This window comes from Pyrgilauda ruficollis, unplaced genomic scaffold (genome assembly GCF_017590135.1).
Source record: "Pyrgilauda ruficollis isolate IOZ18807 unplaced genomic scaffold, ASM1759013v1 scaffold41, whole genome shotgun sequence".
Taxonomy (NCBI): Eukaryota; Metazoa; Chordata; class Aves; order Passeriformes; family Passeridae; genus Pyrgilauda; species Pyrgilauda ruficollis.
In genome coordinates, this window is record NW_024525601.1 from 10,218,333 (window position 1) to 10,290,421 (window position 72,089).

Here is a 72,089-nt window from a genome sequence, read left to right on the forward strand (position 1 = left end):
TACTCCGAGTCTTTTGGGCTATCTTTATGACAATCACTGATTTGGTTTTATTCCATGCATTAGGACTTTAATCAAGCAAAAATGGAGAAACACAATTCACTGTGTTTCAGATTCCAGTGTGGGGGCAGAAGATGAGCATCTGAACTGGGGAAAAGTAAGTGACTGACTACAAGCATAAGTAATTCTTGTGTCAAGGCTTTGACAAGTCATTTGTTGGAAAACCTATTTTACTGATTGCAGTCTACACTTAATAGATGTGCCATCCAGGGATGTGTCAGCTTCCTTGCAGCATACCAATTAATGGCAGTCACTGGTGGTAAAAGTAGCTCTTTTAATCTTATTTTAAAAAATGCCATACAATATAATTTTCTTTGTGGAAATGTCTGAATGCGTTTTATCTGCTGAAAAAAGAACAACACCACACTTGAACAAGCTAGACAGAAACCTGCCAGCTTCCCTGTGCCTTTTGACAAGATATCTTTTGCTTTCTATTAGTGTTCACAGTTTTTAAACCTGATCAATAGCAAAGCAGTTTGGGTGCTTCCGTCCCTCCTATTCACACTTTTATACTACTAGTGGTTTAAAGTTAATTGAATTTTGCCTTGACAACTCTTGAAATATTTCTCATGAAAGTCACAGATCCTTAAATAGAATGCTTCAGTCTGTTGGATGAAGGCTTTTTCTTACTCTTCATGATTTTTAATTACCTGCATGAAAATCAGATATTATGGTTTAACTTTGATCTAGAATTTAGACACCTACTGCACTTGCACCATTGCTGGAAAAACGTATGCTTCATTCCTGTCTAACCCTCTCAGTATGACTATCAGTATGTGGAATGGCTTAGATTTTAATTTTTCTCATTTCCTTGGACACCACACCTACAATAAGAATCTTGGAATAGAAATTCTTCAACTGACCCCTGAGATAGCCTTTTACAGAAAAAAAGGATAGCATATGGTGCCAGCAATTGCCTTCAAAACTTCAATGAGTAGATCACACCCTTGTTTTGGCTTACAAGCATTTATTTTTCTCACTCAGGCTGATGTTCAAGAGATTCAATATCTCTGTCCTTGGAGATGTTAAATCTATGACTGGGCAAGACTCTGAGCAACCTGATCTCATTCAGAATACTCTGAGCAGGGGATTGGTCTAGGCAGCCTGTAATCCAAATGAGTCTATAATTTGGAAGATATTTTGACCACTAAAATTTAACAGTGATATAATAAGTGTGATATTTAATATAAAATAAGTGTGATAATTGGTGCTCTGTTTCTTTGAGGCTCTGGGGTCTTCTTGTTTGGTGAAATTATCCTTTATTTGAGGTCAGATGAGTTTTTAACCAGATTTTACAGCAGTGGCTTTTAACCACATAGCTTCGGTCACTTCTGAAATGTGGGATCAGATATCTGACCAAAAGCTTCCCAAGTGTCTCAAGCTAACATTGGAAGAATGTAAACATACATTCATCACCAGAGACATGCTAAACTTGGAATATTTAATAAAAAATTTTGAATGTTAAAAAATAAAACTGTTTTAGTATTTAAAAAAATTTGCATTTGTATGTAAAGGATGTTTATAACAAAGGATTTATTATAATCTACAGTTAAAGAGGCAGAATCCAGTATTTGATAAGCATCTGTTTAGTTTTCATAGAATCATAGAATATCCTGAATTAGAAAGATCCACAAGGATCATTTTGCCCTGCACAGGACAACCCTAAGAATCACACCGTGTGCCTGGGGACATTGTCCAAACACTTCTTGAACTCTGGGAGAATTGGTGCTGTGACCATTTCCCTGGGGAGCCTGTTCCAGTACACCTCAGGGATGAAGAATCTTCTAATATCTAAACCGAAACCTCCCCAAGGAGAGAAGTTAGAGTTTATATTCCATTCACAGAGTTTGTTCCATAATGAAGGATTTGAATATAGATACCGCTGAGACCTGATTTTAATTTTTCTGTTTGGGCAGTTATTTTGAATCACCATGCAACCTACAATAGTTGAAGTCACTCTTTATGGGCTCTGTCTCTACGAAGTGAAAGCAACACTGCTTCATGGGAGAGCAAATTAAATGTTTGCAGTTTAGTGAGAAAAGGTAGCAAGGTTTCAGTTGAGGGATAAATATTTGCATACTATTAGGAAGTCAAAACTTCATTGAATGAAGATGAAGATCTTAAACAAGTAAAGAATGGGGAACCAACTATTTTCACAACTCCACATTCTTCCACAAGCAGCTCAGGAGACTTTTTCATTTTCCATGGTGAGTAGAAGCAACTGACACCTTCTCAGGAATCTTCTGTAAGAGAGTTTATGAGACAGGAGTAGGTTGATGGATTGGGTTTTTTAATAAAAATTCTGCATTACAGAAGTACAGCTGAAAATATTGAGGTATTGCTATGATCACTGGTCCTCTACATGAGGAAACAATAATGACTATGGAAATGGGCCTCCCAAACTATCTGAAGAATGCATGGGTCTTTGACATAATCCAGAAAGATAAATCAGCATGCCCAGGGGGATTCAGAGCATACCAATTCATTTACAGGCACAGACATTTCTGAACAAGGTTCATGCACTAAAACTTGGTTTGCTAAAAGGAGACAGAAGGAAAAAGAGAATAAAACTTGAATTATTGTAGGCTTTTTGGTCATGTTAATTATTATTTGGGGTTTGCAAGAACACATATCTCTCTCCCAACGCATTTTCCGTTATGATGTCAGTGTAAAATAGAAGTGACAGAAATTTCTAGAGTGAGCTTTTCAAATTTGTGATTATTGTAATGGATCTGTAAAACAAACGAATCACATATCTCTTATACTGACTATAAACATAATAAGATCTTGATAAGTTAAACAAGTAGGCGTGTAACTATAAAACAGCAGAAAGTTACATGAGCTACTGACTACATGTTTCCAGAGGGTAGTATTCATTTAAATATTGAGGAAATATAATATTCTTTGTTTTATAATGCATTTTTATAATACATTTTTATAATACATTTTTATAATACATTTTTATAATATTATATATAATTATAGATATACATATACGCATTTAAAAACATAGGCAATATATGCATATATGCTTCTTCATGTTTTATACACATATATTTACATATGTATATACATATATAAAATATAAAATAATGTACTATAAATACATGTTGTAAATAATATAATTTATATTAAAATCTGTTCTATACTAAAATATATGTAATATAAATATATAACAGAATGTATAAAATATTTTATACATATATAATGCATACAAACACACATTTATATATATATATATATATATATGTATAGATAGTGGAAGTCTGCAATTGCTTTTTATTATCCCCAAAGCCAGTGGAGGTCATAAAAGGAAATTGCAGGTAACTGTAATCCCCATGAGCTCAAGGTCTGTAAGCTGCAACCTCTTTGTGAAAATCTGTTATTCCAGGGAGCTTACTTCCATGCTGTGTAAAGCCAGTTCACACTGAAGAGTGTACTACATGTGGAAATGAACTGGAGAGCACAGGGCTATAGCTCCCCTCTGAAGAGCTACAGCGTTTCAATTATCTCAAAATATTTTGAGAATGTCTCTAAGTAATAAGAAAAATAAAACCGATGACAATGAGATATTGGAAACATTCTTTAGGGTTTTTTTTACAGATACCAGAGTTCTAGAGGAAATTGGAAATGCAGAGAACAAGATTGTTTTTATCTATTCTTATTTGTTCATTTTTTTTAAGTGCACTTGTAGTGACCTTGAACACACTTTCTCTGAACACATACAACTCAATCTGATCCACAGAACTGAAATAATTAAGCAGCTAATTTTGAATGTGGAATGTCGAGATGACTAGGTGCTATTATAAAAATATGCTCCATTCTGGATGTATCCTCCTAATGGCTGCAGAAATCATCTGACCAATTCCATGAGGAGTGACTACATTCAATTCCAAGCGCTCTAAACATTTTATACAATTCACAAATAATTCACAAGTAATATCTGATTTACTTAATTTTGCATACAATGAACATCGTGATTGACTTTTCAGAACTATTCCCAGCACATAAAGTGAGGCACGTGCACAAAACTTGGCAGGATTTGTGCTTAAGGCATTCAACTTCCATTGTGCTCTGTAGAAGACTGATGGAGGAGCTAATTTGACTGATGCCAGCGTCCTTTTTGCTAAAAGTATGCACCCTAATGACAGCAAAACATGATGTGACTATTCCAGAAATCTTGAAAATACATTGGAGGGGTGAGAACAGCAGATTCCTCATTTTCACACTGTATATGTTCTGCAGTGGGTAGCTACTCATGGCTTTCTGCTGCTCTATTAGCCTTTTCAATATGCAAAATGTTGAATATAGGTGAACTGGCATTTCCTGCTTTAATTGGCACACAGATAGACTGTTTCTCTCTAATAGTTTCAGAGGATTGTTATGGGTCTGAGCTGAGTAAAATGGGTGCAGATATTTAACTAAATGCAGAATTGCTAGCACCATCTATTGGTAAAAATGTAAAAAATTAAAACTATTTTCACAAAACATGCATGTACTCAAATTAGAGACTGATTGAATAAATGAGTGCTCTTGTTTTAATTATTTTAAATGCCATTAAAATATGTGTAAATATATCTTTTTATAGCCAGACATTTTGTCTAGGGTTTGCATCTTACTAAAGACACTTATTAATATAAAAATGTTCACTGTTTAGTGTAGAGTTTGTTGAGTCTTTGAAAACATCTGTCTCTCCCTTTCCTGGGAAAGACTAACCAAGCTAGGAAATTGGGCAGAATCTTGGGTATAACATAGGTTTAAAAAAGTAATTGAATCACAGTGTTACTCCACTTAGAGAGCTTAGTGATGCTGACTATTATGTATATTTTATTATTCAAGAAGGCCACAAAGACAACAGCAGACACGAAGCATGGAAGAAGCCCACTGCCTGTAGGAATTATGGTAAAAATTTTTGAGGAATTTTGAGGTTTTGAGCTGAAGAAAGGATTTCCACAGCACAACTATCTAGCAAATGCCTGAATGAACTCATGTTCTTCCTGTTTTCACACATTGACTCAACAACAGAGGGATAAAACTGAAGGAAGGACTTGACAGGACTGACAGGTAAGGCACATGTTGATCTGCTGTTTATATAATGCTATATTGACCTCTATGTGATATTTGAGAACGGCGACACACAAAGCATGGTATGTTTCAAATGAGACTTCCAATAAAAAAGCAGAATTTCAGAAAAATACCTAAAGACCATTCATAATGTCTGAGCATCCCTTCATGTACTGCTTCTCCTGCTTCATGACCTCAGAATTTTTTATTTTAAAATCAAGTCTGACTACTCAAAAAATTTGGTATTGTGAAAATTGAATAAAAATTACTGCAAATATGGTGGAATATCCACAGCTAGGTTTTGGGTTTTTTTATGCTTATGTTTTACATGACAGCCTACAGAGGTCAAACACAAACTGATGTTTACTGGCAATATTGTGAGGGATTTGATGGTAGTGACTTTTTTCTTTTGGCTATATGTACTTCCTCAACATGAACTGTTCTATGCTTCTCTATTTTGGCAACTTTTAAATTCACCCTGGTAGAGTCACTTTCAGAAAGCAATTCTTCCCTTATGGGATTGCCAAAATAACTGGTAGGGCCCCAAGTTGAGGCTAAATATAATATTTGAATTGTTTTTATGAAGCATTTAATTATGTCTGAAATTCTGATTGAAGGTCAACATGCATGGAAGCATAGAAGTACTCAGGCTAAGTTTTTAATATATTTCCAGTTATAGTAATCACCAGGGAAGCCAAGGCAAGAAGATATTCTGATTCCAAGCATAACTATGAGTGGAATGCATTAATTTCTTCACCTTGAACAGAATGTATGTCAGCAGTTCTTTCCTTTCCTCAAGAAAATAATTCAAAAGGCTCTAATTTAGGAATTATCAGGTGAAAATTTTCAGAAGTTTTTTACAAGTGGCGCATTCCATCATGGAAGATATCCAAAGGGTCTTAAAGGACGTGTTGAATAAAGGAATAAAGGAGGCTCTGAGTAGTGTCTCAGTTCCTATTCCCTTCCATGGAATTCCTGCAGCAGCTTCCCCCACTTCTGCATGGAGTACAGAATAGGGGGACTAGACCATCTTAGTCAGTCTCTGCCTTCACAACCTCATTCACCGCCTTCCCCATGCGAACTTCTTCTATGGCAGTGTTGTGATGGGGATCGTTGGAATGAAGTCGATTAAAATCTATCCAAGAAACAATGGGATTACTTTCATCCTATCACTACTTGTAGGACGGATTGGCTTACAGTGTGACCCTGGAAATAGCTCTAGTGGATCAGGTGAAGAGGAGCAAATTGCAGTTGGAGGAAAGGTACCCTGTGCCTCCAACAAGAAAGTTCATTTCTTGTGGAGTCACATGATGATAGTTTATTTTAAAGGCAGAAGACTGGGAGTGTTTTAAGGACTAAAGTTTTTCTGACAACTAAGAAAGATATTGGATGAGCTGTATCCTGTCTTTTGCTTTAATCTCACATGTTTTGTATGTCATTGGTGAAATAGAAATCCCCAAATGGACTTACTTCTGTATGAAATCCTACCTGTCTTCATCTCAGAAAAATATACTCCAGATTCAAATATGTGTTTAACCTGTTGTGTGAGAGTTGGTCTCCACAAAGGTGAGAGTAATCATAATGGATATGGCCAAACAGGCTTGAATTCCCAAGATAGATCTTGAAGTAGTAGGATAAGGAGACCCTCATTAGTGGGGTCTAGTCCTCAGTACAGCCAGATAAGTTATATGGGTGCTATGCTAGTATGGCCAGAGCATTTATTAATGTATAATTTTACACTACATGTAAAGTACATGTAAATTATATTACATGTATAACTTACTACTACATGTACTATGAGACAACAAAATTCTGTCAGAGACCAGAGTCTTGACAGGGTAAATCAGCATTAAGTCCACCTGTTGGAATTCCAGCCAGTGCATGTAGAAGGAGGAAGGAACTTGGTCACTCCTATGTGATTTCTAACTGGTACTGGCTTTAGAAACCCTGAGTCAAAGAACTTAATGTCATAAAAATAATTCCCCAGTTCCCAGAGGAATCTTTTGGTCAGCTGTCATGTACTTTTCCCTAAGGTCAGGAAAAGAAATCTGAATGTAATAAAGCCTAGCATAGTTTATATTCATTATGGAAATATTTGTATCATGTTCCCTTGCATAAAGCATTATTTTTCTTTTTTTTTTTATCACTAAGCTAGCTTCAGATATGAAGAAAGCTTTACCTAGAGGGGGTCCTCTTTAGAAGACATTTGAAAAATCCTCAAAAAAAAAAAAAACCTATGGAAAATAATGAGTTTTTGATCCTGGAACTCAGTAAACCTTTTGGGGAAAGTTTTTTGCAACACTGTAATCAAATGAGAATGCTGTTTTCCCTCCTGAGAATCAATATCTCCTTGTTTATCACTGGATAGAGCTCAGCAGTTGGTTACAGTCCTCATTGACCTTTTTTTTTGCTGCACCATCTTCCCCCCCTCAAAAATCTGTGCAGCTGCGTCATTTGCTAAAAGAATTGTCAACCGAATAAATGAGTTTGAAAAGCTCTTTGTTGCCACTCAAGTCTTGCTATGCATAAGTGTTGTCATTGCCTTGCTCTACTTTCAGTGTCGTAAGCAAAGAGGAGTTTCAATTCAAACTAGCTGTTTCCTATTGGTACTGGAAAACCAAATTTTGTTTTCTTAAAATAAAAGGTTCAATTATTAGAAATTTTGATTTTTGAACACACAACAATATAAGTCCAGTTTCATAAAATGGAAGAAGCTGGTACTTCTTAATCAGCTATACATGCATCCCAAAATCCAACAGTAGGCAAAATTCAAAAAGTCCCATACTATAAGTTTCACAGAAATGCTTTCATCCTGTTGGGTGAAGCTAATTCATTAGGACTAAAATACTAATTAATTTGAGTCACAAAGACAAAATTATATATTTATACATACATACATATATATAAGTCAATTTCTTAGTATTATATTTTTAATGACAACTCACTGTTTCTTAAAGGACATTAATGGATTGTATATAGAACAATCTTCCAAATGTCATGTGTCTGCTTAAGTTTCCATTCCCCCTCACTTCCCTATGCCCAATCTGTCATGAAAACATTGCTTGGTTTATTCTGATATGGAATAGGGAGAAAAAAAAAATCTAGGTTTTACAAAATAATAAATTAGTATTGGAACTAATTTCATTTTTTTCCCTTGCTGAATATCAGTGTAATAACTAGATATTGCCTTCCTAGTTCAACAGAAATCTGAAATTGAACCATTTCATAGTTGAAAAATAATTTCACAATTGCAATGCAAAATCACTAGAAAAGATAGAATCTCATCAGTCTTGCACAGTAAGAGAAAAAATATTGATGCAACATGTATACTAGATTAATGAGATGAGCCATGACAGTAAAGCCTTTTTTTGGTAGGAGCTCAAATATGGTGGAGGAAACTCTTTTATCTAATTTTCAGGCTCTTACCCATTTGAAGACTGTTGCCTTATGGAGTGAAATTCATCAGGCTGTCCCTGCATCCAAAAGATGCAGACTATTTAGTGTAAGGAATGTTTGGCAATATTCTCTTTTATTGTTTGTAAGACAGATATTTCTTCATGGTGTTCACATATTTCAGTCTTTCCCTTCTCATATGTGCTCTTTTTCTCTCTCTGTCTCTCTTTATTCATTGTTGATAGTTCAGAAATTATTCTGCTTTTGACAGAACAGAAAACATACTGTTTTCCCAGAACACAAGTTGTGCTTGGCTATGTTACACAAATGAAAACCTAAATGAGGAATAAATGACATTAAGTACATTATTTTTCAGACTAATATAAGTGGCTGATCCTGTAGTGACTCTGCATGCAGAATATTCATTAACAGCAAAGCAATATGGGATGCCCATGCAAATATCCACCCTGTTGGAATAAATATAGTTAGCATATAAACCTGAATGGACTGTTGATCTGGCTGTTGTTTCTAGATGACCTTGATCTTAAATCTCCTCCCTTCTGTGGCCACTGCTGTGCCTGACATTTTCCAAAATGACACTAGGTAAAGATCTATTGTTTCTAGAGAGCAAGTAGGCTTCATCAACAACAAGGAATAGCTCCACTGGAGGTGACTTTCAAGCTCAGGGTATGCACCAGTTAAACAGACTGGGACATAAATCACTTTGTTTTGCACATCAAGCTCCTGCAAAAGTGTCAGGGAGGGAAGAAGGACATTTCTTTAACACCTTCTTAACTTCCTTTTTTTATTCTCTAATGCGCCAGTGTGATGGCCCAGCTGCCTCCTATGGAAGTCTTCTCTAGCCCAGGGACTATCAGGTTTCCACAGCACTTTATAGAAAGACCACTGAAAAAAATTAGTCCAGGGGAGAATTTTAAAGAAATGTGTCGTGAAAGCTCTGGGAAGCAAATTGCAGAGGTAGAGTGATTTGGACCATGTCTTGGGGAGGAAAGAAATACTGAGATGTTTTTTAATAGAAATGCAATTTTACTGGAATAAAAACAAGGATAAGAAAAATTCCTAAATACATTGTGAAACAAGCCACAGGTGCTTGGACAGCACTTGTATATGGATAATTCTTCATCTCTCCATGTCTTCAAATCAAAATAAAATTCAATTTGAAGTGTGCTTTCACAAAAAATTAAGACAATGACTCACTAGGGAGAACCTGGCTGACATTCCAGCCTATGTGTATAATCTCAGACAGTATTGTCTTTAGCTACAGCCAGATATGTGCAATCCTCAAATCCTAAACCTCAGCCCCTTTGGACATGAGTGTGCCCCATTCCTGCTCACCCTGCAGTTTACTGGAGGTGGTAGGTGCTGCCTCAGGAGGCCAGATCAGTTCATACAGCAAGCAGTCCTAAAGAGAAGCTGATAGAAAAAGTGTGAATTGTTACAAGTACAAACTGAATATTTAGCTGAAAATTTGGGAACAGATTAAAAATAAAATACAAAAAAGAAAGGAGCAAGTATATTAAGCTTATTAAACAATCAGGTTTCTCATTAGCCACCACAATATCTCAGTTAACTTGGCCTTTCTTAGCTTTGGTCTGTGCTGCTCTGGGGAGATTCTTTTGTTCCTTTCCTTAGTATAGCTGCTCTCTTTTTCTATGCTCATTCTCCACAGGAACTGTGAACATCTCTTTTTTCTTTGTCCAGGTTGCAATGTTTTTTTTAGTCTGCCCTTCAGAAGAACTTTTTTCCTTTTTTTCATGCTTAGAAATCTTGTCCATAACTGACATCAATTATGATAGCTTTTCTCTCTCCTATCAACCTCTGCCAAGGAATTTGAGGTATCATATGCAAATAGAATTGCAACATTTAGCAATTTTTGGAAGCTGAATTTCCCTTACCTCCTCTCCAGTTTTCCCTGATTTCCATTACTCTTGCAATTCTTAATTAATCTGTTATTTCTACCTCAGGTTAACTTCTCCTGTTTATGCAATTTTTCAAAAATGTGGTTGGAATGTACAATTCCTGTGTGCTAAAAAGAAGGTAATGTACAAACAGATTATTAATGCCAGAATGATCAGCTAATTGCAGCACTGTGTATAAACTTGATGGAAAAAAAAGAAAAAAAACAGAAAAAAACCCATCAGTGTATGAGTTATTAACTTTACAGAGTATCTTCCCATTTGTCACATATAACAGTCATTTCACACTGGAATTTGTCATGTATTTATTTATGAAAAGCCAAATTAGATGTTAAAGCAGCAGCTAAGATTAGCTTATGGGTTGACCTGATGGGACAGCACAACTATACTTCATATTCTGCCCATGCCAGGAGATCATGGACAAATCCTACATTCTGTGTACCTATGCTATTAGTCAGCTTCTGTACTCCAATACATCTTTGATAAATGACTTTATTCTCCTACCTCTGCCATCTTTGATTTTTTTATGGGTTTCTTTTTTCCCTATGAAGTTATATCACAGACTTTCTTACCAGTCCAAAATTTACCATTGGCTGTAGAAGTTCCCTAAATCTTCTTGACAAGGTAAACCCTATCTCATCTTGTGAAACTATACAGGTTTTTTTATTGCTGTGACTTCTAAAAATAAATTTAATTGGAAGGGTTTTGTCGCCTGTAATGCATTTATTTTGGCCTACCTGCATTCTAATCTCTTCGTAAATATTTCTCCTTTACTGACAGCTGTGTGTCTCAGGAGGCACTGGGAGCTGTAGTCTCCTACTTAAGAGTTTTCCTCCGCTGTCATCTCAAATGTCATTTCTGATACATTTATCACAAGGCACTGTCACTGGACAAAAAAAGGGGTAGCATGATAGTGGCTCAGATATACAGAGCCTCTTTGCTTCAGTGACAGGTCCTGCTGTTGGCTACTGGAGATAACAGAAAAGTTCAGATCTGTCAATAGATGCGGAGGGAAGGACACGGGACAGTATCCGAAATGGCACGGCACATGCTCCGTGCGGACAGGAGAGCTGTCCGTGAGGAGCAGGTGCAGATTGCAGTGAAGATAGCGCTCCCTGGGAAATGATAACATTTGTTGAAAGGGCAAGGGATGGATCTGCCCGCAGAACCTGCACACTGTTAGATGTGCACCAGTTCATGCATGATAACCACTGTGCAGCTTGTTTTCAAAAGAAGCTGCCTGCTTCCTTAACAGGCTTTGTAAAACTTTTTTACAGTATTTTTCCCAGTTGTGTCTGGGTTTTGCTGTTTGGTTGGATTTTTTTCTTTAGATGTGAAATTTCCTTGTAATGTAACTTTGAACTTTAAAGGTAAAAATTATTTTTTGCTTCAGTATAGATCTTGGTTTTATCCAGTAGACCTTTCCTAAAAATAAGAAAGAAACAAAGCCTAGCAACGAGTGAAAGGGGGAGGGAGTGGGCTTTCCTTCCAAAACAAATATAAGAATAAGTCAGTTTGGGGAGGTTTTCAAAGACACTGAAAGACATTAAGAAGCATAAATAATTCTCCCATGCCTCATTCCCACAGTAATGAAGTTAAATCTCTACACCTGAAGGATCTGTCTTGATTTTCATTGAAAGCTGAGCTCCAAAGTCTCATACTCAGCATCAATTTTTGCATCTTTTAGAAGGATTTTAAGAGCACCAGATTTAGAATGCAGGGAGTTACAGTGCTATCCTGAAGCAGTACAGAGGCTGGGCATGTGGCAAGGAGAGTAAACTTCCAAAGTGGGAATGATGTCATGAGAACGTACCACAGCCAGAGAAGACAACACACTTCACTTAATTTGAACATATGGTCAGCATCACGAAGTCCTGAGGTGTTACTTTGGTTTGGTACAAGCTGCATTGTCAGATATCTCATAGAATGGTACTTTTCTTTCCTTGCAGACAAAAACATGTGTTAGATACACGTACTGTTTATTCATAGAAGAAAAGAAAGAGACCACTAAATTCTGAAATCTGAACTGAATAGGGCTGGTAATTAAGAGTCGTTACTTCAGTCTTTATGTCTAATGATGTTTTTGGGACACATTCTTAAGACAAAGCGCTTGAAATCAGAGGGCTCTTTCCTCTCCTTTAATGTACACAGGATGTTTATGTGCAGCTATGATGTCATATTAGAAACAATGTCATATCTGTGGTATCACCCTGTCAAAGTCTGCCATTTGGATTAAGTATTTTAGGCTCAGCAGTGTCATTTAAGAGCTGAAATTTTGAAAAGTGCTAATGGAATCACATATCATATTTGAGGAACTTTCACCTTCAATTAATAGTTTATAAGTTGCTTTGAGCTTCTTGGATGAAAAAATGCTCTAGCATGCTTTTGTAATAATCATTTTGGTAATAAACCAACAGAGAACAGTGAGAACGGGAGCTTTTTTTTTTTTTTTTTTTTTTTTTTTTTTGGGGAAAAAGGGTGGCGGGGTTATTTTTTTTTTTTTTTTTTTTTTTTTTTTTTTTTTTTTTTTTTTTCTGTAGGATATTTTTACCATTCTGTCCTGTCGATGCGTCTTTCTTTCTTATCTCCTTTGGAAATTTTTTCTTCCTCTCCTGTGTACTCCATTAAATTAAGAGTTTAAGCTGTGGGAATAATAGAGCCCTTGTAAGCTCTGTCTGTACTCACTATTCATTATTTATCCTGTGGCCAGGTACAGTGGAAGCAGGCACAAAGCTAAATGCTATTGGACTAACTTTGATGCAGACAGTTCATTGTCTGAGAAAGAAAAAGCATTTAAGCCTCAATGTTCTCAGTTCCATGATTTTCAACACTACCTCTTTCCCCTCCTCCTTTCCCTTTTATTAACTGCTTTACTCCAATGTCCTTTTGACTGCAGTAACTGGCACTGTCTGCAAAATCCAGTACAATGATACTATTCATCCTGGCTGTGCCATTTATAGATTCCATAGCATGCTCCATCCCTATGGTAAGGATCATTCCGCCTCGTCACTTTCCTTCTTTTGAGGCAGTGATTACCGAAGCAAAGGCCAATATTTGGAATCTGATTAGTACATCCGAGATCTGAAAAGCTGAACTGGAGAGAGCAGGGCTAGGAGCTCGTGTGTGCGCACGCACGGAGGGTATAATGAGGCACAGAGCGTCTCGCAATGCTGACGTGGTCACGCTTCAGCGGAGAGAGTGCCAGACGCACTGTTCATCAGTACACCCTGCCTGGCTGAGCAGCATCAGTGTCCTCTGCAGGGGTGCTGCTCTCCTGCCTCCAAGCTGGTAAAGTACCATGAAGTCGACAGGAGCAGTAGTGAGGGGACGCCAAGAAAAATATTTGTACTGTCAAAGTGAACTCCAAAATGAACATGTTAATATTCGTTGATTTCTTAACCAAAGTTTTCTCTGATTTTTTGTGTTCCCATGTTATGTAGTTACACTTCTTGCAAGTTTGAATGTTTTAGGATGTTCCTAGAGGCATGATATTCAGTCTTGCATATAGTATTAAATAACTGTTTTAACTAAGAAAAGCAGAAAACAAATGGGGAGGGGAGATATACCTGTTTAATTCTATTCTTTTATGATATCAGGACCTAAATATATCTGGTAGTATCTCTTAGGAAATCCAAAGAGTGGCATACATTCAAACACTACCTACAAACTTAATTTGCAAAACAAATACACACTAAATTATACCACTAAAGTAGCTAGACAAAAGGTTGCTGGGAGTCTCTCCTCATAAACTTGTGGGTTATTTGTATTATCGACCTCTGTTTACTTTTATCCAAAGTTAGTCATTCCCTAACCATCAATGCTATCTTTGTAGACATACTCAGTTTATTATTGATCAGTTAAGACATTTTGAGATGCAATCAGAGCTAGATTATGGAAGGCTACCCCTAATGCTATGTCATAAATCTACTTTTGAAATTGAACAATTTTTTAAAAAGTTTTTGCTACAAAAATTATTGCTTCTTTTCTTTCAAGGGTATTATCTGATTTTTAGATCATAGTTTTTGAGAACAGAAGTTAGATTTTTGTAACTTTATTGTCAGTAAACAAACCAAGGCTTAAGAACGTTTTGGGTACTCCAACTTCTACATTTATTTTAAAATTATCTTCCTGGACACTTAATCGTTTCCAGTTTTTTCACCTAATAATAAGTAGAAGAGTCTTTAGTCTTTCACCTTTCAAATTAGTTAATCCAAATCAAACTCAACCAAACGTCAAATCCTTTAGAGAAGGCTACTCTAAAATATTCTAAGTCTATAGACAAGTTAATTTTTCATGAACTACAAGTCTGTCAGACCCATGATATGAAACATGGCTAATAATGCCTGCTTGATAAATGTGGTGAAAGCTCCAGTGTATTGTGTGATATCCAGTTAAAAATATCTCTCTTCTTATTCCCCAGCCCAGCTTGATTTCTGATTTTTCTGAGGAAGCCTGTCAGGTGTGCTGGTTTTCACTGGGGTGGAGTGAATTTTTTTCACAGTAAGTGAGGTGCTATACTTTGGACTTGTGCTGCAAACAGGATCGGTAGCCCAGGGATGTTTTCCTTGTTGTTCAGCAACGCTTACACAGAATCAAGACCTTTCTTGTCTCTCACTTTTACTCTTCCAGTTCTGTCCCTCATTCCACCCACGGGACTGAGTGAAGGTCTACAGGGTTTTGGTGTTGCTTGATAGCAGGGCAGCTCCAAGCACAAGGACATTAGACAGATCCACTTTAAAGTATCAATGGATGGATAAAAGCTTGACATGAAATGAAGGGACAAGTGTGGTGATTCAGAATAAAAAGTAAAACTCCTTAAAAAAATAAAGGTGTTAAATATTTTGTCTCCATTGCTCTGCATGTATAAAAAAATAATCCGAGTATCAGAGAGGATGACTAGCCTACCAATACAAAATAGCTAAGCAGTATTATTACACTAAGATTGTGATGGCATAAAATGACCTGAATCTGTATTAAAATAAATACTTTTTAAATATTTATTTGCTAAAAGGCATTTCAGTCTCACCTTAAGGAAATACCCCACACTATATGCAAACATTTTGGCAGTTAGCTGAGTGTGTTATAATGGTTTGACTTGACATTTGTGCATATATGGCACATTTATGAAATAGAAAAGAGTCTTTTTAATTTTTTTTTCCTTTGACTAGGAGAGAAATCCTTGAAAGAAAAAGTATTGAATAGTTTGCCCATGAAAGACTCAGAAATTTCACAATTTGAAATTGTTTGCATTTTGATTTAATAAATATTTAACACCTCTTACTTTAAATCTTGCCCCTTTTACTCAAAAGTTTTATATTATGTCCTTAAAACTTGTAAATCATGCAGTGCAGCTTTACCAGTCTAATTTAACAAAGAATTTGAAATATGAAAGTATATTTAGAATCAAATTTAGTCTTTTACAGTAACTGGAATGTATCTTATAAACTACTTACATCTCATTTCGATGACTGGCAAATATAAAGTATAAGAAGTTTTGGCATCTGTGCAACGATGAACAGGTTGTACATTTGAAAGCATGAGAAAATAGCCTGATTAATCCAAAGCTAAATTTGTCACTGTTGAGATGGAGTTAAACAGTGTTTGCATCATAGGCTTTTTTATCATGACAGCTTTATTTCCAGCACTTAACTCATTATGTCAACCCATGTCTTCTAATTCTATTTTAGGACCTGAACAGGTAATGGAACTCTCAATGTTCTGCGAAGGAGTAATTTGCACTGGGAGAAAGTTTGGCCTAAGTCATGATGTTTGGCTCTACAAGTGTCCTATTATAATCCAGTTTTATCACAAAGAGAAATCCTTCTGAAATTACTCCTTTCAAAATGTAGACTGTCAGATTTAAGCACTAATGTTCTCCTTACTTCAAACTCTCGGGGGGAAAAAAAAAGCTGAATGATTCACATAATAAGTTTTTCGAAACCCAGACTAGTACTTAAAGTTTGCTTTAATTGCTTGACCAATGTAAACTTAATTGCTTGACCAATGGAACAGGAGATGGCCAGTATGTAATACATATTTTCACTGTTCTTTTCACTCAAAAGCACCTTTACAATAAAGGATGCTGAATAAAAACACTCTGAAAGGCCAACAGCTCCTGCTATTTAAAAGAAAAACATCAGCGTGTCTATTATTTGTGCTCAGCAAGCTTCCTACTCCCTTTTATATTTTCTTTAGGTATGAAGGCTGTTTTGCAGCAGAGCTGTTCAGCAGACCCAGGGGAGACAAATGTCAGTTTTCCAGATGGCAAACTGCCAGCTTGTTGATGCCAGGCTGAAAGGCACTGAGGGAATTCACTCTGTTGCAGAAGCAAAAGAACACCACTTCCTAACACACCTCATGTACAAGCTCTCTTCTCAACAGCTGATGCAAGAGCCAGAAAAGCTTCAGTAGCCCTCCTCAAATGGCTTTTTGGATAGTGTCAGGTGTTCTACATGTCCCCAACATCTGTTGAAAATTTTTGCTAACTTACAAAAAGAAATATCCATCTTTTAGGTAGCAGAAATTAAAATCTAAAATCTGTCAAAATGACTTGTTTTCAGCTTCAAGTGACCCACCTTTTGTTTTATGTAATGTTAATAATAATAATAATAATAATGAAATTAATAAATGCTACTTATTGAATAGACATCTGACCTAATAACCTAAAGTTATTAGGTCAGATGTCTATTTAATAATGTTATGTGCTTTATGCCTCTAGAGAGCAGAAACTACAGTGCAAACATAAAATCTTGAGTGGAAAATTACTTTTCTATCATTATCAATAAATTCTAGTATAGTATCTACAGTCATTAAAGTGCCATTGGGGAAAACCTGGTCTAAAAAACACTCCACAGAAATCCATTAGGTATTCTAATGTAAACTTAAAATGTGAGGATGCATCTGATCCATTAGTTCAGGTGTAGAATACAAAGATCACACAATTCAGTGGACTATCACATGTTGGATGACTTTCAAATTTTAGAAAACTGGGGGTTTTTTTGAAACATATAAATAATTAATTTTGTGTAAAAGAACAAATCATTTTGATTTTAACAAATCAGACAAATTTAACTCAATACTTTCTATGGGAAGCCCAGGTCTGTGTGTTGCTAATGTCCTTTGTCATAAGAGGTAAATGTGTACTTTTTCTTTCTGAGTGAAGTCTGTCAAAGGTTAAAACACTTTCACAGGTGAAAATTTAACAGAGGTGATCTAGTTTCTTCTTGCACTAGTCACCTGAACTTTGAATTTTAAGTGCATGGAGAAGACTTATGAAACACCTGAAAATACCTTGACATCTATCTTGCACTGTCAGAGTGTCTTGTCCAAGAAGGACAGGATTCGTAGAGGCCAGCCAAGTCTCCTCCTGATCTTTCCTTTACTTCCCCACAAACAGAAGACATTAAGCATGGAGCTGATTTCAGCCCTGCTAGCTTGAAAGTTATTTTTAATATATTTAGAGAAGTACAATGTATTTTGTCTTTCAGCAAAAAAATCCTGGAGAAAGTACAGAAACAACATTTGGAGAGAGGCATGAGCCAGTGATGGATAGAAGTGGCTGGCACATTACAACTGATCTCCTGAGTAACTCTATTCCCAGCCAGTTCCTATTGGATCTCTTTCAGTGCGTGTAAAGACATTTACACAAGAGCTATTTTCAAAGCAGTGGAAAATGTTCTACCTCGTGGTCCCTTACTTTTTAGTTTTAATTTTAATCCATGGAATGTCAGAAAGATGCAAAGTTAAGCAATGTAAGGAAGTTTTAATGAAAAGAAAATGCAAAATGTAAAAATTTTGTTATGAAAATAAATTTGAAAAAAAATGGCATCCATACACTCAATCCCAATAATTTATGAATTCCTCCATAATTTATTTATCTGTAAAGATATAATAAGGACATTTGTACTTCAGCCTACTTAATTAATTAATTAATAATTTAATTGCAAATAAAAGTCCAAATGAAACAGTAATTTATTACCAACAAAATTAATTTTGAAGTGGGCATAATTCAGATGCCAGCAAAAAAAGTCATATTATGATATTCAGATGCTGAACAAGATATTGTGCTAAGGTCTATTTGCATGTGACAGCAATTACTATTTTGTATTCAGAAAAGATCATTTACACACATTTGTTCATGTTTGTTCATGCATAAGGTTCATTGCAGCTGTTCCAGCTGTAATTACAACTCGATTTTCCTTTGTCATACAGGGCCTATTCAGAATGGTTTCATTACTCTGTGACCTAGTAATGGTCATTTTGAAGTTCTTTTGGTTGGTATCCAACCAACAGGTCCAAAATATAGCACAATGTTATTATTTAAAATCAATTTTAATAGAATTTCCGATCTAATCAGGGAAAAAAAAAAAACAACAAAAAAACAAAACAAAACAAAACAAAACAAAAAAAAAAAACCCAAAAAAAAACCAAAAAAACAAAAAAAAACCCAAAAAAAACCCAAAAAAAAACGCCACAAAAAACAACCCCAAAAAATTAAATTCTTATCAGTCTGGAAGAACAGTTTTGAATGGTTTTGAAAAGTGGTAACATCTAGACGGCATATTTGAAAGCTCAGTTTTTTTATCTCTGTTGAGCACATCCTATACGGGCACAATGTCACTTCTGTTGGTTTGTTCTATAAGCAATCAGCTGCATTAGGTAATGTTAAAATATACAATTCACTCTTTTTTTTGCTGTCTACTGATTAATAGCAGATTATTATCATTATTTCTAGCAGATAAATGACCAGATGAACAGCCAACTCTTCACCTGAATACTAGAAAAAAAGCTGTTGTTATTCAATCAAGGAGGGAATAAAATACGTTTAATTGCTATCTAATTTGCTAGCTTGGTATTTTGCTGCAAGAAATCTCTGCTGTTTCAAGTTGTTTTTTGAGATGTAATGGTGATCTTTTCTTTCATAAACTACTCAAGCATTTGTCTACCCCTTCTAGGTTAGAGCATGCTGACCATTGTAATATCAGAAAACTCTCAGTATGTATTTGGTTAAGGAGGGTAGGTTCTGTCACATATTTGTTCCCTTCATCCACTGGAGGAGAAGTGTTTCTTTACAAATGCATGCACACTGCTTTTGAAAATTTATTTTCTTCCTACTTATGATATAATTTTATTGTCAATTGAAGACATAATATCACAGATATGACCTTCCTCTCAGATGAACGTAAGATGACACAGTAACAGGTGGTAGCCTAGGAAAGATGAGTCAAGTTATTTGAAAAAGCAAGAATAGATGACCTGCTAATTAAACACGGACCACAGCCCTGAATTGGTACTTGAACCTCTTTGCACCTGTTTGCAACTTGTTTTACTAGAACTCAATAAATACAGAAATGTTCTTCGTGATTTGTGAAAGCTTTCTTTTCTCATGTATTTTCAGTTAACTGCAGGTAGAATTAAATTATCACATTAAAGTATTTAGTACTTATTATGCTTTTCTTGGTCATTTTAAATGAGAAGAGCAAAAGGTCAAAAAAATCTAGAACACCAGAGATCAGAACTGCTGTCAGTTTATAGTTTCTTTTTCTATATAGTTTTTTTTTTTTAATTACTATTATGTCATTCTTATAAGATCTCCTCTTCTGTCTAATCTGCTTCTTGCAAGAACTGGAAAAGGCCCAGATCACAGGTGGATGCTGCCCCAGCTACTCAAAGTGTCCTACTCTACTCTCTACAGTAATCACTTAATGGATATTAAAATCCAGGACAGAATTTGATGACTCCCAAGAGAATTATGTTCCATTATGTTCCTCAGTGCTTGTAAAACCCCAGAAAGCTGAACTTTTGCTTTTGAATGTAGGTTAAAATGTCAAATGTAACTTTCCAAATCACTGACAGAAGTGTAAGGATGTACTGCACTGTGGGATTGTAACCCTGACTTCAACATGCTGGCAAAGTTAGTATTTCTAACTAGTTCTCAGTATTTTTCAGGCTTTTTAGAAAGGTCTTCTGAATCCTAACATTTCATGTTAGATTTGTCTGCAAATTCCCCTGCTAACAGCTTTTCTGGGACCTCTGATAGACAGTCTCTGCCAAATGCTGTTATGCAATATTTGAAGCCTTGTCTAAGTCTTCACATACTGCTTGAGTGAGGAGTAATGTGGGGCTATAAAATATTTTTGGGCTTTGCCTGGCCTCTTCATCCTCCCCCAAGGGAAGGAGCAGGGAGGGAAACTCCCTCACATTAATTTGTCTGCTTCCTTCTTTCCAGTGGACTTGACACCCTTTCACACAACCAAAAGGGATTATTTGCATTCAGAAAAAAATCTTTCAGTCCCATCTTCATGGGAGATATCATCACAAAAAGGTAAATAGGAATTAAGGGCTGGGAATAAAGAGAGACTGGATTTTGTCCCCTCCTTCTGTCAAACATCAGCTCCTCAAAAGGACCAGCATTGAGGGAGATGAGGTCTTCTAAACGTGGTGATGGATATTTCCTCGTTTTGGTTTTGGCTTTGACTCCTTTGTGCACTGCAGGGTTTGACACCTCTGGGAGGAGGCTGTTGTTTTTCTGCCAATTCTTATTTCTCTTGCTTCAGAAGGTGGGAATTGGAAAAGCTTCCCCCAGCTTCCCTATAGTGAGGAACACCTTTAACACGCACAGCATGGGGGTATGAGGCTCCACAATTGCTCTGCTGAATATCATTTGTACTCACCAGATGTACATGTGCATACATGCACATACCCACACATCCATCCTTCCCCACTAAGAAAAGAATTATGGGACCATACTATATAAAGAATTGCAACTTTCATTTGAATTCTTTTAAACTAATTGCCCTCTTCTTTACATAGTTAAAGTTCTGATTTCAGGGGATCTGCTGACTTTTTTTTTTTTTTTTTTTTAATGTGCAGCCTATTTTTCTGTGACTGTTTCAGAATTATGAGCTTTCATTTCTTAAATTTGTGTGTTATCAGTTTTCTCAGTATCATGATAGCTACCTGTTTTCTAGTATCTTTTAGTTCAGAAATGCAGGACAGAGAATCTTTCACTTTATCCTCATTGTGGATATTGTGCATGTATAATAATCCAACCCTCTCTTTCTACCAGCCACCCTTTCTTCCCACCCCTATCTCACACAGTGAATTATTTTCACAGCAGCTGTTCTTGATAACACTTAAAAAGTGATTATATCTGTTGTCAGTTTGGGCAAATTATTAACATCAAAGCTAGCAGCAGGCTCCTTGACATTAAATTTAAAGATTTCCACTAGCAAAGAAGGACAAGCCATAGGAGAGAAGAGTGGATGGAAATGTGAGGAAAATTAAAAGAGAGGAAAATGTGTGGATTAGGGCTGGGTGGGGTGGAATATGACTATAAAATGAAATTAATTGATAAAAAAATTTCAGCTTGTATTAGAGATGTTTTATTTTGGTTTTGTTTTCTGACAAGTTTCCATTATACAAGCTGTCATTTCAGCAAAGGGGGGAAACTCAAAGCCTAGCCTGTGCAGAGGTGCAGAGGGGGTAGGAAAATTAATACCTATTTAAACCTTTTTTTTCAATTTGTACCTTAGCTGTTACAGCAAGCTAATACAGTCACCTCTTGTTTAACAACAGCTTGCTGTTATTATGGGTTATTCAGAAAAGAGTTTCATGACTGATTTCATAAAGCAAGAATATATTGCACTCTAAGAGATTAACAATGAAGATAAATTGGAATGTGTCTAAGTGAAATTAAAAATTATTACTTGTACAAAATTTAGAGTGTGCCTGGCTGTACCACCAAATTTGCAGTTAACACTGTTAGGAATTAAAGGTATGTAACTGATAAAGATGGATGTCTCACTTTCTTGATTCCAACCCGTGCTGTTTAAAATAAATATTATAATAATTGATCTCTGGGAATGATGTGCATGTGCTAAATGACGCTTGATGTATGACACCGACTTCCTGATCTTGGCACTGATGGATGAGCTTATTCTTCCTATAATGAAAAGTTGGTCAAAGTTTCAGTTACACTTATCACACCTCCACAGACAAAGCACCATGAAAATAAATTCAACACTATTCAGCTACCACCAACCTGGCATTAACATAGACCCAAAAAGAGATTTAATTAAACTCTGTGCGAGTGAAATGGGCACCATTTCGTATTAAGTCCTGAATAGATTACTCTGTGGCATTAAATGTTAAATGCACACTTCTTTTTATTTCAGAGCATTTGTTGTTATATTGCCTCCTCTAGAATCAATTGAACCATAAGTGGGATTCGTGCAGAGCCATAAAGCACCCTGGGAAAACCCACAGGAAAATATTCTACTGCAGAAAAGAAAAATTCCTTGCTTCCTCATTCGCAACTTGAGGAACAGAAACATAAAATCTACAATACACAGTTTTTTAGTACCACGAAACACTACTAGGCAGGGTTTCACCTATTTTTCTCACCACAGGTTACTAATTATTTATACATTTTCAGTGTAAATGTAGAAGATGATGTGGTGTTTGCAGCAGTGGAATTTTCCCACCAGAAAAAGTGAAATTTATAGAGGATTTTTTCATAGATCTATCCTTTTCCTTCCCTTCAGGAAGCAATATAACAAAAGGAAATTCAAGGAGTACAACCAAGATATGCAACTGATTAAGGGTTTTTCCTAAATGACTTTAGAAACCACCTGCTGCAAGATATTTCATGGCTATTCCAGGTGTTTTCCTTTTATATCTGATTTAATTATGGATACTTCCTTAGATTTATAAATGTCTAATTCCTTGGGAAATTTTTACAGGAGTTGCAAATTACAGGTAATTCAAGCTAACCCTTCTCAAGAGATGTGTTCAAAGAAGTATCCTCTCCAGGCCTTTCACAGACCTGGGCAGGAACTGGTAGTAGGAAGAAACTGTATTCTGTAACAATCTCACAAGGCACAGTTTTTCAGAAATAAATCTCAGTTCGTAATTCAACATTTTTGTCATTAGTACTTCTTGGGCAGGCATTTCCATTATGATGCCTGCAAGAGTTTCCCCTGATCAGTAAAGATCAATATTAAACTTAGTAAACTAATAGAAATAAAAAGTATGAAGAGGTTGTTTTATAAGGTCAGTTTCCTCTCTGCTCCCTTTTTTGTGTGAAATATAAATGAATACATTCTGTCTGAAGGAATTAAAATGCTTCCCTAGTCTGTATGAAGCAGCAATATCTCTTTTCAGACTTTCTCTATACTGAATATGTAATCAGGCTAAGGAGAATTAATAAGACCCCTCTGGACTTTTACTGAAGTTTCAGTTTGCACACACCAAGCCAAGGCCTCTTCTTCAACCTATGAATAATAATAATTTGTTGTATTTCATTTAACATCATGAATCAAAGAGTCAGTTCATTTGTAATTGATGCAAAATGCCTCTACAATTTTTCACGAGTATTAAATCATACAAGGTTAATTTATATATTCAATTACACTCATAATAGTAAAAAAATTGAATGCAGCTCAGAAATCACACCTTCCTAGCATGGTATAAGAATTCTCCATATACAGAGAAGCTATGGAGTTTATTCTCAGAGGTTACTCACCAGACCCTAGGTCTGACTACCCTTGAAAACAGGTGCACCATTTCATTCAGATGATTCTTCAAAATTGCTAAAACTTAAATTCTAGAAAGCATGAAGATGTGTTTGACTTGGAACTAAGTGGGTCTTTTTCTTGAGAGTATTGTTAATTTCTGCCTAATTTAATGTATTTTACATTTTCAATGTGCTGCAAATTTTCTATTTTAAAGAATTTTTAGAGCTTGCATTTCTCAAAAGATAAAATATTACATAAGTAAAAACGTATTTATTTGAAATATCCTGACCTTGGGATCATGGTGGGATGCATCAAATGTTTTGTTTAGCTGCATAATGGCTATACAGTCTATACATTTATGTTATACTTAGTAAATCTGTTTTTAGAAGAATTGGTAAACAATCACAATCTGCTGTTTTCAAATTATTTTTCAGAAAAAAAAAAAGCTGCAAATGTATTTAGCACACTTTTAAGTAATTTTATTTTTAAAGTGTCTAATTTTAATCTTGGTAGTTAGTATTCGAAAAACAACACTGCAACAGATGTTAATATCCACCAAATAGGATGAGATTGGAAAGGATTGATGTCCATAGAAATGAAATTCACACCAGATCCTGTGTTTGGAAACACAAGTAAAATCCTGGAGCAATCAATTTTTACAAAGACTGTGAAATCTCTCTGATGGAATCAATAATTTCAGTTTTATGGTATCTGACATTTCTATAAAAAAATTAACCTATCTAATGTAAAGGAAATGTAGTCTATCCAAGAAATAAACCTGCTGAAATATAATTGAGACTTTCACAAAAAATAATTTCTAATGGAAATCTGGTCAACAGTGATACAACTTCAAAATGAGCTGAAGGAGGCACAGAATTACTCAGGTTAAGCCAGTATTTATCACCTCAAGAATATTTCAGCAAAGACAAAAAATAAAATATGAATGTACATTTGACCTTTTAATACACTAAATCATCCCTTGATAGTGCTGCATTTCAGCATGGTCCTCTAACCACGGGGCAGCACTAAAGCACAGCTCTCTTTTTGGCATTCACATGGAGGATGAGGAGGCTAAATATTAGAAAACCTTTTTTGGAGATGGTGTTTATAGACATTGTACAAGCAGATGAAGAGAATTCCATGTTTGGCTCTGTGTTTCTATAACTACTGGCCCAGATGGTAGCAAGCTGCTTTTTTCTTAAACCATATAGAATATCAGGGGGCATTAATCAAAGTGGCAATATACAGGAAACAAAGAACATAATCTACTGATAAAGAATGAATAAAACCCTGAACAAAAGCCGGCAAGAGCCCTAGCATAAGCCCTACTTCTAAATCTAATAATAACGGGATTTAACAGCCAAAAATACCCACTCAAGCCATATAGGCTTCGTACGTGTGGACTAACATGTAAGACAACAGAGTTGTTTAGAGGAAAAAGAAAACAGAAGGGAGTGAATAAATATCTCCCATCCAATGTTTTCTCTGTGAAATATATGTCTGTCTGTCCCTGCAAACATGCATCAGGGGCACATCTTGCCTGACCCTGCAGCATCACTGTTAGATATTGTGCAAGTGCCTTTCAGAAGCTGAACTGGAACCTATAGGAGGATACAACTTATGTTTGTAAAACATTACCTTACATGTAGATGCTTTGAGATGAGGAAGTGCTGTTTCAACATCTTGAGAAGACAAGGCCTGAAAAATCAAAAAGTTGTATTTAAAAAATGTAGTCTTAAATGGCTTAAACGCTAAGCATTGCCAAGGAATTTGAAATCAATCTTAGGATGGTGACCTAAGCACAGGACTCTGACTACAGAACATTTTGTAATAGCACTGCCCCAGGAAGATTATGCATACAGCCAGTTATTATGGGACAAACAGAGCACATAATGCCATGCCGTGCCATGCCATGCCATGCCACGCCATATTATTTCTTCATTTCTAAGCTTCCCTCATCTCAATAATTTGTTTTACACTCACTCTGCCATGTTAAATGAAAGGATTATGAAGTTTGGGTCCTTTTTTTGTCTCTGCAAGTCAGAGGAGGGAGCATATTTTTGTTTCTAGTGAGAGGGTAGTCAAAAACCCCATAAGTTTAGAAAATGGGTGTCCTCAACACATTATATATATATATAACATTTTAAATATAAGAAGCCCAGACATATTGAATTTTTTTTTTATATTTTCAAAAAAACTACCTGAAACTTCAAATATTTTTTATTAACACTGTCATTAGAATTATCCAAACTAATTAGGTTAGTAGGAAAATCACCTTAATGTGATATGGCATGCACAGAATCAAAACTTTTTAACAAAACCTAATAAGAAAAGGTCAGATTTTTCTGAGAACCTCGGAGTAGCTAAGAAAAACCCAACAACAGCAGCAACAAAAACTTCAGATAAGTTCTTCTCATATAAAATTGTTTTCCATCTCAGAAGTATCAGAATAGGAAAGGTAATATTGTTCTTGCTAGATTTTTTTTACAGCACAGAAAATAGATATTCATGATTTAGAATTTTTTTTTCTTTTAAACCTATATTAAATAATAGGTTTTTTTGTTTAAAATTAATCATAATAAATTATAGAAGCAGAAATAAATTTTATGCAACACAGGAAAATAAAGCAAACAAAACAAAGGGTTTCTCTAAAATTATGAGTTAATGTTGTGCCTATGCACACAAATAACTAAAAGGGAATAGTTAAACAAAAGAACATAAAAAGTTCCTTCAGTTAAGAAATTAATTCTGAAAAATAAGTATAAGAATGATTTAGTGCAACAAAAAAAATTTCTGTTTTGTTGGCTACTTGTGTTTATGTAAAATCTTATGTCTGGTGGGGACAAAAAATAATTTAGATCAAATACTCAGGAACCAAGTCTGATATTGGCATTACTGAGATGCATTGAACAAAGTTTTTTTTTCCCTTTTTTTCCCTCCCTCAGTCCATATTTATCCTCCTTCCAACCCTTCTCCTCCAGTCCAAATGCCACATGATCTTCTCAAAAGATGGACAAGTGAACTCTTCCTCTTTGCTGCCTGTCCCAGCTAGATGGGGATAGGGAAGGCGACAGATCTCCCCTTTTGCCCTGTTAAATCCCAGCTACCAGTGATGGCGCAGCATAAACAAAAGAACAGCACCACGGGTCCCGGGGTGACTTTATTTGATGGTAAAACTTCCCCTCTTCAGCGTCCCAGGACCCCGAACTGGGGGCAGACAGGGACTTATATATGGGGGCAGGTCCCAAGGGGAGGATGCAATCTTTAACAAATCAGGAGAATTGGGAGTAAAAAACAAGGCAGGGAATACAATGTATAAACCAATAAAGAATTCAAGGGAGGAGAACATTTTCAGTGAGCTAATAAAGTTTGAAGAAATACAAAACTGACAGGAAAATTTCTCAAAAGAAAGGAGGTTGGAGAAGAAACTGGCATTTAATGAAATGAATAAATAAAAATAAAGATTCTGGGAAAAGGGCAGGAATAAAAGGAACAGCATAAGGAAACTACAAAATTACAAACTAAACAATAAACATGCTAATAACACAACACTTCTTATTTGAGGACAAGGAGAGCTTTAGGTTTATAGAAAGGGAAAGAAAAGAGGGTCACTTTCTGAGAGTAATTCTACTTTGTCATGTGCAGGGAGCTCTGCAAGAGGTGTAATCCACTGAGGGAAAAGTCGTAAGATCAAAACAGTGTGCAATGGTCAAATATACATTCTGTGGTGCTTGGTCTCATGGGACACATACTACCCAGCTACCAGTTGCTTATTTTCCAGCAGAGCATGCCCCTGGGATTTGCCAAATCAGTGAGGCGAACGGCTGGCACCTGTGAGCCACAGCATTCAGAAACTCAGTCTGCTGTGATTTACATCTCACTGCCACAGAAAGATAAAACTAGCCATGATTTAAAAAGCTTGAGGTGTACAGGGGAAAGTTCTTAGACACAATCGTCTTTTACTGGAATATGTCCCAAGATCTAACTCATTCAGACACATATGCAAGCCTTGATCATCACCTTTTTTGTACTTTCAGTGTCATTGACATTGTTATATATTTTGATCTTGTAGATATTTTGTTCTTCAAAGATAGTAAATTAGCTGTGATCCTTGACTTATAAACTATAGCTTTTGAGAAGCACGGACTCTCAATCTCTGTACTATAATTTTTCAAGCAGCAAATTATGAACCCAGTTGAACCATACAGTTAGTCCCATGGTGAATTTCTTAAAATATTCCATCATACAACCAGTATATACATTTCCAAAACTTGGGTTCTTGCAAGAAGGTTCCTATGTACCAAAAGAGTCTGGACTGTCTTGATTGACAATGTGACAATATAGAATGTAAAAAAAAAGAGAAGATTTGCAGAGATCCATCACACAGAAGGTTTTATAGCTTTGGATATGCTGACACTGAATTATAATGCAGGGTAATCCTTTCAAAATGACAGAATGTCTCACTGCCAAGAAAAAATGCTTGAATGAATATGAAAAGTCTAAGGTGACAGCAGTCTCCTTCATGAATTCATGCTACCAGGTGGCAAATGTGACTTTAAAAATACAGAGGATCCAGGTATTTACAGAAATATTACTACACTCAAATACAGTTTGGACATAAGATTACAGTCAATATCTCTTTGGGGCAAAATGAAGTTAAGAGTTTTGGAGCCTTAAATAATAAATTCTACAGAGAAAAAAATGTTTCTCTGACTCTCTGGTATTACATATCAAACACACACATAAGGGGATGAAGCTGGGAAAGAAAGTCTGTGCAAAAGTATTTAGACCATTTAAATATTTGCTGTGACTGAAACAAATAAGATGCAGAAGATTTTGATGGAACAACTCTGTCAAAAATGTTCAACACTCACTGCAGTTTGTGGCAATCTCTCTAATGTGGAGTGATAGCTTAGGCCCAGGTATTAGCCAGATTTCATCCCATGGTGTGATACAGGGCTACAAACACAATTCCAGTATATAATCTTTATAAGGGATAGCAAATAGAAACTAGCATGGTTGTTCCGGCCCCATTATGGGTGTGCAGCTTGTTTTTCAGGTCCTTCTCTACTCCAATGCTGTCAGTTTGCTCTACGTCTGCTAATTGTGCTGAATGTTTAATATACCCAGTTATTAAATGGCAAATTTAAAACCTCCTTTTATGCCCTTCCTTGTTTTTCAAGTTGATAAAAAAAACTCCACTGGATTTCTCTATGCTGATCACCAATTAATTTAGGGACATTTTCATGAAAGTTATCACCATATTATAGAACAGTTGTCAGTAGCTGAAAATACAGAATTCTGTCAACTCATCTCTTTTCTCTGTGTTTGTGTCTTTTAATTTTGTGTGGCTGTGGGATCGTTGATTTCTTCTTCACTGCTGGTCATAATTATGGAGGTGCTTGTAGAAATACCTAATTATGTTTGGACGCTTTACATTTTGCTCCAGAAAAATTTGGTGAATGTAGTCTGATCTTCCAAAACCTTTGTTTAATAGCAGCCAATGATAAGCACGATATAATTATCTATATTTCAGGAACTGTGGATACCATTACCATCAGAAGATGACACTGGACACTGTAGGTTTACACCGCAAATAGGTATTAGATAAGTTGTAGATCTTTAGAGTATCTTGGAGGAGAAAAAGTCCCTTCCCACAGTTATTCATAAGTTTAGTTCAAAAACAAAGAAATTAGATAACATTTGATCCCTTCTTTGCTAATCCCAGATCATAGCCATATTGGGAAAAACAAAAATTACTCCTTTATAATCTATTTCCAGGAATGCAGGATGCTAACCTCATGGAAAATTGCAAGCAAGACAAAAGGACACAAATATTTCCTGGAGCCTATGAACTAATGAATGTGGTGTCCTATAGAATTATGTCTCTTTGAGGTGCCTAAGAAGATATGCGTCTTGTTTGAAGGTTTTGTTGGGATTCTGGCACTTGTAAGTGTGCTTTGGCTCTATAGGACAGTAACAGAGTTTCTTTTTTTTTTCTTCCTGACTATTTTAGTACATTTTCTAGTACCATTAATTATCTTTGCAGCAAATTCTGTTTGTTCTAATTTTGTCAGAATTGAGAGAACAGACATGTGACACACAAATAGCCAGTTATAATCATATATACTATTTACCCAAAAGAATTTAGGCTAAAAAGCAAAAGGATTAAAAATAATGGGGAATATTTGGCAAAGACAGTGCATGGAGACTGAATGGAATTACAGCCTGTGAGTACAAGGAAATTTGTACTACCCACACATATTTGTCTTTTGATAGATCAGTTTAGTCTGCACATCTGGATATGTCTTTCAGATGTTCAACCTCATTAAAAGCTTCTATTTAAATTAAGACTTGTTCTTCCTGTTGCATTATTTTTCCAGCAATAGAATTAGAATTCCAGGAGCAGCCTTCATGATTCCCAGCTGCTTTTTGCTGACTTTATCCCTACAAGGTATTCTCCTGTTTCCTAATTTTATTTTCAAAGAGCTTTACTGATAGGACCCCAAAATTTCCTTGGAGAGAGCTTAACAAGGTCTAAATTATTACATTCTAAAGCATACTAAGAGAGACAATTTTTTCCCTTCTGTTCTGATACAAATTAGTCCTTCATGAATTTAATAAAACTAAAATTGCCCAAGGTTTTTTGGAAGAATTCTGAACATGCTTTTCATGAGGTGATGAGATCTTTTCTGTACAGTCTGTAAGAAAACAGAAATGAAGAGGTCTAATTTCTATCTCTGTGTTAGAAGTAGCTACTCTCTATCATATTTCCAGAAGAAATAGAAAATACATTTTTGTATTTTATTTTGTAAAATACATTTACATTTTTTCTCAGAAAAAGATAAACTCTCAGGAAAGGAATGTTTATTTTTGAGTGTAATGCACTTGGAACAAAATGAAATCATTATTTTAACTATCTGGCTGCTGAATGGGAAGCCACAAATACTCCCATAGTGCTGACTCTCAGTGTTTATGTCCCAAGAATTTCCAGGAAGGTAAGAAATCATGAGAACAATTCTTCCAAAACAAAACTCCCTGACGCTCTGGGAATCTCCATTTCACTGAGTCATCTGGAATTTAAGACATGGATGGGAATTACACCCCACAGACTCCTAGAACTGTATAACAGGTCTATTTGCTAGTGAAGAACAAGACATTGGAAAACTTTATGACCTTTGACTATGATTGAAATCTCAGTTAAACCTTTTCCACATGAAGACTTAATTAGTCAGAAGTTTAGATTTAAACTTTCTTAAAAAACCAAACCCACCCAAGCCCTCTAAAACAAACACCCCTATCAAAACAAATTCCCTCCCAAAAAACCCAAAACAAACCCAAAACCAAAAACAAACAAACAAAAATCCAACAAAGAAAACTCTTTCCTTCTTGATTACTATTTTTGAAAAGCCACTTTGAAAAAAAATCATGTGAAATGGAAGCTATAATTTCTGATTAGTTCTTATAGATTCCAAGTAGTAGAACAAGTACAGAAAAAAATAGAAATTCAGAATAAACTTTAATCTAATTTTGAGATTGAACTATTGTCTAAAATTGAAATAAATTTACTTCAACTACCTCCATTGTTCTACACTCCGACCCCATAGCAAAAGGTACTCATACTCGTGATACTTGCATTGCTTTTAAAAGGAAATTTTTGAAAATCGTGGGAAGGTTTTTCCATGTTCAGTTTTGCAAAGTTAATAAGTATTAGTAGGAGTATTTTAACATATTTATTCTTTTGAAATTCATTCTACACAATTACAAATTTCATTTCACAAGGATATCATGATCTACAGAGTCCAGCATCTGTTTCCTACATAGATTCTTTCCCCCTTACTGCCGGAAAGTATTCTGCTTTTCAGTTTCTTTAACTAAGGCCCAGCTCAACAGCTAAGTCACCCACTCCCCTTTGAATGTGACTTTGTCTCCTGGCCTTCACCTGCACCTGTTGGTGGCTGGAGATCCACCCCAAAGATGCCATCTGTCTCAGCAAATATACAGTCAGGCTTCTTTGGTTTTTTCCCCTTATCAGTGTCATGAAAAAATTCTAGCTCCTGAAATGTGTGGTAGGGGCATGATAGCCATTAACAAAAAAATATGCAAGCTTGACAGAAGTCCTTTTGTATGTCCCTAGCAAATATTTGCAGAAAAATTGTATCACTTTATTTGTACACTGCTCTCAACTGTGTTAGGAGAGAAGTTTTATCTGTCAATTGAACTTAAACAAGCTTATTACAGGCCTTGTAATGCAGGGCCTAGTAAGACAAACACAGATTTCCCTATATCATATTAAACAGTTAATTAAAAAACAAATATAATCATTAGCTATGAATCCATACTGAGCCCGCCAATATTGCTAAAAATATTACTTCATTTGTGTTCTTGTCTCTACAGTTTCTTGAGGCCTCTATAGCACACATCCCTACATATTCTGTATGGGTGCCAAAGTTGGGAATGACACTACCTCATTTAGGTGAGACTTTTAGGGGAAATGACAGCTAAGATCTGAGTGTTCACTCCACACAGCTACTAACAAACACATGAACAATTTATTCTAGACCCCTTTGGCTTACACATTAGTACATTTGTTGCATTGGTAGATTGATTTATTCTGTTCTTTTAAATCTCAAACCATTTGGTTCCACAGGCTCCCTGAATTACTCTAATACCTTTGAAAGTAATAGCAAATTTTGTCTCACCATCTTTAACTATATTTAGTGGAGACCAGAAATTTTAAAAGACCTTTCTTAACAGAACTACAGAGCTGATTAAACCAGATTATAACAACATCATATTTATTTCAGGAATAACTGAAAAATATTACCTAGACAGACATTGTGTTACTGACAGTCTTTCCTTCTTCTTCTTTAATTCCTGAAGGAATGAATACATTTTTTTAAGATAACATAAGCAACCAAAGTTGAGTTACAGGAGAGTTTATGTATTTTAAGTAAAGTATTTATATTTTTAGTTTAGCTAAAAATACTCTGTATATGAATAAAGATCAAGACTTCATCTCTGAGGAAATATTTTTGCTCACTTTGGGAATATGCTGAACTTCCAGGATGTAATACTCTGCAGGTTTAGAATGAAATCAGAAATGATTCAGTAACTAGCCAGCAAAGTCAAGAATAATTCCAACAATAATTCCAAATATTTTCAGAAAATAAATCCTCTCATATACTATCCCCTTAGTCATAACCCAATATCAAAGGATTTATTACTGATTCAATGTAAATACTACTGACTTTCAAAAAAGCTTCTGGAAGCAATTTGTAACCACATCTCATATTCTCAGCTATCTCTTTTGTGGTGCCAAGCTAATCCTTTCTCTGACCAAGCAATAAATAACATGCTTATTATGTTGAAATCTTTTCAGTGATGATGTAAATATAAAAAGAATGTGGAGCTTAAATTTTTCATTTAGAGTAACTGGTCACTATGTTCAGAAACAGCTCTGCTGATGGCCAAAGGCCTTTTAATGTGTTCCCACAGCTTGCTGGAAACAGGTATTTAAAAGGTTCCCAACTGCATATAATTGTGCTGAGCTAGTTTCAGCTTGTTGTCATAACTTCCTCCCAAAGACAGAAAAAAACCCCAAAAAACCCAAACCTCAGAGAGTTCCAAACTGAGTCATAAGACTCAGGAATCCTGAACTGTAATTTCTGCTGGAGAACCCTCATGTTAAAACTCCAGGTTCAGACTGGACTTAGAGAAACTTTTCCTTTTCTTTTGGTGAGAGTGGCTTACAGAAAAGTTTTGTGAGTGATTCTCTGAGAGGAAAGTTCAGGAGTGAGAAACTTTGCTGGGCCTCTCCTGTGCCCCTGCTTGGGCAGTTTGGTGGTAGTGTGGGCATGATCCAAGAGCTACTTCCCACAGAGCAGCACATGATTCACCACGACACTTTGCTCCCTGCTCTGGAGCTCCTCTGTTCTCACATCTTACGTGTCTCATCAGAATGTCCTCAGCCTGCTGAGACCTCCATGACTGAGCTGGCCATGTTGTGTAGGGTGTCTGTTTGTATCCATGGAAGATTTTTGCTGGGGGAAGATTATGTATGTATCCAAAGAGAGAACAGAGCTGACCTCTTCTCCAAACAGAACTACACGGCTTTGGCTTTCAGAGGCAACACGATGTCTCTGCTTCACCTTCCTCCACTTCTTTCTAGATGAGCAAACATCAATAGCTAAGAAACCTTCCACATCAGTGCTTGGGTCAGCGCTCTCCAAACTCAGTACAGCTGGGATAGCATCAAAAACACTGCTCACCAGCACGTTGTGAGCTTGGGAAAGGTCAGAGCCAACCCTGTAGGAGTTTGTAACCTCATTTTGGGAAAATGTCATCAATTGGCATAGTCAGTGTAGGTTCCTCAGTGTATGCTACCTGCTGAAGTCTTAAATTGTCTCCAACTCAGCTCAAATTGCAATTTTAGAAACTTTATAAATTGTCTAACCTTTGATCATTTTCCACAGGCACAACAAAATGTGAACACTTGACCCCAAAACACCTTCAGATCTTGTTTTCTAAAACACAGGAGGGAACATGAAAGTACTTATACTTTAAGATAGGCAGAAGACTGAATTAACATCATTAATTCCTCTCTAAAAGGTAATAAAGCATTTAAGCAAAATTTTCACCAAGCAGCTAAAAATGCTCTGATTTTGTAACAGAAGAAGTGCAAGAATTATTAACCCAAATATATACAATTTTTAAAGCTATGAGCAAATAAACCCTCCTATTATAAAATACCTGGCAGCTCTAATAATAGGTAGTGTTATCAGTGCTATGTTCAGTAATGTATGCTATATGCAAGTACAAAAGATATATTTACTTACTCTGGTGAGACCAGGAGGGATTTTTAATACCTCCCATTACCATAGTGAATTGTTTTCCGAAAGTGTCATTTCACTAAAGAAAGTAGTACAAAACAATTTAGAAAGTAGGAAACAAGTAGGAAAAGATTACTGTAATAGTACCGCCCATAATATTACTTACTGGCACCATACAATAGATTATACATTATTAAAATGTACTTTATTCTTCATCTGGATGTGAGTTGTATGTGCTGCAAGCATTGCTCACATGCAGGACTGGCAGGAAGGAGATGCAGTAGGATCTAATACACTAGGAGATGACCCAAAAATGGATAGCAAGTCTATTAATAAGCTCTTCCATTGTTATCATGGTCTGTACCTTTTCCATGCTGTTTTCACGGTGGAAATGTGTCAACAATGTTACTTCATGAAAGATTCTCATGGAGAATATTTTTAAAGTGGTGAGCCCTGCTGGTTGCTTATGGGAATTCATAAAAACATCTTTGAGTCCTCTCCAAAGTGAAAATGTGTTTTTTATGTGAACTAGGATAATGAGACATAGAAAGACTGACTCTCGTAGTAGGAATGGGAAAAAAGTAGGCATGAAAGAGGCATCAATTTCAGACCACAAAAAAATTTCAGAATAGTCTACTGGAGATTACATCTTTGTGTCAAACTGTGGATGAGGTGGCCATGTCTTTCTAAATTATGGGCATTGCATGAAAACAATGGCTTCATTTATTGGTCTGCTGTATGTGTGCTTACAGTGCTTGTAATTGAGGATGATTATGGTTAATGATTCTAGTAATGTGTACTTTCAAACCAGCAGGGCAGTGTAATTTGTATCAAATCTATTCAGTATCTCTTCAGGCGTTTTGCCGAGTTTCATCTTAACCCAGCACTTGCTGTAGAGGAAACCTCTGGAAGCTTCACAGCTGGCTCAAATAGAAAATTATAGAAAATTTCATGGTACTTTCACAGTGCACTCAAAAAAAAAAAAAAAAAAAAAAAAAGAAGCAAACTTCCACAGGCTTCATCATCTCATCTGGGTGGCTTGTAGCCTGTAATACTTTAGTATGATAAGGCCAAGATCTCTAGTACAGGAAACAGTTATGTGTAGGATGCAAAACAAAAATAAAACATCTGTCTTTGAACAGCTGATGATATTTTCACAAGCAAAATTAAGTGTTTCTGGAGAATGGATTCACATTTCTTATAATTTTTTTGGAATAAAGAAACAAAGGCAATAGTCAGGTATCCTTTTCAAGAGGCAGAACTAACTTGCTAGGGCATTTTATTGCACATCTTTAAGCAAAAAGTCTTCCTCAGCTTACCCTTTAAATACAGACACAATACATAGGCAACTAAAATCTCAGCTCTGGGTTGCAGAGAAGCAGAGAAATTGAAGGCACATTTAAGAAGCTAAAACAGGCAAGACTGAAAAAAAGTTATTTTAAGTTAACCAAGAATTTAACTGCTCTTTAATTTCAGGATTATATTCCTGTATTTTTAACTATAACAATTGTCGTTATTGTATCTATATCTTCTGTTTGCTTGTTTTTGTTTCTTTTTTTTACTTGGTGGTGCCAGTCAATATTTTCATGTACAACGAAGCCAATGACTCTATCAGCTTGACCAATTTGATCTGACACAGTAACTATTATTGCACAGATGCTGGCTTTTATTCTGAAAGGGTGAGTATTTTCTCACACTTACTGAATTGCTTATTGATTGCATAATTACCTGATATTTGTGATTGCCTAGGTTTTCTTCTCTTCTGTGTTTTGTTATGATCATTTGTTGTCACTTGTGCTCTTTTTTGCTACTAGGTCTTGTAGATCAGCATGAGGCTCAAACAGATTTTTTGAGTTTTAGGTATGAAGAAGCAAGCATGAAAATACTTCAGCTTGTACCACTTTCATAAGTCTTCAAGGGATTCCAGGCCTCTGGGGTGTATTGTAAGATTGTAAGATAGAACAGTGTATATTTACTTAATACTTTCTCTGTCTATAGGAATTGCAATTTACTATTCTTTCCTGGATCCTACTGTGAGACTCTGGGGGAAGACTTTAGGGAACACCCTCCTTCTTGTGTCAACTGTACCTCACTTCTACCATTGAAACAACAATTTACTGTTAGCAGTTGTCCTGCCATTCCATCCCTCAGGAAGAAAAGGCAAGCTGCTCCCAGAAGTCCATCATTTTATTTCAAATTTCAGTGAGTAGAATAGTCACAAGAATCTTTCCTTTTACAGAAATTTTGGGATATTTTAAAAGGAAAGAAAATTCTATACCTTGAAAAAAATGAGAAACCTATTACCATGGGAGTGCATAGCACAAACATAAGCATCTGATGTAGGTCTTTCAAAAACAACTTGCTGCCTTGTCAAAGGGAGATGAATAAAATCTCACAAAGACTCTAAACTCCTCATGCATTTTCATAGTTGCAGCTGAAGCTTTCAAGGGTTCCATTTCAAAAGGGAAACAAGTCAGAACAGCTTACATACAAAAATATACAATGATCCTACAGCCCAGGAGGAGCTCTGATTTTGAGAAATGCTGTTGTATTTATTCACTAGATACAAATGTAAGTAGCTGCATCTCTTATCTGGGAAAAAATAATCCCCAGCATTTCTAGTCCCAATAAAAGGTTATGCTGTTATTACAAAGTATTAGTAGGGTTTGAGGAGGAAGATGAACATTGGCTTTTACAGGTCAGAGGCCTGGTAGGGACTAGTGGGTGTAAGCTATCAGACTAGAATTAAAGTGAATTACTACCTCTCCACTGATTTCAGCAAATCTAGGAAACTTCAATAAAGTTATGCTAATATATTTTAAGAGTATTTTAGATATCTCTATTGAAACAGGGGGTATCTATTACACTTAGCAACCACCAGTAAAATGTGACACTCTAGGACTCTGTTTTATAGAAACTCATGCTGCAACAAAATAAATGCAGAAGATGCATCAAGCAATTGGATAGATGAACTCAGTAAAGTTTCAAATGTTGGGCAAACCACATGTTTTAAGATTAGCAAATCAATCTGACCATGTCAGTACTTCTTCAAAAACTGAAACACACAAAGATTTCTTCTTAGGAAAATTTCTTTACTACAAGGATAGTGAGGTACTGAAATAGGTTGCCCAGAGAGGTTGTGAACTCCTCATCCTTGGAGGTGTACAAGACCAGGCCGGATGGGACTCTGAAATATTTGTTCCAGTGGAAGTTTCCCTGTCCATGGCAGGGAGGTTGGAACTAGATGACCTCTAAGGTGCCTTTCAACCCAAGCTATTTCATGAATCTATGATTCTAAGATGTAATACCATATGACTACAAATTCTGATCACCACTGAATTTAAGACTGAAAATATTTTGGGTACCAGTAAATTTCTTCTTCTTTCAAAACATTTCAACATGATAAATACAAGCCAACGCACCCAGATAAATTTGCTAAACTAAAATCTGTCACTTTTTCTTTACAAATGACAAGGCTGATGAACTCAAGGCTAGTGGTAGTGAGCGCACTTTGCCTCCCATGATGAGTCAAAACTTCTGCTTTGCAAAATAAGTGATGACTTGTAAAAACTACTGATTGATTTGCATCATGGAAAATGAAATTTGGCTGTAGGGACTTCTTCACAGGTAATTACATAACTAAATTGCAGCCCATTCAGGAGTTTGCCAAAGAGAATCAAAATAAACATTTCTCATTTAAATGAAACTTAAATTCCTTCATTTTTAGCCCCTTCAACTAGAAAACATGAAAAATTAATATCTCAGCCTATTGCATGGAAAACAGTCAAAAGACACATAAATTGTTGCAATGCTTTCCATTGAATATAATGTGAAGAATCAACGCACTGCTTACAAAAATGATAAAACACTCAAAGCATTGGATGATGTCCTTTCACGATTCCAGAAAAATTCTTTCACTGAGTTTTGAGGCCATGAGTAATTCCAATCATTTATGACTGAATAACTTCACAGAACAACCATTTCAATCTACCTTCAAGTTATGAAAAGTATCAACTCAGCAACTATCCAATTGTGCAGTGTTGACACACTGCTGGCAGTAGGAACATTTGCTGACTTCTTGGTTTTGTAAATGTGATGTGTGAGGGTGTATAGACTTTGAGAAAACGCAGGTTCTGCTTTATACTTCTTAGCATTTCTGTAACAGGGAAAAAGAACACTGAAGTTTGCATTACTTTTTTCACATAATTTTCCACATAGATAACACGTAATACAAAATCAGGTTACTCAAGGCTTTATTCTGATTCTGTGCTCATGTGAAGCATCATTTTATGGTTCAAAATAAAAAATCCTTGATTTACCTTCATACAGTAACTTCTTTTAGCAAAACTTGTTCTAGTAAATTGTGGTTCACACCCCCCAAAAAAAGCAGTTATTGCAAAATAAGCTTTATTCAACTGTACAGACGAGCCATTTATAGCAAGAAAAAGGAGTGATTTATTTTGGTAGGTGGGATATGCAGAACTTTCAGCTATGTCTTTTAGGAGTTATTTTTTTATTAGGGTAGGTATTAGGATAGTTATTATTTATTATCTAATGCAAGAGCTATTTTCCTTTCTCGTTCATGACCTAATAATCTGAAAACAAATTATTCAGTAAATTTCATTCTTGTAAGTTAGTATACACCTTCCCATTGTAACCTTCTAACTTAACAAATAAACTTTGGCTTGTCTCTCAGGATTTAATTGAAATTTACTTATCTATGGGCCAGCCTTTTTCAGTTTTGTGCAGTGTTAGCAGAGTTGGGATTTTATAACTGCTGGAACTGGTCTGAGTATATTAAAAGCAATTTCAGGCCATTAGACAAGATAATGATCTCAGTAAAGGGACTAAGAGTAAGATGAGACTTTGGATTCTGCAGCTCTAAAAATGCAAGATCATTCACTTGTGGTTGTTTTGAATAGGATTTAATTTCTTATTTTTCATGTAGCAGCAGCATTTGAATTCCAAGGATATTCATTTAATGTGCTTCAGCTGTTAGCCTTTAACTAGGGTTTAGCATGGTCATGTGTTCATCATAAGTACACTAGGGATCATTAAATAATTGAAGTAAGTCAGAGAACAGATTCAAGAATTAACTAAATAAAAATTATATGATTTAAGTAATATCTATTTTCCACACATTCAAAAAACAAACAGAAAAAAAAAATCAGCATGTTTCACATTTTTAATCATTCTTTTGAAGTTATAAAGCTTCACTTTTTTCACTTATACTCCTTTTCTCTCTTACTTCAGCCTGGTGTTTTCCCAGCACAATATAGAGGTGGCATGGCACCGCTGCAGAGTATTGGTTTCTAAGGAATTTTATTAGGACAACGCTGAAACTCTAAGGCAGTTGTGTTATTACTAAAGAGGTTACATAGTGTATTATGGAAAGTCAGCATTTCCTCCTCCATGAATTGAAAAGCTTCTGGGAAGAAAATATTCCTTGAGTATTCCGTTTTTTTATGAGCCTGAGAAAGCAACCACATTACAATAATCTTATTAAACATAGAATACAACTAAACACATTTTCCTATTAGCATATTATTCTCTTTTTTTTCACAGCCAGCTGATAACCTTTCATTGCCTGACATCTACTACAGGACAAACTGTAGAGAGTTGCTCTCTAATTGACACCTAATTCCAAGCTCTGTGTATTCTGTGTATTCTTTCAGTGGGTAAAGATCAGAAAAGAAGACATTTTCCTGATACCACAAGCTGCTCTGTGAAAGTGACTGCTAGTAATGGCTCTGACTTTAATCTGTACTGAAGACAGTCATGCAATAAATTATTAACAAATAATATATTATTAAATAATTATTAAATAATTAAATATTAAAAATTGCAATAATGTCTGCTCTTTTTTTTTCCATTCCTAAATCCATAATAATTTTTTCTCAACCTGAGAAGTACTCTGTAGTTGTTGTGGCAGATCTTTTGTTCATTAGATGCTCTTTTGTAAGAACTTGACTAGAATTGTAGATGAAATTTCTGTTTTATGTAGGACTTGCACTGGATGAAATGTGTAACATAGTCTAAAATTATCTAAATTTATATATGTGTGTATTTATCTGTATATGCATGTATTCAAATGTACTACAGTTTCCTGGCTACAAAATATTTTTTCAGGGGACTAGGTCTACAACTTTATATAAACTTTTTTCAAAGATTGTAAAAACACATAAGAAAGTGAGGAACTGGAAGAAGAAAATCAGTGGACATCCATTCCTCCCAGCCACCCTTGGCTTGAAGATTTTGATATGGACTCCGAAAACAGTTTTTAAATTATGCATATTTTTCTTTTTTAAACAAAAAAGGGGGAGATGTTGTATTGTGTTTTGTTATGCTGTATGTCGATTTGGTTTGTTCCTTATACCCCTTTCAGTTGTAATGGTTCTGCCCTGGTTCTCTCTCTCCTTGATCGCCCCGGCCGTCAAATCTCCCCTCCCTGTTACCCCTAGCAACCGATGTATCCATTCCCTCAGTCCCTCCCTGGTTCCCTGTCTATCACTCAGTGCCCCAGCCCTTCTGTCTAGAATCTTCCATCCTGGGCATCGAGTGATTGGATCAGGGGCCAGGACTCCGCCTCTGCTCTTCCCCCATTGGTTTTCCCTGAGTGTCTGTTATCCTCCCACCACACCCACATTAATTCCTATTTGCTGGAGACCACCTCAACTCTCTGTGTCCGCCCCTCCTTATAAACCCAGGTCGGAGCCCAGTTGAGGGTCTTCAGCTGGTAGCTCCCTTGGACATTAAACCGAGGTTGCACTACCGCTGGAGTTCATTTCTTTATTTGCTTCCTGTAGGTTAGCAGCCCTCTCTCTTAGCCGCGGATCCTCGTCCCTCAAGGCGAAAGCCTTAGGCGCTCCCCTGACCGAGCCCCGGATTGGGAGAGTGCCCCCGTGCTGCCGGCGGTGCTGGCCGCACCTAGCCAGGACATTCCTTAAGGTCAGCCGCCGCCGCTGCATTAAGCAAATAACAGAAGGATGAGAGGGAGATATTTGAGCTGTGGTGAGCTACCAGTGATCTACCAGTGATGCAGATCTCTTCTGTTGTCACTTGACCACCAGCTCCACACAAATCCTGAGAGTAAGGGTTAAACAAGGCTGGGTATAGCAGGACTGATCTTCAATCTACTGGTGTTTACACTATGCAACTTATTGAATAATAAGACTAAAAGAGACTAAGAAAGGTTTGTTTTCTGTTTTTCCATCTGTAATGTAAGAGCAAGAAGATAAAGACAGGAGGCTAGCTATTCTACCCGGAATATCCTACCTGTAAGGAATCTTTCCTTTGTCCTATCCAAAGGAGCATGTGACAGGGAAAGAAATAAATCCTTTTGTCTTTCTGTCATCTCTCCACCTCTAGACTGTCAGATGAAGGCCACTTCAATTTTGGGGCAACCACCAAACCAAAAGGAATATGTGAATTTAGCTTGATTGAACACACAGACATTGCCATAAACCCAACCCCTACCATTTATAAAGCTACTAACAAAATGTGGGCAGAATGTCTGATCTACATGCTAACCCTGCAGACACCAGTGTCAATAATTGTATTTGAGTTTTAATGGCAAAAGAGTTATGTGAATTTAGCGTGATTAAAGACACAGACATCATAAAAGTATCCTACAGCAACCTAGCACCTGATATTTGCCTCCTTGTGCCTCTGAAAAGTGTGTAAATGGTCTGGATGCTGTGAGTTGTGCCATCCATTCCGATGGGGCTGGGGCTGGCATCAGTCATTTCTCTCCATGTCCTCTACCTGCACCTACACCCTGAGTCCCTGAGTCAGCTCAAGGCTCCTCACATTCTGATGAGGTGACCAGGACACAAGTTTTTAGGTACATGTTGGCCAGTCTTCTTGGGCTGCTATTTGTATGTAGTAGAACCTGCAAGTACATCCATTAGGGCAGAATATGTTAAAGCTCATTGTCTTTTAGTTTATTTTTTCTAAAAATATTTATAGCAGCATAAACATACTAAAGATTTTCAAAACCATTGTCAAAGTTCAGGTTTATTAATCTTTGTTTTCTGAGAAACAAAGATAATTTTTTGATGTTTTATTCCTTATAAAATAGAAGTTTCGATGATTTTTACTTTATTTTTTATTGAGAAATACTTTCTAATTAAAAGCTATCAAACAATCACTGAACATTTTTTTTCCTGTGAAATTCATGATTTTTATTAAGTGACTTTGTTATATCTATAAAACAGTGTGACACTGGTGGAGGGTATTAATTTTTTTTATGGACTAAAAATGTATATACTGCATGTCAATTGAAAAAAAAATCCAGTATTTTTAACTATTTCTTGTAACTGAACCTTCACTTTTTGGATCAGTTCCACTACTGTTTGGTTTTCTGGGTGGTTTTGGCAAAGATATAGAGATACTTTTCAGGGGAAAAGGTTGTTATGTTAAAAAAATAATAATTATATTCCTTTTGGCAGAAAAAAATAAACAACTGTGATTAGGATAATAAAATTGTCACTATTTCTCAAACTGATTAATGGGAAAAAATCCTAGAGATTAAAGTTTTAAGCTGTGTACAGGAATGAATATCCACCATCACCAATTCTAGAAGTTATTCACTTTAACTTACACTGAAAAAGAGTCATAAAAAGTCAGTGTTATTGCTCTTCTACAGACTTTTGAATACAAGTGTAATGCAATTCCTTCATGATATTTTTTTAATGAGCAATCTGACCATTAGAAGATTTTGTCTGTTCAATTGTTCTTGTCTCCATAACTCCCTGTTACTGCCTGAAAGCATAATGACCATGTAATCTATGAAAACTTGCCTGCATAGAAAAAAAAACCCAGAAATCATACTTACAATAATGTGGTGGTCTGCTGCAATATGTTTTTTATGAATCCCATGTATTACTTTTTTCTGTTTCCCATTTAAACTTTTTTGTATTATGTATCACTGATGTTATCAATTTCTTGGGAAAGAGGTTGTATTTTCGTGTATCTTTATAGAGTATGAAACACAACAGCGTATTTGTCTAAGGCTACTAGATATAGGAGTAGAGGGAAATAATGCTTGTCATTGCCTGCTGTCCCATTGAAAATTTATACATGCAATTATATATATATATATTTCATTTGTTTCTTCCTAAATAAAAGCTCAATACCACCGTAAGTCTAAAGTAAACTCTATATGCCTGATAAATGCATGAAATTTACAATAACATTATTCATAATATCAGAATTACCCAAGATTTTATGTCAGTGATATTTAAAGATCATTGTCTTGAAGCAGTAATGTAGAATGAGATGTAACAGACTGTATGGATTGTAGATGCAACTGCACATAAATACTTTATATTGTGCATAGACATAGCTATTTGATGAGTGAGTACTTGCCATTAAAATTCAAATACAATTATTGACACGGGTGTCTGCAGTGTTGGCATGTAGATCAGGCAATCTGCCAGCATTTTGTTAATAACTTTATACATAATTGGTAGGGGTTTGGGTTAATGGGTTTTCTTTTTGCTTAATGTAGTATTATATGGTCAGGTATTCAAACTAATTGAGATTCAAGAAGCCATTGTTGTTGAATATCTACTGTTCTTTCCAAAAGTGAAAACTGTAGTCTCAATAATTTACCCAGAACTTAAAAATTACATTTTTTTCTGAATAAAATCTTCTGATTTTAAAAGAATTCCTGGCATACTCTGTTTTCTATATGACCATTGCTTACATATAACCAGACAAATGCATGTCTTCTTAAAATCTGAATTTACATAAAAATATGGTTTTGTTACACTTAGTGTTAAATTTCTAAATATATTTTATAAAGCATAGACATTAATACATAATTGTGAAGACAGAAAAACATAACTTTTTCAGAAAGTTATTTTCAGGTATTTTCAGAAAGCAAATTTCATGTGTGAAATATACATGTAAGAGATGAAAAAGAAATATAAAATTGAAATTCATATAGCTGAATATGTCGCACCAGTTAGCCACTTGTAACAGACTGAGTTTCAATGCATGGTATCACTCAATATTTTATTAGCTTAAGGCATAAGAATATGCCTTCTTAAGGCTATTCATTTTTCAATATGTTTATTCTTCTTAGACTTACGCAAAAAGTATATTTTTGCTTTGCATTACTTTCTCCCCTGCCACTTTTTCAGAAGGATATCTGGAGAGGTATTTCCCAGAAGAGTTTTTCCTCCAGTTGACTTTCTCAGAAAAGGTATTTCTCAGAAGAGTTGGACTTTTTCCTCTGATTCTGTAGTAAACTGAATGTCATCATGCGATTTTTTCCCCCTGCTGCTGCAATCCTCCAACAACTCCATGGTGATAAATTGGTTCCAATACTGGCTTACTAGTGCAAGCAGTACTTGCCTAACTAACACTAGGAGAAAGGTGGATTGTGCACAGGTTGTAACTAGGTTTAACCTGAAAAAAGATTACTCGGTTTTTACTTGGCCAGGATCTTTTCCAGATCTTCCCTTACCTGGTCCAAAAGTTATTGCCAGAAACCATCTGCACATGCGAGGTACAAACCAAATGGTTCATTGAAGCTTCACCCTATGTGGCATCCCAGAAATTTTTAACAGATTGAACCTTTCCAGAAACATGAAATGACATAATTTGGGGGGAATATAATTTTCTTAGTGAGTGTTCTGCCATACAGTCCTGAAACATGACTTTTTTAACTTTGCAGGATGATTTGAAATAAATTTCTAGCATATGCTCATATTGAAACATTTTCAGTTGATAGAGATATTCACCTTCATTTCATACAGTCCCATTCTTTCTGATGACACGTAGAAATACCCACCTATGCTAACTTCACAGTCTGTCTTCCAAGATTTTTTCCTCCAAGAAAAATACTTATGAGCCAGGCAGATTGTGCTACCTTCTGCTGAACACCTGCTGTTGGCTCAACAGCAAGTGCAGACACAGACCCATGCTCATAGCAGACACCTTAACACAGCAAATATCCTTTGGCACTGATGTCTAACATTCATTGTGAAACCTCATGGTCTCCCTCTGTGATTTATCACCCTAGAGATCCTTGAGGGAGCTGTGGTGCCTACTACAGGAGGTGGCAGCCTCATGTGAAAGCTGCCACTTGGTCCCAAGAGCAGTATGGTTGCTGGCAGCGAGATGTGGAATCCAGGCTTGCTGCTGACATAGGTATGTGCCACACATCTGTTACGTCGCAGCAACTCCCCTCTCTTCTGCCTTTTTGCTTTTGTCATGGAATCATAGAATCAGAGACTCCTTTATGTTGGGAAAGACCTTTGAGATGATTAAGTCTAACTGTTAACCCAGCACTGACATGTCCACCATTGTACTGTGCCCCTAAGCACAGCATCTACACATATTTCGAGTACCTCCAGGTGTGGTGACTCCACCACTTTCCTAGGAAGCCTATTCCAATGCTTGACCTTTTTGGTAAATACATTTTCTTTAATATCACAGAATCATTTAGGTTAGAAAGGATGTCTAAGGTCATCAAGTCCAACATTTGATACATTACCACCGTGTCAACTATAACATAACACTAACATCCAGTCAATTCTTGACTAATTGCAGGAGTGCGACTCCACTTCCTCCTTGGATAGTCTGTTTCAATGTTTATCAACCAAGAAATTCTTCCTGATCTCCAGTCCTTTCACCAGTTTCCTAGTCTTTTGCTGGACACACTCCAACACCTCAGTGTCTTGAAGTGAGGGACCCAGAACTGGACACAGCACTCGAGGTGCAGCATCAGTATCATACATGTACAGCGCCCAGAGGAAAAAACTTCCGTAGTCCTGGCCACACTACATCTGATACAAGCGAGGATGCCATTGGCATCCAATCAAAACATCCCCTGGTGTGACTAGAGGCTGCTTCCTCTTGTCTTATCACTTTCTGCTGGGAAGAAGAGACCAACCCCCACCTGTTTAAAACCTCCTTTCAATTAGCTCTCTCCTGAGTGTTTCTTCAAGCTAAACAACCCCAGCTCCCTCATCTGGTCCTCACAAGCCTCATGCTCCAGACCCTTCACCAACTTCATTGCTCTTGGAGACACAAATACTTCTATATTCCTTCTTCCCATTCTAAAAATTCTCTCTTTCCTCATACTCAAAGCTTTGTGGGATTTGTCCATCTGTATGACTAGATCTGAATGCTCTATTCAGACTCTCATGGTAGATGGGGGGAAAGGCAGACATCTCTAGAGAGAAATGTTTTGCTCAAAGGCTGATATCTAGCATGGGTTAGATGCCTGTAAGCACATTTGGAAACTGTGCTCTAAGCAAAGATGTCTCCATTGTAGGTAAATCTCAATTTTCACTATAAATCCATTCCACTATATAACCCTGAACTCCTTCCTAAACTAGAAAACTTTGATATTTCTTAATATCCTGATTTTTGTACTTCACAATCTCCATAAACACTACCCAAGAAGTTAGAATATGCTAGCGCACTGGCTTTATGAACACTGATTTCACACATGCCTTTAAAAGTTATGTTTAAGGAGATATGGAATACTGAAATAAAGACACAGTCTTTCTCATCCTGCATGTAGACCTTATGTTTAGTAGCAATTATTTGTTAGCCATAGGAATAATAATCCTAAATGGTAAAAAACTGATAGCTTTGGTAAAATATTTGAACTTAAGTGTAGGACCAGGTTTCAGCTTGATTTGAAGGAAGATTAGATTTCTGAACTCTAATGCCTTTTGTTTGCACATAAAATATTTGTGTTGCAGAAGAAATATCCCTTTTATTTGGTAATACACTTAGTCACTAAACCACAGCAAGCCTTGACTCATTAAAAACTTACATGCTCTATTTATTATACATTGTGTTTTCTGCTGCTAATGCCTCTTTATATTTATATTTCTGCTTATTTGTAAATGTTTTCAGTTGTGTAGTGGTTGGACATATTTTTTAGTTTCTGAAATAGAACATCGGTGGTAATGGCTATTGTTTGCATAATTGGAATGAAAAATTTTATTTTAATGAAATAATTTATAAATAGGAGACTTTGAATGAGAACTTAATTGTTTAGTACCAGGTACCACCTGGTATGAAGATCCATTGCAGTAGTGCTAATGAGGATTTTCCAGGGTTTTATGGCAGAAGAAATATTAAAGCCAGGGTTCAGTGGATGAATCAACAACTAAAATACCAACTTGACAGTCTTTCAAAATATTAAAATAAATTGGTGTTTCTCTAGGAAAAAAAAGAAACCATGACACTTTTCAGATATTTGCTTCCAGCATTTTGTTTTGCATTCAGTCACTGGATTCTTCCCTGTTACTTAAGTGGGAAGTTCTAGAACAGCCTTTAGGTTGAGTAAACAGAATACATCAGTTGCAGGGGAATATAATTATTTAGTCTTCTGTAAAAAATAGCACTACTGAAAAAGACTTATCTCTTCGTATATTCTAGACAAGCAGATGACTCAGGGATAGGATTTTCAAAAAATGTAGGCATTGTAGAAAGCTAGGCTGAATTTTTGGTATTTTGAACTCACTGATTATGAGTATTCTTCTTGAAACATATCAAATCTGTTTCAAAACAGACTGCACATTCATAGGCTTAGATCTTTAAGAGATGAGAGATACCTCTGTAGGTAAATTATGAGCCAAGAAATCATCAGAACTTCCAGCTACCATTCTCTGTCTCCATAAAGCAACTGCAGGTCTGTGGTCCAGCATAAGTAATGTCATGTAATGACTCATACATCTTGAAAGTTTGAAAACTGTTTAACATTCATCACTTTTGAGTAAAAATTTGATATATTTTTTTTTTCCTGGTGTCTTGAGCTTGCACTTAAACTATTGGCATTGTAAAAGAAATGTCCATTTTACTCTCTGATTTCTTTTGCTGCCAGACCAGCATATTGAGTGAGACCAGATTGAGCTTGCACTTAAACTATTGGCATTGTAAAAGAAATGTCCATTTTACCCTCTGATTTCCTTTGCTGCCAGACCTGCATATTGAGTGAGACCAGACGTTGCTGTGTTTCTTTGAGTACAGTTCTGCCATTATTTGAGACATTCCAAAGCATTAGAGTGTGTTTTGGATGTCAGAAATACCCTGAAATCAGTATGTAAGTAAGGATCTCTGATCTGCCTCTCTAACATCTGGAGTATCTGGTTCCTCAAGGATTTGAAAATCCTAGTTCTGAGATTTAGTCTCTCTTCGAAACCATCCTCCATGATTATTTGAATCCTGCTGAATATGAAATTTATGTTTCACCAAGTAAAACTGAACAAAATGATGTGAAATGGAAATAGTGTGCAGGGAGGTTATCCTCCTTTTAGGAGATCCCACCATCTTTCAAAGATACATTATTACCTTTTCATCAATCAGTCATCTTTTTGCAACAGTCTATCAAAAATCTCAAAATACTCAGTAATAAAATAAAAATATTGAAGATATAAAGAATGTATTTATTGCTTCTAATGAGGTTTTTTTTAGACATTGCTACTACCAGTGTAAATTAAGCTTTTTAAAATAAAATTGTTAAAATACATATCAATCCTACTTATTGATGAAAAGCTAGAACAATTTTAAAATAATTGTTTTCCTTCTTGGAATAATTTTGCTTAAGTTTTGCACTATATCCATTTTGTCATGCTGAAACAGAAGCTCAGCTATGAGATATCCTCTTACTTTACAGTCTCAGTCCTTGTATTGCAAAGCTTTCTTCACTGCTTTTAATGTAAAACTTGCAGCTTAGAGGATAAACTCACTAGAATATTAAGGCCAAATAATCTGTAAGGACTTTTCATCTGCCTGTACTTAATCTTGCCTTTTGTGTTTAATAAAGTATTCTGAGGTGCCAACATAAAAATATTATTAAACTAATTAAATTGGATACATTCTAATTTTCTCATTATGTGATCAGAGGTAAAACATAACATTTGTGTGGAACAAAAAGCAACAAAATACAGTAAAACTTTATTAATTTGGACTTCCAGAGCCATCACATTATCAAGCACATGTGAAAACAAGAAACTAGCAAGCTAAAGACTCAAAGTAAATGCTACCAAGTCCTTGAAAAGCAAAATACCTTTATAGAGTGAGACTTCATGAGTAAATTCTCTGTGAAGTGGAGATAATATGGATTTTAGATACTTTTCTGCTTATTGATACTGCACATACTGCGACAGAATGCATTATCAATGGAAAAAACTGAAATACATAAATTATATCAGCCTATTCTTTCTGTTTCTGGGGCTGCTTGACAGCACTGGATTAAAGCACTTGAAGCACTTCTTTTTGTTCATTTGCTCTAGTTTCTATTTTTTTTTTTAAATATAATTATAATTTCCTACATTCTTAGAAACTTAGGCCAAATGCCTAGTTTCACACATACTCTTGCTGAGAAATATCTGAACTTTTTGTTTGGTTTTTTTTTTTTTTTTGTCATTTATTGTGAACATCCTGTGTTTATTTTTTACAGACACTTCCACTTCTTCAGGAGGCTGCAGATGTGATAAGAGGGCCTTGATTTAAAAGCATGAGAGTGTGTGAGTAAAGGTTCCAATAAAGTTCTTTTACCATTTCCAAGGATAACCAGATATTGTCAGTATTCCATAAGAATTCTGTCCTGTAGCACCCAGACATGATGATGACTATATCATAGAATCATATTCCTGCAACTCCTGTTCCTCTGGCAGGAGAGTTAAATTTGCTGTTTTATATATGAGAAGATTATCAAAGACAAGAGCATCTGCCTAATTCACAAGAGCTTCCATCAAGGAGAATACAAAAGCTAAAGTTTTTATTCCATTCATAGTAAGAAGCGTTTTCTCCATCTGTTATTGCATAGTTATCCATGAGCAGAAAAAAATTGGGATTGCAGGGCTACACAAGTCATACAACTTACCTCCTTGCTGTCAGGATAGTGAAGAAAAGACAGATTTAACCAATCTTTACTACATTATATCGCTCAGATTGAGATCCTTTTCAGTGGATCCTTTCAGTGAAAAAGTTAAGTCAAAGACTTCTGAAAAGCAGTACTTCTTGTTTTGCTCAATTACTAATTTGAACTAAGTTCTGCCTTGTAGTTTTTGTAGTTTATGAAATGGTTGCTGCAGATATTAATATTGAATAGGAACATATTAGTATGTATTCACAGTTATTACCTCACATAATGATTTTTAACACTACAAAACTTCTCATTCATCACATGAATTAGGAGTTCATGTAGAATAAAAGAATATTAAGAAAATTACTGTGTTTGTTCAAGGCTCATTTTTCAAAAGTACTGTTTAGCTCACAGAAAGGATAGTCAGAAATACTTTAAATGAAGACTGCAGACCTAAATAATTAATAGAAGATGAACATGAATTGCTTCTATTCCTTATGAATTATTGACAATTATTTATTTTGAAATACGTAAAATATAGCTATCCAGGTATCTAAGCATATTCAATGGTCGTTTTGTTTGCAAAATTTATGCACAGGGTATCTTATGCCATTCTCTACATGATCCTGAACAGAAATTTTCTGACCTCCAGAGTAAACTCTGTTTGCTCTTCCCTCAATTTCCAATTCCTTTAATTGGCATTTCATTCCACAGGAATAAATTAGAAATTTGAATGGAAGGACGCTGAATTCAGAGCCTAAGAGAACAAGTTCAAAGAGAAAAATTGAAAATTCATTTCTACATTAATACTAGACTTGCAAGAGTCTTAGCACACAGGTTTCAGCTGGTGTGTATTAAGCTGAGATAAAGCGCAAACTTATGGAGGATACTTTTCCTTTAGAGCTGTATAGAGTACTATATGACATATTACTAAGAGTATTACATCTGCAGATTTTATTCCCCATGACTGCATTGGTGATTCTGAGTTTTTTTCTATCCCTTACCCTACTCTACATTGATTGCTGGAGGAGTCATCCATGCTGAATAAAGGAAATCTTGTGGTGTTTGCAGACCATACCCCACACAGGCTACTCTATACATGGGAAATATGACACATTCTCATGGGGTATTTTTGGGAGTGGACAGACCATGAATCAACAGGAATTGACCTAGTGGGCATTTCTTAGTCATGAACATGATTTATGTGAGCTTCTTTGAAAAGTCTCAGAGAAAAGGCTATGAAAACAAACAAAAATTCAGCATTTCCTCTGTTCCTAATCTTCCTTACATTTTATCATGGCCTTATCAGATAAAGAGGTGATACTTTCAGTGTCCTAGTACTGTCCTGGAATTTAGGACAGCTGAGATTTACATCTTCCTTTGTCAGAAAAATACCACCCCTTGACCTTGGGCAACTTGTTCTTTGTGTATGTGCCTTCATTTTCTGTTCTGTGCATGATATGTTGGTATAGAGACCATATATTGTCTTAGACATGTACAGTGCTTAACATAAGAGAAAAATGAATAATGAAGTGTCTGTAGGATAATAAGTTTCTGACTTTTCTGACCTAGAAAAGGAGATTTTAAAAATCATATTAAAAAAAAAAAAAAAAAGAGGAGTTTTGACCCATTCAGAAGGACTATAGATTGAATATTTTAGATATTAAAGGAAAACAAGCAAGCTTATGGCATTTTTGTCCTGTTAAAAGCTGCTTTTCCTGCCCTCTTTTGCACAAACACACACACAGGGAATTGTACATGAACCCAAGATATAAAAATAGCCAGTTTCTGTCTTTGATTGAGGGAGAAAGACACAAGCCAGATTTATTGGCTGTCTAGAGACCTTATGTTCAGTTTTCTCTTGTCACATTCACACCAATTAAATGTGAGAGTTTATATGTTGTCCTATCTGTAAAAATGACAGCCAGATCCTTGTCTGGCTCATTTAATTGTCTCTGTGGAATAAGTCCTCCCACCCTGGTATAGAAAAGAGTATTTCCTATAGCTAGTATAAAACCTCTCTTGCCTGAATATTTTCAAGATAAAAAAGTTATTCAGAAAAAGTGATGTGTAAGAGATGATTGCATTCCTTTCTCTCAAGTTAGCACAAGTTTTAAAAATGGGATTGAGAAATACACTAGTAACTTGAAAGTGAAACACCATATATAATGTCTATAAAGACATAACTTAGTTTTCGGGCTAGGTGGTGTTGCCAGTATACACAATCAAGTGCCTGCTGCTACCTGGAACGTGCAGTCAGAAATGGAAAATGCATTTCATCTCTTTTGTTGTTGTTTGAAGGGAAGAATAGTGAAATTCTGCACTTTAAAATCACAACATCTGTGTTTAAAAATACAGGGTTTTTTTTAGGATTTACTAGCCCAATTTTATTGTAAGTCATTGTTTTTAACATTTTGTCTAGCTTAAAACTTTGCCCATGTTTACCTATCTGATACATAGATTAAGGTCTACTTTTATTTTACAAACCCTTTCTGCTTTACTGAAGCAGAGAGGGAGGATGTCATCTCCAGCTGCTAAGAATCATCTCTCTGCCAGTTGCAGCCACTGAGTTCTGCTTGAAGTTAAAATAGATCTGTTCACTTTCTGACTAACACTCAGTACAGTTCAGCGAACTGCCAAACTGAGAAACAATTATAGAGCTCCTGGAGCAATGCATTACATTTGCATCTTAGATTACTTTAAACATTTTAGCTCATTCTTTGGAGCAGTTTTCCACCAAATCAGCAGTACTATAAGTACAGGCAACTTGTACCTTTCTGGCACTTGACACTTGTGTTTATAAAGCAAGTTTTTTATTCAGATCATGGACCATTTCAGGAAGTAAACATTACCTTACAGTTTTATCCTAGGTTTTATTGGCAGCTTTGATATTGCATAATGATACAATATTTTTTTTTTTTAACTGTAAGCATACTGTTACCAGTAACTTCCTCCTCATATGGGTGGGATGACTTAAGAAATGACCATATTAAAATTCCTTGCTCTTCCAGTGTCTTCCCTACATTATTGATGCTTATCCTTAAGTTCTCTGAAGAACAGCACCTCCATGTTTGGCTTCTGTGGTTTCATTGAAGGAAAATAATTTAAAACATAGTGCCTGCCACAAAGTAGTGTAGGTTTTTAATGGTCATCTTCTAGTAATAAATGGTTTTCTGAAAAAAGGGAAACATGTCAAGTGACCAGCCCCATACAATGACTTTTCCTTTAGGTCCTGCAAAACGATCCTCTGAGTTTTAAGGGGATTATTTTCTTTCTGCACTAGAAATCTACAGGACTCTACCAGCAATACAAAATAGATTTTAATAGCTATTTATGTTGGTGACTGTATTATCAGAGTTAATGATGCATTCCTGATTTATTCCTTTATGGCAGTGAGCAGTCATCGCCTTTTTGAAGTGGTGACTACAGATGTAAAAAACTTATTTATAAAACATAAAATACAGGCAGAACTGTCCAATTTTCAGTTTCTTGGACCAAAGGAAGATCTGTCTTATTCAGTGTAAAGTACTTAGAAAGCAAAGAGCTTGTCCTAATTTCTGTTTTAGAAATATATTCTGAATCATTCAAGGTAAAAACTTCAAATGTATTCTTTCCCTCTTCTTTTTTTTTTTTTTATTTTTTTTTTCATATTTTGTTGGTGGTGGTGGTTTGGTTTGGTTTGGGTTTGTTTTGAAAGACAAAATTGTTGGTGTCCATAAAACACTGAATTAATCTGATAGTTGTGTGGATAATTTATATTGTCCAATATTAGTAAATGAAGCTGACAAAACCAGACAGTCTAGGTTTCAACCTTTACCAGTAAACAACGGAATAAAGGAATTGGGCTATTCTGTAAAATCTTTCATAACCCACAATTTGACCAATTTGGGGATATTTAATGTATAGGAGAAGGTAGGTAATCCAGCTGCATGCCAGTAACTTCTTGCCACCTCCCCCAGCATGGCAACAGTTCTCCCCAAATATTATGAGCCTCCACCATCCTAATATTTGAAAATAAGTTGAAAGGGAACCAAAGGATTATGAAACCTCTATTTGCCTTGGTTAAGTCCTCAGTATTATCCTGGGCATTCTGATTAGAATTACTACTTCATTCTTCTTATTTTTTTTTTCTCATTTACACCCATTCTAATTTTTTTTTCTCCTCTGCATTCAGTTGTTTCTTTCTTATCTAAATCCTTCTTTCTGTTTGAAAACAGCCTGACTGTGCCAGCCAAGACAGATTTTTGGCAGCACTGCTGTGAGCCCATGACCAGAAAAGAAGTTGAAAGCAGTATCTTAAATGCTTTGACATTGACGCATTTTTGCCAGATCTTGAAGCAGATGATAAAACCACATGCTATGTGTTTTTCTTTTCAGGTTTGTGGTTTTTTTTTTTTTTTTTTTTTTTTTTTGTGTTTTTTTTTTTTTTTTTTTTTTTTTTTTTTTGTTTTGTTTTTTTTTTTTTTTTTTTTTTTTTTTTTTTTTTTTTTTAATGGAGCAGTCATGCAGGTAAGAATCCAGACCTTAAGCTGTTTATTCTTCCTCCCCTCCCCCCATTTTCTTTTATTCACCCTTCTGTTTTCTTTCTTTGTTTGTTTTTAGGAAACAGAACCGAATTCCAAGAGCAACAGCTCAAGCCTTTTACAATAAATTTCCTTTTCTTTCCAAGAAGGGATGGTAATTGCAGACACTCATACCATCTATAAGACTGTCAAGCAGGGTAAGGATCTTTTTTAGAAAAGTATCAGTGAATGGAAAAAAGGAATAGAGTGAAATCTCTGCTTAATTCTTTACATCACAGTGTAAAGCCCTTTAACCATTTTTTGTTACATTCCTTACAAGTTGTTTAAAAATTCCCATGGTCATTATGTCTCATGGGGTGAAACAGAATATCAGAGTTATATCAGAGTTATTCATTTGTATGGCAATAGATTTCATTATCATATAAAGAACCCTGTCTTTATCAGACTGCTTAGTCCATGAGATTCCATAGGTTGCATTTCCATTTTGAATTTTCTGATTTTGATTTGAATTTTAGATTTCTGAGTGAAATTCAGGTGAAGTGAACATCTGAGTACTGAAATAGCAGAGAACTCATTGGCATCCCTTTGAGAAAAACAGCTTTGGGGTTTTTTGTACTAATGTCTACCAAAAGAGTGGAAAATTCCTGAAAAATATTAAATTAAATAATTTTTACATATGAATTTAAAGCTACCTATATATGAATTCAGTACATGTCCCCAAACTAAACACCCACAAAATAAAACAGAAAGGCTGCACTTCCACTCAGAAGTGCACCTTAATATCTGGAAGCATTCAGAGTGAGGGTCAGGTTCAGTGTGCTGTAAAAGACAAGACCTCAGCATCTGACTGTTACGCTTTGCAAACACACATTAGTAAGCTGAGGTGCCACTGTAAAGAAATAAAATGAAAATAATCTTATGTCAGAGAAGATATTCAATACATATTCCTTTTTCTTAGGCATATATCAAATTATTATTTTCATTTAAAAAAAAAAAGTCTTGAAATATGTTTTTAGATATTAAACAGAAGCATAGTGTAACCATTAATTTGAAACAGTATCTACCTTTAGATATGAAAAAGTAACTAAAAGAGATTTTCAAACATGAAATAAGATTATTATTGAAATTCAGATGTGGCTGAAGAAAAATCTGAAGATCACTGGTAGAGAACTTTTTTCTACGCAGATTTTCTGGTACAAGTTTTAGCATCCTGAATAATACTAAAATCAATCTTTTTCAGGCATCAGGAGTTAGAACAGGAAGATATGCTAGCTGTAATACTTTACTCAGGAATTTTGGGTAAGATCAAGGAGGTGATGATAAAAATTGTTGTCACTACAGCAAATTATTAGCCAAAATGGCATTTTTAAATAAACTGGATAAACTACTTCCAGTTCATACCTGGGCAGTGTGTTTGAGCAAGCTGTCTGGCATGGAGCAAAACTTTCTCAGGGGATTTTTTCCCTAACAGTTTACCTGTATGATGATAACTTCCCACTGCTGGTACATGTGGTGCAGCCCTGTCTATTATACCAGCATGAGTCTATCCATACTGACAACAAAACTAAGCAGTTTTTAAAATGTCCAAACAAAAAGGAAACCTTATGTTTATGTATCTTCAAACTGCAGATAACTAATTATTACCTGCTTATACTACTCAAGTTTTGAATCAGGTATTTTAATTTAATCAGATATCACAAAAGAAGAATTGAGGGCACAGGCAACCATTTCCCAACCTGAGGACTGCAGCTGCTGAACAAGGCTCCTATTCTGAAACTCAAAATAAAAGGCAGTCTCAGATAAGGATGTGAGTACAGGCAACAGTTAGCACCATTAATAAGTATTATTCCTTTTGGTTTTGTCCATAAAAATGTCACTAGGATTATGCAGAGAATCTAACCTGGATGAATGGATTTGTTCAGTCCTGCAGACATTTTGTGTTAATAGTTCCACAACATTTAACTTATTTCAAGGAAGATGGGCAAACATTTACTGTATACGACATTTTCTTGCCTATATGACAATTTTTACTCCGAGATTAAGCAAATAGAACATTCTGTACTAAAAAAAAAAAAAAAAAATTAAACTTGACATTTTTAAGTATTGGCCATGACCATGACATAAAATGTTGAAGCAATTGTATAAATAAATAATTTCTCAGAATCTTAGAATTGAAAAAAAGTAAACATCTTGGATATAAAATGACATGGAACTTGTATAAATTATTAGCCTGGCTTTAATAGCTAATAATAGGACTTAAAGAAGGACTTTGTAAATTTTTAATAGGTTTTTCATGCTTAGTTAAACTTCTTTTTTAACAGAAGCTGAATAAGTTCATGTATTTTTGACAATTTTTTATATGTTATTTCATAAAAAGGATTATTTTTATAGATATATATCCTTAAGTTGCCCATGTAATCCTCACACTATTCCTAATTTTCAAATAAAGGTTCCAATCTGTTGTCCTAGGGACAATTATTGTGCTGCCAGTGGAACTTTCTGGTGACAATAATAAGGGGAGTGATAGGAAACTCACTGAAAAAGACTTTTTCTCTGGTATCTTATGTTTGCTTCCAGTCTCTGATGGCCTAATAACGAAAGATGTTTAATAAACTAGATTATATGTTTATTGTCAGGGTTTTAATACATTGAAACAGTCAATGACTTGTCTTTTAAGAACTTTAATAGGAATATTGTGACTCTATTTGTGATTTGCATAATGGTAGTGGTTTTTTGTCTTGCAACTGCATACTTTAGTAATATTTATATTAAACCACAAATCTGATTCTATTACTCTTGGTATATAAAGTAAAGGTAAGGATATCATACAATCAAGGCCACATAAGACACACAGGAAATACAGGAAAAGAATCCTTTTCCTAGAACCAGAGTATTGTAGGCAAAGAAAACTCTCAGTTGCACAAAACAGGGTAAGTTTCATGCCTCTACAAATGTCAGCTGTGGACACAGAATATACTGTTTCATCATCATGGAGCATAACTTAGCTACAGCTTCACAGGAATTCTTTCAAAGTTTGGACGGAGAATTTACATTCTAAAACCAGAAAAAGAATCCCAAATACTTCTCACATTTCACTTTTAAAAGCAAAGGAAACAAAACACTCAAAGAGAAACACTTGGAACGTACAACAGAGCAAAGTCAGAATCAAAGCAAACAGCAGTCTTGCATCTTTTACACTTCAGGTATTTCCTGGGGACAAGCATTTATTGAAATGTAGAAGTTGTGGTTAGATTTCAGAAATGCTCCTTAGATGTATAGGTGAGAGGCCAATCCTTGGTACAAATTTAAATATCATCAAAGAACTTTAGAACCTAGCGGCTCACTCCAGCACAGGGGAAGGAATAGAGGGAAAAATTTATCTTTAGGTCCCTTTCACCATTTATGCTTTCTTTGCTTATGTTGGCTAAGTTTTGTAAAGTCATTTTAGGGACCAAATGTCTCTGAAGGAATTGACAGATGAATCAGGCAGGATCAAAAAGGCAAGTCCTTTGGAAATTATTGGAATAAAGAAATACGTGGATAAAGATTTGATTTTTCCTATCTTTGCCAAATCTTTCCTTAACTTTAAGGAAAGTTTAGAAGGGAAAACATACTCTCCAAGTGAATATATGGATAGACTGTAGCTATACAGACAGCATCTCTCTCCTGCTCTTATGTCATTTCAGAGTTACCATTACTGTTCATGATCCCACCAACAACTTTTAGTCTTCCCTAAAGTGTTTCTTGAATACTCATTCTCAGCTTAGCAATATATCTCACACATGCTTGCTGAGAACTCAGGGAATAAAATTCATCACAAAGCAAAAGCCTTTTATGACTTTCTCCCCAGATCACTGAGGGTATTCTCTGTGAGGCTTGTATCAGATAATCGTGACAAAAATGATCACTTCCAAATGACACAAGAAAAAAATGCTATATTTCTTCTTCATCTTTAGAGAGCTTTACAGCCAGACTCCACATTGTAATTGCTATCCCAAGGTGACCCAAGTAACTGCATTTTCCTCTTGCACCACAGCTAGTACAAAGAAGAAAGTTATCCCTGCTGAAGGTGTCATGGAAGTTCTCTTATTTTGGGCAACTAATACCATGGCCACCACAGCTTGAGTGAATTTCCTAGACCAAAGTATGTTTCTTTCAAGGTTGTGGACATCCCAGGGACACACTGGGGGTAAAGTCAGTTTGATACACAATGTTATCAAAGATCAGTTCATATATAATACAAAGATCAGTTCATATATAATGCATAAGATATTATAAAATTATGTCAAATTCACACATCTGGCAGATGTACATAGAATCAATTTATCACAAGAGCTTTAGATCAGAAAATCTCAGAGAATGGATATAGGAAAGCTCCCTGGCAACATTTTATCATCTATAATTCTAAACTGGCAATAAGCAGCATGTGTTAGAGGGAATGTTTTAGTTTCCATGTTTAATTCAATAAAAGTGAGTATAGTAATTTAGCACCTGTGGAGGGATATCATACACTATTTGAATTATTTTGTATGGCTGTGCACAGTGCCTACCTAAGTTAACCTGAATGCTGGTACAAAGGCAGGAACAAAACAGCCACTCAGACAATAGCTTGGCAAGGCAAGGATTTGTGACATATGATTGAAAGATGTGTTCCTATAGAAGTTAACAGTAAACTCATACTGGTTTCTAACAGGCTAAATATTAATGAAGCTGTAAGAAAAATCCAAACAGTTCCTAGCACTTTTTCAAATGGAATGTTTGTAATTGCTTTTGAGACTTCCAGATACAATACTTTACACTTCAGAGGAAGGCTAGATTCACATAAATTGCTTCTGAAGCATCTGAAATGAGATAAGATTTTTTTTTTAACTTTTTATTTGCTTTTGGTTTCTATAATTAAAATTCCCTTCATGTCCCTGGCATAAATCCTGAGCTTTCTGACAGGAAAATCTTTTCTATAGAATCTTGGTCTCCAGTCTGAATTTTTTACTGGAAAATAACACTAACTTACGCTGGTCAGCTGTTAATGACTATAGAGATTTTTTTTTTCATCTAAGATTTCTATTCCATATGTAAATATGTTGCTTTGACTCATCCTAAAATGGAAGGATAAGACATTCAGAATTGGATTTAGCTCCCAAAGCTGTTCTCAAAACAAGTGTCAAGAGATAAATATCACATCTAGGATTTTGACTTTTGCCCACCTCCTGTTCCTCAAACATTTGGTCAGGAGAGAAAGAATTTAGATTTTCGTAATCCTTCAGGGACTTCTTAGGCTTATGGAAAGGGCAAAATATTTTAAGCCACTTAGAAATGTGTTGACTCTGAAATCAGATTGTATCAAGAGAAGTGCCCGATTTAAAAATTCATGCTCTCAAGAAGCTGTCTGTATATTTTCATTTCAATCTTTTTTTATATATGTGGCATTCTCCTAATTCTCTTTATTGATTTTCAGAACCTCTCTATGGAATGATAGTTTTGGACAGCTTTGTCTTGGTATTCGCTTTCCAGCAGCTTGTAAATTTGATATACAACAGAGCAGGACAATCATATTTCACTCTCTGCAGAATAACTTCCAAGACACTTCTCCAGGTTTTGTTATATCCTAACAGAACAGTACAACTAATTGAACCTATGTTGTTTAAACTTTTTATTGTCTACTTCTTTTTTTTTTTTTTTTTCTCACAATTGCAAGGTAGAGTGGGATAAAAAAATTGTATCTTTAATATTTTGTCTCTGAAGGATCATTGAATTCAGCTTTCTCTCTGAATGCAGAATGCCTCTTTTTTGGTGAAGAACAAATTTCTTATGCAACAGAATCTGCATTTTTCTTTTCAGGCTACCTCAATGTCATAAAAATTTACTGACAATGAACTGAAACTACCCATTCTATGTCAGAGAGTGCAAATAATTAACCACCATATATCCACCAAAAAATATTGATATCTATTTCCAGTGCTTCTATCTGTGAAAGAAATGTTCTCAAGTAGCTTTTTACCCCCACAGGGTTTTATGCATAATACTGTCAAAAATGTGTGATTAGACTTATTTTTTTTTTTTTATATGAGAGCTTTATTTAACCAAATTCTTAGAAGATATTTAGTGCTAGATCTTCAACGGTCTTCCTCAACCTACTTTATCCTCTGACATTCTGATCCCAGATGTATTTCTACATAAACAATACATAACAGCTGCCCTGTGGCCGGAACGGGAAGAAGGGAAAGCTATTTAAGTTTATGATAACAATTAGAAACTTCCTTTCTCAACCTCAGTAAATCCCACACATATGTGATTATTTTGTCCAGGAAGTACTAAAGCAGGCAACTGGTTAATTAGTAGGATGTACCCAGGAGGAGATCATTGTGTTCCTTCTCTAGCTTCCTCAAGCCCCTGCTGGTGTTCATAAATGCAAGTTGCATTATTTGGAAGACAATATACATGGCTTGCCTTAATGACACTTTATACTGTATTAATATTTGCAGTTTGGTCATAGATTTATTTCTGAAATATGAGAATTTATGTGTATGGACAGTATCAGTAATCTTACTATTTTGCATTCTTCTTCCATTCATGTTGTTAAATACAGCTGGAATTTATATAAAATCATTTTGTACTTATTTTGTCTTTTTTCTATTCATAGGCAAATGCTTCAGAAATGCATGATAATTAAGTCTTAAAAGTATCTAAAAGGTAGCTGAGTATGAGATTCATACTTGGGATTCAAAATAATATAAGTAATACACATTTACATATGATCTAATGTATGGTTAATGACCCACCAAAAAAGCTCTCCTACCAAGTTTAAGCAGCATGCTCTCTTTCTAAAAAAAAAAAAAAAAAAATTATCACCTGTATCATGGCAGGTGCTTGTCAAAGCAGCTCTGTTTTTTAGTATGATTTTTCTTTAAGTTTATATCATACATATAAACAAATGAATTTACAGAATTTTAAAATAATGATAATGATTTCCCACAGCAAAATGGAACCCCTCAGATGGGGATATGGGCAGGGATATGTGGCCTGACATTGCAACACTGAGAACCACTTAACCCAACCTCAGCTGAACCACTGGGACATCATTCACTGCAGTATAACTAGTAATTTAAATTTTAACATGTTATCTATACCACATTTCATGCCTGCATTTGCTTTGAAGCACATGAGTTTTGAGACAATGCATCCAGTATAACAACAAAAAAACCCAAAGAAAGTATTAAAACCACAAATTTCAGTAAAGCAGTGATGCAATCCAGTGCATAAAAAAACCTCAGAGTATCCTGCCTTATTTTCTTCCATTGTTCTTGTATTTATTGTTAGGATTATTTCACACACGTCATTGTGGTTTGTTTTTTTCCTTTTCTCAAAAAGTGCCTTTAATTTCCTATAACTGTAATAAAAACACATATCAGCTTACCTCTCAGATATCCTGAGGACACACATTAAGTACCTGTTCATATAAAATTTCACCATTTTACATTTGCTTGCCAAGAGGTAATTTGGTTTACAACTGTATCAGTACATCTGTTTCTTGATTTGTAAAAGTCTTTGTACCATTCTTTTAATTTTCTTATCAACAATCAGAACATTGTTTGTGCTTCATATATAAGCTTCAATATATAAGCTTCATCAAATGCCCACTTTGTGATGAATGACAAAAATTGCATCCAGGAAACAAGAGATGATCTAATGTGACTATGACCTATAACATTAAGCACCTGTCATGAGCTGATGGGAAAGTAAAAAGAATGTTCCATCAGCTGGAGTCTTACTTTTTGGGTGCTTTTAACTGATTTGCACCACTTATGAGTACCTCCAGTGAAGTCATCCTGAAGTCAATGAATTTGAGGTGTAAGCTCTGATAGGAAATGTTTGAGCTCTCTTTTGGGTTTGCAGGTGTTCCTGGGACCTCAATAACAATCGTGGTGAAAGCCTCATAATCAAAGCATAATTAGCAACAAATGTGGGCACATTTTCTTCAGCACTACTGTCAAGCTTTCTTTTCATACCACTTTCACACATACAAGGACAGATAGCTGACAACCAGCTTTGGAAATGATCTGCTAATTTAGAGAAAAGAAAACTATAACACAAACTGTGCAAATGGGTGGTGTAACCTGGCTTCCTCACACCAGAGCCAAAGGACACATTCAAGGAGATACTTATGAATATATATTTTATTGGATCTATTTGCTTTTCTTTTCCCCTATGTGGAGCTTAACATTTATATCCTGTTTCTGGAAAGACACAGTGTGCCCTAACTCTAGCTACTCTAGCTACTCAAATCTTAATCCAGTTTACTTTATATTTTGGATTTGTGCCTATGATTGATAGTAATTAAAGTTTCCTGCCAAAAAAAAGGTGCTGAAAGCAACTTTTGGGCCAGATAAAAGAGGTTTAATTAGAAAATAAGCACCAAGCTCATGTTTCCATATCACAGATTGTGTGTGAGCACACAAACAGTGGGACAAGTTCTGACACAAAAAGCTAGTCATGGGGCAGGGGTGGAGAGTACAGCTGCACTGTTTTTAGCATGGTTAATAGAGGAGAAAATTTTAACCACCATTCTTCTTTTCTGTAGCTGACAGTTACCACAAGATGGTCTAAACCAGCTACAGTGCACCTGAAATGGTTTGAGTTTGGTCCCAAAAAAAAGAAAATAGCTGTTGAAAAATCATGGCTCTTCTGGCCATCTGAGTAAAGGGTAATTGTAGAGTTCAATGCTCTAATATTTCTGGAAGGTGCCACTGCATAAGGACTTTTTTTTTCCCTGTGTTCTAATGCACTGTGCAATATGAAACTGTAAATTCTGCAAAAAAACGCCAAACTCTGCAGTGATCTTCTTTTGCCACTGTTTATACATAATGCCGAAAGCAATTATACAGATAGCAAAAGTTTCCAAGTTCTCTGAAAATACAAACAGTAGAACAATTAAGATAGTGCCAGATTTCAAGACACATTTAGCAAGGACTTTATAGACAAATATACTTTGTCTAAAGGAGATTAAATATACTTGTTTTCAGGGTCAAAAAATGGCACATTCCAGTGTGGTGAACTTGAGTAAGCTATTATTCTAACACCATATGCTCTCTAAAACTGTAAACCCCTTTTCTCTGTCATTCCATATGATAGTAGTTTGTTTGATCTCTTCAGTATGAGGTTCTCTGGCTCTTCACAGAGGATTTATTTCAGGCTTGGTAGTAATCTGTCCTGGGTTCTACCATTCGCCATAGCTCCATCTCTCAGCCTTGTTACCACATTGCCTCTTGCTAAGACAAATGTAGTACTTGCTGCATTTCTGTTTTGGGAAATTTTTTTTATCCCTGGATAACCTTCACCTAATTTCAGCTTCTGTTTCACTATTACTTACTTGAGTTCACCTTTCCATTCTTCTTCAGTATCTTGTACAAACAACAAATTCTATTTTGTGGTTATAATCCTTCCTGGATGCACAGGTTTAAAGCTGAGACTGTTAGTCATGACAAGACAACATTAATTGGAAATACAGTGTAAACCTCCAAGTCTTCCACATAAAAGCAAAAAAAAAAAAAACCAAAAAACAAACCCACAACAAACAATTAGAAAGTCAATATTTTCCTTATCTATTACCACAAACATCTCCAGTTCCAATTACATGGAAAATGTAGTGACTCTGGACATTGCTGGAAAATAAATGTGTGGTATTTTCTTTTAATGCCTATTGCTCTGCCTGTTATTTTCTTTTAGGTTTGTAAAAAAAAAAAAAAAAAAGGAAGAAAGCAACTGTGTACAGTTTTCAAATATGCAGTGGTTGTCCACTGCAGAAAACAAAAATAGCAGGTGTATTTGCCAGTACCTCCAGCATATCCAGGACCAAACAAAATGACAGATTCTGTTTCTTCAAATTACAGTCATGTGGACCATTACCTGCCTTACATGGAGGCATTTTTCCAGTTCAAAACCTTTTAAAAATTGTTGACTTGTGATTGACCTGTACTTTCTCTTTCACTGAAACTGGAAGTTTCCTGCGTCTCAGAATGAGATTCCTTGGTGCCACTTGGGAGCTCCATGTCCACGAGAAAGGTTTCCTGCTGCTCAAAGCAGAGGCTGCCCATAGTTCTAGCAGACTGTGAAATCCAATTAATTACACTCTGCAATTCATATTGCAGCAGCACTTAGAGAACCGGCTGCTCTGGTGTAAGGGAGAACAGTTTGTGTCCTAAATAAGCCTATTTCTGGATTCCATAGTTTCTCAGGGTCTACAAGACAAGAGTGTCTCCCATCTCTGATTTGCTCCACAAATGGCAATGCTTTACATTTACAGCTCTCTCTCCAAAAGAGAGAGAGATATAAATGTAAACTATTTTTTTAGGCTATTACCTCACATAGTTTAGAATTATAGTTAAGTTTTATCAGCCTTAAAGCTATGTATGATAATAACTAAACATTAAATGTGGCCAGCTCAGGGAACCTCTCACTGTATTGAGACCCCTGGCTTTCCCTGTTTCAATTGTGTCAGTGTTTCAGAGAGGAATGGAAAGTTCCTTTATTTTGCTGACACTCAGACCTTATCTGTTATTGATTTTTCTCCATTGCTGATAACACAAATGCTACTCCTGCTTCATCTGCTTCTTTGTTTCCAGGGGACCCTGCAAATCACATAGGTGATGTGTTCCAACAGAGATTAGATCACTTGCTTGCTCATTTGTTCTCACTTTTGGCTTCTAAGTTATTTTTGCAATTTACACATTCAGCAGCTAATGTGCTTACCTCAGACAGACACACTCCAATGTCACAGCCCTGTAAGCTAATGGTAATTTCATCCCCTTTTCCATTTTTCTTCCATTACTATGAGAAAGAAACTCTAAAAAAAAACAAAAAAAACCCAAAACAAAACAAAAACCAAACCAAAAAACGCCCCAACCAAAACAAACACCACAACCAATTAACCAAAACACCAAAAAAGCCAATCTATATTTTTTCTGATGTACTGTTTCAATAACCAAATCCCATAATATTAACATATATGAAAATTATTAAAAATCAGTATTATTTTCTATTCTATTTTAGTTCCCTTATGTTACCATTCTCTCAGCACTCTTCAAATGCAGCTTAATCTAATAATGCCACAGTGGGATCCAAATTTCAAATCATTTGGCTTTGTTGTTATCTTTGTTTGATAGGCCTATTGCAGTGTTTTTCAAAAGTATATCTACATCTGAAGTTTCCACAAAAAAAAAGCCATGCAGGTGGCTGGCATTTCAAAGCTTCCAGACATTAACTTTGATACCACTGAGCTTTCTAGGAAGAACTGGCCAAGCTGTCTCCTGCAGAGTGGACTGCCACCTGTTTTAAATGAAAGCATGTGGGTGACACAAAAAAACAGACTCCGGAAATAGCATGTCCAATTTAATTCCCTTTGGAGTACATTGAAGACTTCAGTTTGTCACAGTGGTGGTGAGAATCCCATAAGAATGATGCCACCTTGCTCTAGACAGGGCTCAACCCCACAGTCCTCCTCTTCCTATCCACACTGACAAAGGGTTTCATCTGTGACAAAGAATCAAGGGAGCTAAAATGAAATTGTAGCTTAAGAAGTCTACAGTGAAAAGAGACTTTCTTATTTAATGTTTAAGCTTCTAATTCCAATTAATTTTACCACAACGGGGCTGTAAAGCTGGTGCTTTTTTATGAGAACACCAACCTCTGCTGATACTTGCAGTCCCTCATTTATTTCCACATCTTGACTGGAGCTCACAGCTCATCCAATCCACTGGCATGGACCAAGCAAATGAAGCCAAATTTAGCTTATGGCTTTGCCATGTCTAAAAAGACTCTTAGAAGTCACATAAGTAAATATAAAGAGTTGATAGACAATGAACAATGACAATGAGAGGGTGGCCCCACTTTACATATTTCTGTGACATAAGAGGAGTCATAGTGCAGTGACTAATTCCTTCACCAACACAAGGCTTGCAAAACCTGACTTGTAGCCTCTGCTGCCAGTCCAATTGAATGAAACAGGAAAAAAAAGAGGCAGTGTGTCTTATTGTCCATATCTGAGACTTCCTAAAAGAAAGAAAATAATCTTGAGCAGAAGTGTGGCAAGCAACCACTCTAATAGCATGCAATGTTATTCACATATACAATTACTCAGTGAAATTAGGGCAAAATATTTTTTATACATCTTCTATTAACATGATCTAAAACAGTCCAATTTCTGCTGTGAGACAGGCTTGCTGATGGCTTCAGAGAAAGAATGTATAAGGTATTCAAAAAAAGTGTCTTGTTTTTCAGTTACACTTCTTTTAACTCTGCAAGCTACCTCAGAAGATCAAATTAATGTGTTTCTGCATACTTTTTATCCTTGTTATGGTCACAGTTAGCCAGACATCAGAGAAGAATTTGCATTTCCAGTACCTTAAGTTTATATTACTTTAGTCTGAGTAATTCCAGATATTTTAGAAGAATGAGCCTTGCTTCATAGCAATATAACCCAGAAAAGACTCACTCATAGAGTGAAAAGGTTCTAGACACACAATTTCAGAAGAAGGCTGTTTAAACATACATAGACTGAAAGTTAAGTAACCCTTGCAATCTGCATTGCTATTATAAATACTATTTGACCTACAGTTTTCTGTATAATCTTGTTGGGCCTGAACACACAGAGTTAAATCAAAGGCTTTTAAAAGGAAACTCTAGGAGATAAAATACTGACGAGAGATAATGGACTTTTGTATGGATCACTTGGGATCCCTGGGACACAAAGGGAAGCTTTTAAATGGAAAATACAACAGGCTTTGCTCTCACTAGGATATTAGACTTTATTCTTTCCAAACAGATCTTGACTCAAAGGGTATACTAAGTATTTAGAGATGCCAGTTTAAGTAGGAAGAAATTAGGTCAGCTCACTGGATATGAAAAAGGAACAAATGAGTTATGGTAAGCAGTGTGCATCTCTAATGTCAGAGAGGGAGAGACTACATTGACATTTACTAAATTTTGCAAAAAGTGAAAAGTGGCATCTCCTTACTTTTTTTTTAATGTTTTTTTTTTCAGTTTTGATTTTTTGTTTTGTTTTGTTTTGTTTTGGTTGCAAGTGAAGGAACAAAAGACTCATGGAGTTGTTTTGTTCAGTTTGGGTATTGGAGGGTTAGGAAAAAATGTAATTCTCAAACTGGTGAATTTCATGATTGGTTCATGTTCCTGGTGCTGTGTAATATCACAGAATACTACCAGCAGTATTAATTTCTGTATGACTTAGATTGCAATATTTGAAATAACTTCCAAATTATTTGCCAAACTCAGTGAAAAATTTTCCATTATTTTTCCTTATTGAGTGCAGCTAAATATGGGTTGTTCAACATATCTAACCCTGTAGTGTATGTTATGTAATCTCTGGGAGAATCCAGTCTTAGATATTTATTAGAATTTCTCTTTTGTATGCAATTTGTTATACCTATCATTATTTGCTGTCAGTATTGAATATACTGGCTTTAGAGCAGTTCCTCTATTACTGATACTTTCATTATTTTATGATTTGAAGTTCATATTTCATTTCTTTGGTTGGTGTCTAATGGTGTCAATATTTCTTATTTAGTTATATTGAAGCTCTGTTAATGTTTTATATTCTCTTTAAAATGATAAAATTCTTAAATGTTTTATTATATATATTATAAATATTTATAATATATACATATTTTTCTTAAATATTATATTTTATTTATTTTATTCAGTTTGTAAAATCAGTCGTTAACAAACCACAATGATAAAGTACTAATTATGTTTTCAAAAATTAACACATGTAAACAGTCAACTGCTTATTGGGCAGTTACCTCAGAAATCAAGCTAGCTGATGATGAATTTCAAGTTGGTATAACAGGTTTTTTTTTTCAAATTAGATTATTTTATAATGAAGGGCTTGAAGACTCTAGTCTGACTTCAGTGTTTGTTGCTGTGCTAGATGCTGTTCAGATGACACAAAAAGAATGGCTAAACTTTACAGGGTTCTCTTTGTAGTCCATTGTGACCCACAGGAGTGGGATAAAAACTTTCAGAGGAAGGGTTAGGTTATCATGCAGTTATCAATGCATGGATTAGTAGACATTAAATTACTGCAGGCTGCAGGCTGAAACTTGGATCAAATTAAATTAAGACTAAAAGCAGTCTAAACTCTCTTCTCTGACTGTGCTTCCTTGACAAGCTCAGCAAAAGTAAGGTGAAGCACCAAGTTCAGACACCCAATGGATGTGTTCAAGCCAGTCAGTTGAAGCTGCTCCCTTCAGCAGGGGCCTCTTCCACTCCTCTCCAGCCCAACACACAGCACTCCGCTCACTACAGGAACCACAATACCTTAGAAACCAAAGTAGGCTGCCACAATGGATTGTCCCTTTCAGAGGACAGACAGAGTGAAGATGCAGCACTCAATGAAGTTCTCAAAGGTTAATGCAGGCGTGTACTCTATTTTTTTTCTAGGCAGCTTTCTTTCAGATGTAGGAAAATGCTAGATTAAGGTCAGGTCTCTTACTAGCAACAGAACCCAGCATGTTTTGCAGCTGATCTCTGCAGCAAGCTAATAGATATGGAAGCAGCTAATTTTTTTTTTTTTTTCCAAACATTTTAGTAAAAACCTTTTCAGCTTCTCAAAACTGCAAACCTAGGCAATGCAATTGTCTCAGCCATACCATTCTTTTTTTTTTTTTTTTTTTTCCAAAACAATCAAGATTAAGCAAGTCCTGATGCTGTATCTAAGCATCATTTCAGTGGTTAAAATGTGAATATTATTATGGGGTTTTTTTAATAGTTACATGAATCTATGACTTCCAACTCAATATTAGGATTTTCTTCATTTTTAAAGGTATGAGTGACACTATTTGAATAAAGAAAGATTATTGGCTTTTGCTTTTTTATTAAGCTATTGTATTCATATCTTGCAAAATGTATTAGAGAGGAAGTAAAAAAAAATTCTTTGAAATAGCTTGCTATTTTTGGCAAAGAAGATCACACTTTTTCAAGTTTCTCTAGGATTAGGAAAACATATTTAGAATTAAAGTGAGAAAAAAGAGAAGTCTTTATAAACTAGGTTCCAATCATAGAATAAGTTTAAATAGAAAGTAGTAGTATCTCACCACATACTACTTTCCTATGAACCAAATAATTTTTGTAATTAAAGGTGACACTTCAATCCACTATGGCTTTGGTCCTTTCATGGAATTTCTACTTCTTTTTCCCCTACTTTACCTTCTTTTCCTTAAAACTGTTCTCTCACAGCCTTTTTGAAAATTAATTTCTCCTGGATTTTTTGCATCGTTTTCCATCACTGTAGTTATTGTGTGTGTATACACGTGTATACAGGCAAGAGCACAACATATGGAATGATGGGATGTTCATTTCTCCTAGTTTCTTTGCAGTATTTTACTAGTTACATTACAAGGAACCAGAGGGTATGACTATGAGCTTGTCCTCATACAAAGGAAAATTGCATTCTGACTACCAGTAAATTGCTCTGAATCTGAATGTCACCTGCCTTTTTCTGAAAAGTGTACTGTTTCCTACTGCTTCAAAAAATTGCATTTTCAAGCTGCTGGCTATGAAGTTAACTAAGTGAAGTTTTTATTCTACTGTCCTTTTACAGCTTTGTATGTGCAATTGTGTCAATTGCACTCAAGGAGACTTTATTAGCACGACAAGGTATATAGAAGTGTTGCTGAAGCATAAAAGGGATGCACTGCTCAGGAATCTCTTACAGGGAAGTAGCACCTCCCCACACAGTGTCTGAGGCTTTATCTTCCCAGTCTCCCTACCATGAGTAACCACTGCTGTTCCTGTGGCATGTTTTGGAAAATTAGATATTACATGTAATTTTACAATTTCATAATTTATCCAATATTATATCTAATTTTTAATCTGTATATTAGATATGCAGTCTTTAAGGAGACTTGCTTAGAATGATGATGCATCCAGCTCAAAATCAAACACTGAAATATTATGTCATATGGCATATCATCTGTAGAATTTCTGAGGCAAAACACAATACAGATGGATCAGGAGCAGCTATAGTGGAAAATTTTTGGTAAAATAAGACTGAAAAAACTCTGGATGGAAGTTTTGAAATTACATATAACTGTTATCCATTTTTAGGTCACAGTTACATCAATTTACACAAGTATTTTTATGCCCTTTCAGATATATTTAAACATTAGGTATCTAGACAGTCATAGAGGGATATGATAAACTTGGACATTTTATTCAGATATAATACAAAACTTTTTTTAATATTTTGAGGGAATCAATTTTCCCCCTGGTTTTAGTGACACTTCCATTTTTGGAAATGTAACTACTATAGACACTCTTTGCAATTCTTATGCAGGTTCTCAAGCTCAGTTACAGATTGCACCAGTAAACACAAGAGCAAAATTGGGTCCTCTGCTTCTCTAAACTGAAAATAAAACCTGAATGCATCATGTTTTGTAAATAATATTCAAGGTAATATATGTTAATAGATACAAAATATTGTAATTTAAGTTCAAATATTTTTTCCTATATATTTTTGGTTAATGATCTTTCCATATGCTTAATTCAAAAAAGTAAAGGAGGGCACTTTATGCTTTCTTTCAGTCTGCCACTTCAGTTTTTCAGGTTCTATACCTTTAAAAGGGAAAAAAGCCCCACTCCTTCTAAACATTTGCACTTGAACTTTTTGGATCTGCTGCTTGTTTTTTTTTGTTGTGCATTTCTTTTATGTGGTTTGTCCTGAATGTGACAGGTCTGTAGCATAGTACTGAAATATTGCAGCAGTAATTCTGTACTATTATGCCTAATGTTACAGCAACATCCTGCAGATTTGCACCCTGAATATGGGAGGAATTCAGGTTTATTTACTTGAATGACTAGGTAATGAGTCTGAGCCACACAGATCAAAGTGAACTGATAAGAGACAGGATGTTAAG